The 72,089-nt window shown below is 36.8% G+C and overlaps 2 protein-coding genes and 2 long non-coding RNA genes across 27 annotated transcripts; 2 read left to right on the forward strand and 2 right to left on the reverse strand.

Annotated features, from left to right (window-relative positions):
- Nucleotides 1-5,151: 5,151 nt before the first annotated feature.
- Nucleotides 5,152-7,721, reverse strand: LOC145804430 (uncharacterized). Its single transcript, XR_014346125.1, has 2 exons — nt 5,632-7,721; nt 5,152-5,506 (listed from the first exon to the last, which is right to left on the reverse strand). It is a non-coding gene; the product is annotated as an uncharacterized LOC145804430 (long non-coding RNA).
- A 21,031-nt stretch (nt 7,722-28,752) lies between these two features.
- On the forward strand, nt 28,753-33,269 carry LOC114312486 (chaperone protein dnaJ 6). Its single transcript, XM_028258726.2, has 8 exons — nt 28,753-29,145; nt 29,870-29,968; nt 30,059-30,160; nt 30,975-31,034; nt 31,144-31,250; nt 31,328-31,410; nt 32,572-32,662; nt 32,762-33,269. The coding sequence occupies exons 1-8, from the start codon at nt 29,041-29,043 to the stop codon at nt 32,967-32,969; spliced, it is 855 nt and encodes a 284-aa protein (XP_028114527.1). The 5' UTR covers nt 28,753-29,040; the 3' UTR covers nt 32,970-33,269.
- Nucleotides 33,270-38,148: 4,879 nt separating this feature from the next.
- On the reverse strand, nt 38,149-49,799 carry LOC114312484 (lysM domain receptor-like kinase 3). Of its 24 annotated transcripts, none has more exons than XM_028258724.2 (8): nt 49,717-49,799; nt 49,450-49,555; nt 49,010-49,164; nt 48,829-48,918; nt 48,592-48,697; nt 41,455-41,576; nt 40,862-40,993; nt 38,149-38,473 (listed from the first exon to the last, which is right to left on the reverse strand). In XM_028258724.2, the coding sequence occupies exons 2-8, from the start codon at nt 49,523-49,525 to the stop codon at nt 38,222-38,224; spliced, it is 933 nt and encodes a 310-aa protein (XP_028114525.2). In that variant the 5' UTR covers nt 49,526-49,555; nt 49,717-49,799; the 3' UTR covers nt 38,149-38,221. The 24 variants fall into 24 exon arrangements, 9 of the variants coding, with proteins under 9 accessions (XP_028114525.2, XP_082754392.1, XP_028114521.2 ...); XM_082898266.1 differs by lacking the exon at nt 40,862-40,993 and adding exons at nt 42,269-42,364; nt 42,923-43,074 and having other exon boundaries at nt 49,450-49,780; XR_014346139.1 differs by lacking the exons at nt 38,149-38,473; nt 49,010-49,164 and adding exons at nt 41,819-41,930; nt 42,269-42,480; nt 42,923-47,513 and having other exon boundaries at nt 40,976-40,993; nt 48,592-48,726; nt 49,450-49,780.
- Nucleotides 49,800-53,482: 3,683 nt separating this feature from the next.
- Nucleotides 53,483-54,756, forward strand: LOC145804431 (uncharacterized). The gene is made up of 2 exons (XR_014346145.1): nt 53,483-53,678; nt 54,446-54,756. It is a non-coding gene; the product is annotated as an uncharacterized LOC145804431 (long non-coding RNA).
- The last annotated feature ends 17,333 nt before the right edge of the window (nt 54,757-72,089 follow it).

The following is a 72,089-nucleotide window of genomic DNA, read 5'->3' on the forward strand; positions in this document are numbered from 1 at the left end:
AAGAAAAACCTGTGATAAAAATATCATGCTAGTCCATTTCTTTTGTTACAAGGGAATAAAATTTCTCTTCAATTCTAAGAGATAAACCCTCAACCAAGAGTAATTTTATTTACTATAGTTTTCATGCTAATTGTTCAAACAGGCACCTTTAAGAAATTAAATTGTGGGATTTAAACAATCAAATACTTAATATATGAAAAACTAACACTTTCTCATATCGTAAATTTTATTAAAATACAAGTTACATAAATTAGATGTTCTAATTTAATTATAATTAGAAAATTCACCAAGTATATAATATATATTCCATGTTTTCTCAAGCATCAAGAACTCACAAACAAAAAATCAAACATTGATTTTAAAATACATTGTTGAAACTTTCACAAAAAATATTTTTTCTCTTGTGATTCTTTTCTTAAATCCAAAACAAGGATTTTAAATGAAATATTCAAGCATATCAATTGAATTTACAAGAACATTTTTTCATAGAAGATGAAAATATTATCTTAGTATCAGTATACAAATGCATTGTACGAAATTACGAAGTCAATATGAATTTGACAAATACCATTCTGAAGTGCCAAATCAGAAAATACTAGAAATGCAAAACAATGTACCATATGACAAATATTATATGTAAAAAATGATTTGGCTCCCAATTGCATTCAAATGACAAACTAATATAAAAGAATAAATTTAATCATTTATATGTACCCATAAATTTCAAGTATTATATTATAATAAGTTATTCAAATCCTTAAGCCCTTATTATAAACAAATCAAAAGCAAGATTTTAGCCCAAATCCAGTGGCCATTTGGTGAACCAGCCAGCATAACCTCATCATTTTCTACTACAAGTACAATGGCTATGCCGTAAGACCCAAACAAACTTGCTTTATTAGAAAACTCAAATCAGTACAAATTTGAACATAGACTTTGTTTTGTCAAAAAGTATTGCCGGAAAGCAAACTCTTTCATTGGATTCAAGAGTCATAGTAAAAGTGACCAAATACAAAGAAAAGATGATGTTCTTTTCACATAAAATTAAAAATTCTACAAAACGTTTTTGATACACCAAGAGATACTCAGCCTCCTTGGCCAATTACTAGATTGTGACACATTCCCTAGGTCAAACGTAGATCTCATGATCCAAAAATATTTACATGTACGAACATCAAGAACAAGTGGGTGTAGATAATAATAGAAGCACTAACAAGATTACATAACTGACAGACCTAACAGTTATAAAATTCAAACAAAAGTAATCATGTTCATACCCAAAAACATGTACAACTAGAAAACACTACAACAAAAAAGGATTTTTATGATGCCAAATGCACGCCGTAGATACGATTCTACGACGAGCAAAATAATGTCATATTATGACCGGTCATGAAAAGTCATTCACTTCAACGGCATGTCGTAGTATGCCGTTAAAAATCCTTTAACAGCGGATCTTGTATGTCGTATTTGATTTTTTTACAACTACTTTTGCACGCTATTAATTCAAGGGAAAAACCACGACGTTCATTGCTAGTCATTAAATATTTAATACAACGGCCTATTTTGCCTGTCGTGGATAGCCCAAGTTTTACAGTATTTTTTGCATGCCGTAAAATATGTATATATATATTTTTAATTCAGCAGTTTCTATTTCACCTGTTCTCTAGAATCTAAGAAAACATTTGAACAAGCTTCACAAACATATATATATATATATAAGCATTAATCAACCACCAACATATTATTTCAAACATCCAAAAAATACAACTATCCATAAGTTTTGAATTCCAAAAACTATCTATACATTCCACATCATCTAAAAATTATATTTCTAAACATCAAAAACTATCTTTAAGTTCAAAATCATCCAAAAAAAGAAAGAAAAAAAAAATCATTAAGTTCTAAACCATACAAAATTTATACAAATATCTTCTTGTGAGTGCACCATCATGGGTTGATTTAATTGCATCAACACTCGGCTTGTGCCCCCCATATCTTTGTATTAGGAAATTCCTAGCAACTTGGATTGTGGGCACACCATCATGGAAGTGAACTCTCTTTGGTTTTACAAGTAAAAGAAGACTCAAGAATTGCAAATAAGATTGCCATCATACTAATACAACTAAATTGGTGAAAAACATGGAAAATCATAAGGGCCTATAAATTAACAAAAGCTAATTCGAGGGATTACCTTTTGTTGGGTCTGTAATCTAGCCATCTGCTCCATTAAGCATACAAGAGCAACACAATCACACAAAAAGTACAGCTCCAAACAACCAAGTATTTGAACAGAACATCTCAACAACCCAGAGTTGGCCAGAATTCTCCAACAAATCTTATAACCCAAACCTCTATATATTTGAATTACCTAAATCCTGGACCTGATATGAGCAATAGAAACAACCAAACACAAATTTAAACCACAGTTCTACACAGACTAAAAAAACCCATATGAAAGACTAAATTCTTAATCATTTTAAACAATAAGCATATCTGGAAATATATGTATATACATATATATCTCAAACTCAATATTGTAAAAGTTTTGTATCAAACAAATGTTTAGACTTGTACAAAGGGTTAAACATGTTATTTGGGAACCAACGGGGATGTCATTTGTTCATTAGAATTGCCCAAAAATTTTAAATGAGTGGAACTGTTTTATGGAGTATAGGGAAGGTCATTAGAATTTGGTGCAGTTGTACAAGAAAATAATAGACCCCTTTTTGGTAGCCTTGAAAGTGGTTTGTGCATGTAGGCAACTTCAATGGCAGTTTGTAATTAACTTTGAAATTAATTAAAAATGAGTAAATTACACTGACCTCCCTGAGGTTTACCTTAATTACAAGGACTTCCCATGTAGTTTCAAAATAACACTGACTTCCCCTACTTTTGAAAATAATATACAAATTCCCCCCTTCTGTTACCCATACATCCAAAATTAAGTAGATTATGCTGATGTCATCAATAATTATTTTGCAAATTCCAATACTATGCTTTGACCATTGTAAGGTTTATGTTGACCATCAACAAAGAACAAACAGATTCAACATATCAAAGAACAAACCGTTCAAAAACCAAGATCTCATATAAATACCAAATACAAACACAACAAATATATATATATATATAGAGAGAGAGAGAGAGAGATTTAGAGAGAGATGGAGAATAAGGAAGAGGCAAATTTACAAAATTCTTCATCTAGGTTTTACTCATTGTTACATTTAAGTACTTGCCCCTCTGTTTGCAGACAAAATCCCAATTTGGGTTTGCTCATTGCAGCATTTTCAGGCCCTCTCTGTTTTTCTCTCATTTTAGGGTTTTTATAATCTGGGTCACTTTGTTCTTCTAAGTTCTTCACACATCTCTCTCTGCATTTTTTCCAACAAAAATTTACAAAATTCTTTATCTGGGTTTTACTCATTGCTATATTTAGGACTTTCCTCTGTTTTCAGAAAAAATCTCAAAGGGGGTTTTCCTCATTGTAACATTTTCAAATCTGGCCCTCTCTGTTTTTTCTCTCATTTTAAGATTTCTATAATCCCATTCACTCTGTTCTTCTAAGTTCTTCACACATCTGCTATTACATTGTTCCCAACAAAAATTTACAAAAGTCTTCATCTGGGTTTTGCTCACTGTAGCATTTTCTAATCTGGGCTCACTTTACATTTTTCTAAACAGGAGACAATGTATTAATAGCCAGAAGACAAATGATATCCACCACCACCACCACCAACACTAACAATGGCGGCTTCCAAGTCCAACTCTCGTGTCTCACTGAAAACCCAATCAATGATTACTTGCGGTGCGACCCAAACTGGGCCAACAACCGCCAACGACTTACCGATTGTGCTATCGGGTTCAGCCAAGTAGTCCAGATCCATGTCGTCACTGACTCCTTCGATCACGACCCTACAAACCCAACTCCGACTCTCGATGAAACACGAATAGAGAGAGGAGTTGGTGACGACATAGATCGAAGCCCTGCCTTCTTGAGAGAGAAAGAGAGAGGCAGAGATCAAAGCCCTGACTTCCTTCAAGCCCAATCCTGAAACCCTAGTCGAGATCGAAGCCCTAACTTCCTTTAAGTTCAATCTTCACAACCCTCTCAGTTCCCTCAACAGCTGGGACTCCTCCACGCCCTCAGATCCCTGCGATTGGCGCGGTGTTGCTTGTTACAACAGCCGAGTCAGTGAGCTTCGCCTCGCTCGCCTCCAACTTGTTGGACCACTCTTAACCCAAATCGATAACCTGTGCATGCAGAGAGATATGGAGAGAGACAAAGAAGCAGAGAGAGAGAGAGGCAGAGCACATAGAGAATGAGAGGGAAGAGAGATGGAATGGGTACAATAATATATATATATATAAGATATGTATGTATTTATATATATTTTCTCTCTATATATATATAAAAATGAATATTATGGTCAATTCTACTATCAACTTAACGTCGTTAAAGCTCTTTTAATGGGAAGGGCGAATCTGTATATTATTTTCAAAAGTAAGGAAGGTTAGTGTTATTTTTGAAACTACAGGGGAGGTCCCTATAATTAAGGTAAATCTCAGGAGAGGTCAATTTAATTTACCCATTAAAAACTGATTTGTATAGCATAATATGGCCACAAACAAAAGGTTAGTTTCATGAAGCACTAAATAATAAATTAATTTATGTGTGCTATGTTGTTTGCTAATTTCGATAGATATCGTTGTTGAACATATAGTTAGGTATAAATGCATGAACCTTTCCATTGTACCCAAACAAAAAAAGCATAAATCATTATCAGAGGAGAAAAAAAAACTTATTGCTAGTGCTTTGAGGTTTATTTATCTGCAACCATGCATATATGCATAAATCTAATGTTAATTGCTAGATCAATAGGAAACAAATTTTACATACATGTAATTAATTAAATTCATGCATGAAATAAACCTGGCATGCAGGTCTGTAAATGGACATAAAGAAGGAAAATGATGCCTCATTAGGGAAGTAGAACCCCTCATGATCTAGGGTTTCAACAACACTTATCTAGTTGGTTTCAGGAGCCTGTACTTCAACATTTAAAATTAGAAACAAGGAATGCACTTTACCAAATTGCATAGGCAGCAAGATAATAATAAATAAAGCAAGATACAGAATGATGTGGAAAAAAAATAATAAAATACTCACAAGCTGCTTGATTGAATCAATAAGGACATCAATATACCATGAGCTCATCAATGGCAGATTAGACAAACTGTCAATACCAAGAGCATAACAGTAACTCGAAAATGCATTTTAATTGTCCTCAAGCCCAGTATGGGTGTGGGCAATTGTGCCAAGTATCGTAGAGACAGTGATTTCAGTCAGTGATAAGAAAAGAGATAACATCTCCATGCACTGTGAGACATTAACCGTGCATGCATAGCCCAATTCCTTCATTACATCAGACATGCTCATCCCCTTCTCCATTTTTGCTAGAACAGCATCAAAATCATTCTCATTGCCTTTGAACAAATCCAAGCTCTTGGAGCAAACAAGATGAGCAACAAGGCAAATGATGATCTTAAAACAAGACACATAAATTAACAAAACAAGCATATAACTAATAGCATAGCTGTTTCTAGAGGAAAAACAAACACAATTAATACCTCAAGAAGGTTGCCTCATGCAATTCATCTGAAAACAATGGAGCTAAAATAAAGTGGTCACCCTTTTCAATTGCACTAAAGATAACATCTGCATAAATGAATCCACATGCTTGGACAGGCCCTCAGATCGACGAAGAAACATAAAAATATTTTGGATTTGCTCAATAGAATTAACACTCACAAAGCACTGTATTGAAATTCGATTTATCCAACATAAAGAAAGAAGGAAAGAGAAACGACAAAGGAAAAGAAAGAAAGAAAGAAAGGAGAAAAAACCTCCTCCCTGATGTTCAAATTAAAATTGAATCTCACCATGCACGACAACATCTCAACTGTACAATCTTCATCTGTTGGGGTCACTTCAAAGTTCAGAAGTTAAACTCTTTGCAAGGTACGCATGTATAGAAGCTAGCAGCGTGGCAAAAAAGGGGGAAAAAAAAAAACAGTAACAACAGCAACCATAGGCCAACTGTGTTGCACTAGCACTAAACAGCACCAGGCCAACAGGCCAGCACAACAGAACAGTAGCAGAGTAGCAGAACTATATCTAGCTAACACCATTGCAGCATATCAACACCAGCACTAGTAGCATAAACAACAAACTAGAACCAGCAGCACAAACAGCACATCATAAACAGGTGCAGACAACACAGACAGCACAAACAATATGTAGCCAATAGCACAGACAACACATCACAAACAAACAACCTTACAACAGGCTATAAGAACCAATCTACCAAGCCAAGACAATATGTAGAAGTTGTACTACAAGGTTCTGTTCAAACTCCACATACCAAAGACCATGGGGGGTTGAACAAAATAGGTGCAAACAAATACAATTACTCAGCCAACTAGAGATCACAAACAGGACCATAGCACCAACAAATTTGAGACAGACAAGGCTACACAACTCACACATATAGTCCTTAATCACTCAACCCTCAACAGCACTCAACACTCCAAACAATATATGAGCGAATTCACACTCAACCCATAACAAAGATTTCCCTAGCAAGAGTGCCAGCTTTACAATATGAAGAACAAACAGTTAGAGAAAAGGAATATGGCTCACATTCCTCATTACACAAACAGCAGAACCTATATGTAGAACCTCACCAAACTCAACCTTCATCCCTACTAAAAAACCAGCTTGACAATCTACAAAGTACAAGATTAGAACACAAATATAAAATAGATTTATGACAAATTTATATGGTGCTAAAACTCACTTTGAGGACAAATTTATATGAGATTCGCAAATAAACTTCTGTTAGTTACACAAAACAAGAAGTTAGAAATATAAAAAACAATTGGTGGAGACTACAATTTTAGTGGAACTATTATCCTTAGATAAAGAGCTAAAAATCATGCATTGAGAATTAAAGAGATTTGTGACCAAAAAAGGAAATAAAAAACTATTTATTTCATCCACTTTTTCATTTATGGGTTTTTTTTTTTTTTTTTTCCCTCCACAAATTTCACTTCAGATTGTTGATTCAAACGTACCTAAAGTGGTACACTGCTTCTATTTGTGTGCTTTTACAGAGCACATACCAGGACAACTAACAGAATGAGCACTCAAAAGAAGCCGCACTAGCTAGGCATCCTAAGAAAGAGGAGTCCTCTTCTTCCAGCCTCAAAGCAATTGTTGTTAATAAATAAAAATCAACAACTAAGTTAGCAAATAAACATATTCAAGACAAGAAACAAAGAGAATAAAAATCAGCACATAAGTAGTAACAATTGGCTTAGTATCAATAAATGAACGGCAACCAACTTACATGAAGAACAATGAACTTTTTCAATCAAACAAAACATCAAACACATAATGGGCACCATCAACCGCACTAATTGTAACTCTGCTTTTTTCATAGCAGTATCGTGTTTCTAAAGAGTAGGAGGGGAGAGGGAAAAGGGGAGAAAAAATTTATAGACATTTTTTGACATAACACCAAACAGGTAATAAGCACATCAATCTACAAAATTGCTAATATGTATTAAAAGGAAAACGATATTAAAAAAATGCTTTTGACAGAGTGTTTTCTGAAAGTAATATCTATTAAAACTCTTGACATGGCCCATTTCAAGATGCCACTACTAGAAAAAAATATATATATATCTGCTTTCCAAGATGATACCACTGAGGCCCACAAAGGGAGGATCTCAAAAAATGAGCTAAGAATGGCCCGTTTAGTAGCGTTGGGAGGAAATAATTATAACTTATAATTTAATAGCTTATAGTTTATAACTAATTGTGAATATAAACTAATTTTTGACTTATAAATTAAATTTTTCTTCCTCCTCAAAAAATAAATTAATTTTTAACTTACAAAAATTATAAATTATATTATTAAACTAAATCAAACATATTAAAATAATTTAAATTAAGCTAAAAGCTTAAAGCTTAAATAAACTGTAAATAAGTCCTACCAAGCGGGGAATACCATATTGATCCATCGACTCCTCTACCCGTTCCTGATTTTTCGGCTTCTCTCTCGCTCTCGCGCTCACGGCGGATCTCAGAGGGTTGCGTAGATCTCAGCTCTCTCGCACGGCCGAGGAAATCTCAAAGTTGGATATCAGTGATTTTAGTTGACCTCTCTGGATCTCTATATATGTTTGTATTCCATCCATTTTTCCAACTTTTCATTAAATCCTAGTGTATAAATCTACAGATATATAATTATTATCATTCTTTTTCTTTGCTTTTCGATAGAATTTGTACGTCCTACGTTTCTTTTTATATCTATGAATGCATTCCGTTTGATTGAGTTTTCATATTCCGAAAAAAAAAAAAAAAATTAAAACTAATTTAGTGGAAAAAATGAAACGCTTATTTAGATGTCAAACAAGCTCTTATTATTTCTCTATAATTTTCTCTCTCGGTTTTTTAAATAGTGGAAATGATTTTAAAATTTAGAGATATATATTTGTATTTATTTTTATCAAATTAATTTTTAATTTAAAAATTTTTTTGAAAAAACAAATTCTCAAAACTTAGCCAAACAAAACAAAGCTAAGGTGATAGTTTTGTTAACTAGGGTAGGTCTTTGGTGTGGTGGTTATGTGGTGTCGGGTTCAACTCTCACTTTGCGAGGTCTGGGGTTCAAATCAGGAGTTTGATATTTGTTTCTTCGGGGTTGTATGTAGCAATTAGTGATTGTTAGGCTTAGGCTTGATTATTAGGTTTGGTGACTTTTTAGTTATTGTTGGAATGGAGGTCTTAGGTTCAACTCGAGTAGCTCGTGATAGAATTTTCTCTTTTTGCTGACCCTAATGGTGTGACCGAACCTCAATACCATATTCATCAAAGAGATATTATAATTTTTTCCCCAAAGCGAGTTTGCCACCAACTGTAGCGGCACCCTCCACTAAAATTTGTCCTTTTTTAATGCATCTACCTCGCTGAACCTGGGGTTTTTGAAGCGTACAAGTATTTTGTTGGAACGTTGGTACATAACTAATGGAATGTTTAGAGTATCTCCATTACCTGATAAAAAGATCTTGTCAGTATCAGTATAAATGATCTTTCCCTCGGAGTTTGATACTTTGTGGTAGTATTTGTTTCTCTCCATTATGCGGTTGTATGTAGCTTTAGTGATTGTTGGGCGTGGCTCGGTAATTGGTTGTTAGGTTTGGTGACTTTCTAGCTTTTGTTGGGTTGGTGGTCTATCTGAGGTAATATTTCTCATATTTGTAATTATTCTTCTGTCAATTGATCAAAAAAAAAATGATAATTTTGTCTTTTTTGTTCAGTGAATTGAACACTGGTTGGTCTGTTTTTGTGCAAGTCGACAGAAAATCAACTATGTCAGTTTGGTGGCAAATTCTACCCTCTTAAACTTTGCTAGTTTCGGGCTTTAAATTAGCATGAAGTTGATTTACTGTGATTTTTATGGTTTTCAAAATTTATTTTTTCTTAGAAATAGAAAATGGAAACTAATTTAAAAATTTGTCAGACAAATTGTTTTTGATTTTTTTTTTTTAAACACCCCATGTTTTAAGAAGCATTTAAAGTTGTTTTCTTAATTTTTTAAATGTTTTCTTAATTTTTTAAATGCTTTCTCACAACATTTCAATGGTGGACCTAAGACACAAAGGGAGGACCTCAACCCACTCCCAAAACAGTAACCAAAAATGCCAAAAAGGATGGATAAATGTTCACGCAAACATGCATACTAATAGGCCCAAGACAAGGAACATTCTACTACAACTACCCCAAACACTCATGAAATGCATCATGCAGCCAAAAACAGAGTTTTAATGTACCAAAATAAGTCCCAAAACCCACTGTTATGGCAACTCAAAGCCTAAAACACATAGGCATGTACAATGCTCATTTCAAGGCATAACAAAATAACTCCCCTAAAGCATGAAAGAGATGATGAGTGTATGCATACAAGCATGATTTATGGACTGAAACATGGTCCCTAATGATTCCAAATCATGAGAATAAGCTAGGCTAAGCATGCTAGAGACCCACATGCTCAAGGCTCACAAGCCAAAATGCAAAGAGGCTATACCAAACATGGCAAATATGATCAAAACAGCACCCAACAGACCTTAAGCATGGTAAGACATGGCTAAGAACTTCACAAAGTTAGGCCAAAACATAAGAGCATGGTAGGCTAAATGCATGATGTACTTCTAAACAAAATGGAGGGAATACAAAGCAAGTATATTATGCATGCAAGGGACTTTTAATCCGACCAAAAACAGAGGTAAGATATGCCCAAATAACACCCAAAAACCTCTGAAATGGAGCTAAGAACAACTGATCATGCATGCTATCCTTATGAGCCAAAAATGCAAACAAAAGAGAGACCAAGGGAGAGGGGTGTCCCTCCCCTATGCAAAACCTCAAAGCCCCTTCTTCACCACCTAAAATCCACTGGATTTCAGTGGTGAGAAGGCTAATACACAAGAGGTTCCAAAGCTTAACAAAGAGAGTACAAAAAGGGCCAAAAAAGGCCTAAGAGGGGGAGATCGGCCCCAAACAACCAAATGACCTTAATGAAAGATCTCAAGCATGAAAATACAAGACTTTTTTTAGTTATACATAAAGTCTAAAACAGCAAGCAAGGTAGGCAAAAATCTAATGCAAGATTGGGGAATCTAAAGTAAGAATGTTACCCTTGAAGAACCCTTGAGGAACAGCAAGATCAGCCACCTTCCTATGATCAAAACCAGTCCAAAAACTCAAGAACAAACCCTCTAAGCCTCTCAAGGTCGAAGTGTGGTGTAATGGTGTGTGTCTTAGTGCAAAACTAAGGTCAAAACACACTTTTAGGCCACAAAACACACAAAAGAGGAGAGAGAGGGAAATATATATAGAGAGAGTGATGTATATCAGAATATATGTATAAGCTCTGGTTTTTTTCATTCAACCCCCAACAATAGAGGAGGGGGGCTCTATATATAGACAAAACAAAGGTTTGAAGCTTCTCAAAGAAGCTAAACAAAAAAGGGGTCAAAGGGGGAAAGGCTTCCTGAGGAAGCTAGGACAGCTGGCAAGCTTCTTGAGGAAGCTTTGACAAAGGGTCAAGCTTCCTCAAGAAGCTTTGACCAAAAGGGTGCAAAAAGGGCAAAACAGCCACATGTATGCCCCGGGGCAGGTTTGGTGCATTCCAGCTGGCACAGCTGGCATGCACCATGCCTGAAAAAGGTAAAAAGGTGCTACCGGCCAGAAAAGGAGGTCACCGGCCAAACAGATGGCCGGCCGGCCATACTGAATGCCGACCGGCCAATGGTATAATTCACCAATGGCCGGTAGCCTCAAAACATGGCCGGTGGCCTCAAATCAAGGCCGGTGGGTGTCAGGGGTAGCTAACAAGCTACTTTTTACCCTCAGAAGCAAAAAAGACAAGTGTTTGGTGCAAAACCAAACACAGAACAGTCGAGTTGAGAGATCTTGAGGCAAGGAGCGTAGCCGAGGCCTCCGGGAACTCAAAACGAAACACAAACATGAGTAATCACCAAGTGTTCGAGCGGTGACGTCTGAGTCTTGAGGACGGTCAAAAATGGGGTGTCTACACCTTCAATTTTCATATCAAAACAAAAATCATTACAAATTTTCCTACGATTAACAGATATAAAGTCAAAACCACATTAATGACATAATTATCATTCAAATTCACACTTAGCACATAAGCACATGCACAATTAAGAAACTAAAATCATAATAGGTGACGGGATTGTCACAGTTGTAGTTGTGTACCATAAATTGGGTTTTTATTTAAAGGGAAAACGGGTTTTCGACTAAAGGTTGAAAGTGTTGAATAATTGGAACAATGGGTTTGGTTTTGAAGAACAAAATGATATTTGTAACTCTTTTGTGAAATGATTTCATTGAAAATGCTAACGATTTAGAATTGTGGAACTAGTTGTAGTTTTAAATTCATGGAAATTATTTATTTAACTGTTAGAGGTTTATCCTTGGTCATCAGTGAAGGATGGCATTGTTGTTGTTAATTAGACTAAATGTATGTATTACACTCATATACCATTTTTTTTTTAATCTAACTTGCTGTGATATTGTTTGGAGGTCTGTTTGTAACAATTTGTTATAGGTGGCTGCTCGAGTGGTCAATTGGTCGCTCAAGTAGTGATGCGTAGCTCTCAGTATCTTGTCTGTTTGCTAGCGAGACCACTCGAGCAATTAAGTGGTCGCTCGAGTGTTGAAATGAGGCTCACAGTATTTTTCAATATATCTCTGTAAAACTTCTGAGACCCCTAAAGGGGTTTGGGTTACCATATCCTAGCTTTGGAGAGATCTATAGTTACTTTATTCAAATAAAGGCATCGCAGCATCTTGGAAATAGGAGGGTATCCTGTCTTAAGTTTGAAGGCACTATAACTCACTATATGCAAGGGGTAAGATTGGTCAAAATGGGTACCTCGGCAAGACCACTGACATACCTCTCACACCTTCCACCAAGCAGCCAAAGGTGGATCAAGCAGTATGTTGGGGATCTATATCTAAGGGTTATGTTCCCATTATGACATAGCCCATGTCCAGTAAGTCGTCTAGGATATCAAATGGCAAACACAGGGATTTGAAGCTCACCAATGCAAATATAAATGCAATGAACATATAGATGGAAACGAATATCATATTATAAATCGTCAAGTTAAGCTTTCTTAGTTTTCCCAGCAGAGTCGCCAGAAACTATGCAATCTCCCTGATGGGGTGTCCAAGCATGCCCAACAATTTGAACCCTCAAGTCTGGTTGCATGAGTGCAATTTGAAACAGAATAAGAGTCCAAATCTAACAAATCCATAAAAAAAAAAAAAAAAAAAAACCCACTAATCACAAGAATTGCCCAAAATGTACTGCATTACCAGACTCAAAGTCGCCACCTAATCTTTTGGGAAAACTAGGAAACCTATGACTCGTGCCAAAGGCCACTATCTGTCACAACTAAAGTGTCTTGGCTCATGAACTTAGATACGAGTGGGGAAGGTCATGAATTGAGCACCCACGGTCACCTGATCAAAAGATCGACCTCTACTAATTCATGATATGAGATTCACTACCAATATATGCTCATGTTTTGATTATTAATGCTAAAATTACTATGTGAAGCAAACAAGTATAGACTAAATCATTTACTTTAGAAAAGAGTTTGAAAATGTACAACTCAAAGAAAAGATAAGTTCACATGCACAAATTCATCCAAACTTAAGTGAAATGACCTCCATCTATCGGCAATCATAGATATATCTCAAATAAGCAAGTAGCCACATAGTAGAATGCTAGACATAATAAGTAAAATGTGTACAATTGAGATGCAAAGATGACATAAATCCACCTATTACTCATTCGCACTAAGCCAAGTGAAAAGGGTTATAAAAATATGTATGATCCTAGATGCAAAGGAGCTAATGCAATATATACACTAGAATGTAACTGAAGACTTGGCTACTAGCATATGATATATGAACTATCTGAAAACATGGGGTAGCGCACATAGTCACATAAGAGATGAAAAATATGAGAGATAAAATGAGCCAAGTCTCATGCATGAAAAATGCATGCAAAACATATAAAAATGATATAGAACACATGATGCCAATAATATAGAAAGCTCCAAATAAAAGGGATAGATAGAGAGAGATGAATATACAAGCATCTAAGAAACAAAATAAGAGAAAAGAAAGCAAGCCAAAGTGTTTCTCCAATCATAGGAATGCAAAAGAGAAACACTAATCCTCTTGGAATGCCACTAGAAACTAAACATGATGAATTTATCCTCAATCATCATTAATAATAAGAGAATCAAACCCATCTAAGCCATGAAAGCTTCCAAGTGAACATAATAGAGAATCCCAATCTCAATCATGACAAAATGAGAGAAAGAGTAGCAGATGATAAAATGAATAATGATCCATCCCTCTAATCATGAAAATAATCAAAGAAGAGATGGATTAACCATCAAGTCATAAAAAACATTATACGATGATCATAAAAGCAACCAAGTAGAAAAATAAAGAATTAAAATAAGCTAAGTCCACCATTCTCATCATGGAATGGATAAGAAGATGGAACTTCTTTGATCATAAAAAATATAGACAAATCCATGATGATCATAGAAGTAACAAGCAAAATGGAAATTAATCAAGAAACAAATCAAAAAAGTGAATATGAATCTACATCATCTCTCATGGAAAAGAGTAAATGAATACCCAAATCCATGTTAAAAGTAGATGGAGAAAGTAGATTACAAATCACTTCTAGGTGGAAACCATGTTTGGCTTCCAAGAAAGTAGAGAGAAAGTAGGAAAAAATGAAAGAAAATGGAATCTACAACTCTTTGATCACCAATTTAAACTCATGAATCATCCAATTGATCCTATAAAACAACCACAAATGTTCATTAGAATGTGACCATGGATTGGGTCATAGAAATTAAACTTGTTTGGATGATGAAAAAATTGTGAGAAAGTAATGGAAAATGAAAGAAAATGGAAGCAAATTAAAGAGTTATGGAAATAAAACATAGGGTAGGACTAGAACCCTCTATACAAGTCTAAAACTAATCTAAAATACTAAAGAAAATTAGAAAATAGAGTGTTTGGGAGGTGAGAAATTGAGAGAGAAAGTGTAAGAAAAATATAATTCAAACAATCCAATAATTCCTATGGAGGTGTGGCTAATCCCCTCCTTTATCCACATGGCCCAATCACATAATTACTACAAGAATTCAGAATTATGGAGTGTTTGGTAGGAGAAAAAAGAAAAGAAAATAAAGAGGAAAGTGATGAAAAAGTTGAAAAACTTACTTCAAGTAATGAAGAAAAACTTCTTGATTAGCAAATTTCACTCTAGACACCCTCAAGTTTTTGAATTCTTTCTTGAATCACCAACAAGAAAAGCTCCCATCCAAGCTCTAATGGTGTATGTATAGGTATATGTATATAGAGAGAGAATTTGGAAGACCCAAAAGCTTTAAGATCAAGATGGATGGCTCTATGCTTTGCTAAGCCTTCAAAATTTCCCAACCCCTTTTCTCTTGAAAGAGAGGTGTCTGTATTGGCCTAGAGGTTGCTTAGTTCGCATTTCACTCAAGAATTGCAGAGGTGGCACCTCCACATGCATGGGGGCCATCTTCCACAAACTACTTTATTTCTCGACAAATTTGTTTGACTAACCAAAAATTGTCCAGCCAACCAAAATATGGTCAGTCAGGCATAAAAGTTGTACGACCAGTCAAGTTTTGTACGGCTACGGAAAATTTGAAGGGAAAATCAGGGGTCAGTTTGGTTTAGTTTTAGAATTATGATTTGAGTATAGAGTTGTGTCTTGAGTTTTGAGTTTTTGAATCATGATTTGAAAAGAAAAATTTTATTTGGTTATGAGTTTTGAAAATAGTTTTGGATGAGTTGTAATTTTATTTATTTATTTATTTTTGATTGATTGATGTTTAAAATGTGAGAGGAGAGAGGAGAGATGAGAAAGAAAAAGTGATTGATTGATTGATAACAATAAATAAATAAATAAAAGTGAAGATATGAGTTTTGAAAGTAATTTTGAGTTGTCTCGTCCATTCATTCTCATTTGCCTTCGCTTGGTCACCGAAAATCACAATGTTTTTTATTATAAAGTGTGCTTTAAACATCATGGAAATATTGGATGTATACACGGGTAAAAATATTTTGAAAAATAGTTTTGACAATCTAAAAATAATTAGCCAAAATGGGTGTAAGGTTGGGATAGAACTTTAGGATTGGGCTCTCTACTAGAGAAATCAAACAATTGTGCGTGTTAGGATTTTTATCATCGGATGCCAAAAATAAAGCGTGTAAATCATAAAACTGTCAAAATAGAGTATTTGCACCAACCAACTCGTATGGGCAAAAAATATATATTTCTTAAAATACCAAAAATATGATTGGGCGGGGTAGACCATTGGACCGAAGCACCCATAGGTGTAACCCTACTTCAACGTGGCAAGATTTGCACCCTACATGAACAATAAGACTTCGAGCTAATGATCCTCCTCATCAGAAGGCGAGAAATACATTATATATAGCAGCGATATGGCGGGAACATAATCACCCACTAAATTCATCAAATTTAATCAAACTAATACAAATCCATAGAGATCTCACACTTCGTCTATCCATTTCTATCTACACACACACACACACACACATAAGTCTGAATTTCTTTTGGTTTCACGTTTCTGGTACGATGGGGAAGAGAAAGAAAACTAGGGTTTCGGAAGATCTCAACCAATCATCTTCTTCAACTTGGAAGAGCTTGTATGAGGTATTCCACCATTGCTTCTATTTCTAAGATGTTTTACGTGCTAGTTTCACTACCTATGTTAATTAGGTTTTCTATGTGATTACTTCACATATCAGCGTCTTTCTCATCAACAGCTCTTCAGAACGACCTCAGGTCCAATTACATATTATCATATCATTAACAGAACAGCCTTGGGCCCACATATTATATAGAATGGCCTCGGGCCCAATAATGTCATAGCATAAACGGAAATGGAACGACCTTAGGTCCACATTGCACATGTCATATAATATTTATGAAGTTCATTCATTTCGATCAAAACACAATGTCGGCACTGTTCACCAGTCATGGCTCAAAGTACACAATTAAGAACATATATGTACAATATTATTACTCACAGTGCATTTGATTTTGCAGCGTTTCTTTTAGCATACGACCTACACAAACATTTCATACACACATTCGGTAAATCATTTATTTCAATTCGTATACTTTTCTTTTCATAATTCACAACCTTATTAAATGGTTTATAATCATCATTTCACTCCCAAAAGGGTTTAAATAAGGTTGAGAATGCTTTCCGAAGGTCGGGAGTATCAACACAAGAAAACAGGGTTTTCTCCCCTACTTGGCCGCACGTGCGGCCGATCCAACCGCTCCAGCATCTAGCTCCACTCATACGGAAATGTGAGCCGCTCAAGTGCACAAAACCAAAGTCATAAACCTTGGCCATGCTCAGATCGTACGGAGCTTGTGGCCGTACGAGCGGTCTGGGCAACAACCAGACAGTTCGAAAATGCATAAAATGAAATCTTCCCAACTCATTTTCAACCCCAATTTCATGCAAAACCAACCCAAAAACATGATATACTAGCATGATACAAGTGTAATTTCACTCCAAACATGTCAATCTTGCTTCAACTTTAGATTCATGGTCTCATCTTTTTCTCATATACATAAATTACATACACAAGCTCAATATACATACAAACATGGTGAATCTTCCAACAAATCTTGGTTGTATGAACCATCTAGAGTTTATTTCATGGATCAATCACAAGAATAAACTCAAATCAAACAAAGATAAAAGATTAGGGTTCCATTTCATGCCTTTAGCTCAAGCCATTACACAACTCAAACCTTAGCTCAAAATTCGCAATCTCTTCTTGATTTCATGTCAAAGATGAGTTAGAGACAAAGATTTTAAATAAATTTCCATACCTTAGCTTCAATCTAGGGTTTTCCCGTTGACTCTCTAACAAAATCCTAGCTTCTTCCCTTCTTCTCTCTCTAACTCACTTTGTAGCAAGTCTCAACAAAATAAAGAACGCAAGAGGGCTAGAGATATGTAAATTAGGCTAATTAAACATTACGAATCGTAATTTTTCAAAATTTCACCGAAAGCTCTAAAAATAATGCTAATAACAAATATGAAGTCGATTTTGGTTTATCGCGCCTCTAAGGCTTCAGTTCAAAGTTCTAATTGCAATAGATATTTCTACATTCAACAGATACTATTCCAAATTCACGTAATTCACATACTTAAATTTGCAAATTCATATCAAACACATAATCACATGCATAATTAAACATAGTACGAGTTGGGTTATCACAGAAGTGTTAAGCCATTTAGAACACTTTAATTATCTAGAGCTTTATAAACTAGATTATGATCAAGCCTTGATCAAGTTTGGAAAGAAACATTAAACAAGATTAGAATACTTGAGATCGGGTTAAAACTTGCAAGTTATAATATTTTCTTTGTTTTGTCCTTGTTTTGTGTAAGTTAAGCTTTGAAGAAGATACACCCTTATTCCCAGAGCCATTTGTGAGTAGTATAGTAAAGTTATGTTTATTAAAGCTTTGATTTGAAATGCAAAACTATGTTATGTTTATGAAAGTTATGTTATGATTTGCTATGAATGAACATCATATACTTTTTATCATGTACTTAGATGTCATTCTTGAATCATGTCCCACAATTGGGAGTGTAGACGTCCTCGAACGCCCCGGGAGGATGAATCCCCCGTTTGTTCATTTGGGCTTACTACAGTTCGGACTCAAATTGTCACGGTTCTTAATCTGATCTCACAATGTGCAATGTGAGATTGATAAATCACCAAAGAGTCCAAATCCGGCAAATCGTTTTGAGAAAATAGATTTTTAGAAAGTAGTGCCAAACATGAACTGCTTTGCCAGATACAGAGTCGCCACCTAAATATTTTTTATGGGGGAATTTAGGAAACCCTGACTCATTTGCTTAAGGCCACGTGTCCGTCATCACCAAAGTTGCCTCGGCTCGGGAACTCATAGCCCATAACACAGTATTTTGTTCATTTGCACACGGCGGATCCTGAACAAACAGTCCAATCTGAAAAGACGGAATACAAAGGTGGAAGCTGCTGAAGCTGAAACACACTCAGATGCAATCCAGAACCCATATGTTCACTGTTTCCAAGTGACCCAGGTTGAACCCCTGCGGTGTTACAAAAGAACCAAACCTGTTTTGCAGAAATGTAGAGAATGACACAGCACTCTGAGCACAAAACGATTTGAGAAAAGGGTTTTCAACCGGGTATTGAGCCTACGACTGAACATAGTGAAAAAGACTTAATAACGAAAAACAAAAGGTAAACAACCTAAACACAACGAGACACGCCCGGAACTGACTCAAAACAAGAGTTAAGGTAAACAAAACAAAAGACACGAGACACAGACGTGTTACAAAGGCGAGAGACCTCAGATCACGAGGAGCCAGTTTCTTCCTGTATTGTTTCCCTCCCTTCTTATCTGTGATTCTCACATCACTTGGCCCTCAGGCTCGGTTTTTTTCTCTCAAAACCCTTTTCTTACTTTTTCTCTCATCGCACATCACTCTGTTCTTCAATCTCTCATTTTTCATTCCTCCTCAGGTATGGTCGGTGAATAAACAAGAGGTTGTGGGTTCATGCCCAACATTGTTAGCTCGCAGCTATTTCCTCCGGTGACGTTTAGTCGATGTTCCTGATAAGGGAGTGGAGTATCTTGATCCATTCCGGTCCGTGCTTCGCACTTGGCTCGATACCTCGTTGCTCGGAGGTTGAGAGAGCTTTCAACCCTTTAATAACAGCTTCAGCTGTGCCCTTTTTGGCAAGTATGATGCCCTTTCTGGTAAGTGCGTTGATAAAGGGGGAAAAGACAGAAAACTTGACTCAACTATGCCCCTAGTTCATTACTTTGACCATTTTTTGTTTTGGTTTTCTATTAAAACAATTTTGACCGAAATGAGAGTTAGATTAACATGTTTGTTCGATTTTTGATTTAAAATCATACAAGTCAGGCTATGAGCACTGAAAATTTTCTTTTTTTGGGTCCAAGAAAATGGTCCAGTTTTGGAAAAGATGGAATAATTTTCCCGAAAATTAATCAACCTCAGTAAAAATTCTCAAAAACCATTTTTTGCAAAGGGCCACTGCTCAACGAGCACGGAACTTACTCTCGAGATGCACAACCTCAGATCGGAGGCAATGGAAAATTGCCCCTTGTCTCAGAGGGCACAGAACGGCAACGGGAAGTTGCCCCTGGTTTGGACAGCGACTCATGGCAACGGAAAGTTGCCCCTTGTCTGGATAACGCCGCAACATACTGTAGTCAATCTTCATTAGTGATGATCGCAACCGAACTCTCGAATACAGAGAAGACGAAGATGGTCAAAACCAATATATGGACACAGTCACTTTGAAAGTGCGTGGGGCTGGACTTCAGGATGAAGTTGCCTACGTATCCCAAACATGGGAATCAAGCCTTACGTAGTTCCGGTTTGGGTTCACTTGTGTACTAACCCTCACCTTCTACGCTCTAACTTTTGCCAAGGCCGCCCTTCTGGGTTTTCAACCTTGCGAGCTTTGTTTTTCTTTTTCTTTTCAATTCTTCTATTTTTTTGTATCTTTTCATTCATTTTTCTTTTTTTTTTCTTTTCTCTTCTCTTTTCTTTTGCATTTTCTTTTCTTCTTTTTTGTATTTTTCTCTTGCTCTAACTTTTGCCTGGGTCGCCCTTCCGGGTTTTCGGCCCAGCAAGCCTCTCAAAGGGTAAAAGTGTAACAAGTTCATGCCAAATGGTTTTAAGGTTTTAAAGCCATCTGTATTCAGGAGAGTGGCTGTCGTATTGATTTACAGAAAGATCCATCTTCGACTCTTCGAGCACATCGGACATTTTTGCCCCTAGTTTGGGGGGTGCTTCTGTTCTAGCTTCGCAAGCTTCTTTTGATGAGGTCTGATCTTCTTGATCTGACTTTGGTGCCTCTTGTTCAAGGGCTGCTTCAAATCCGGCCAGACAGGCCTTGCATTGCGGTTGATCGTTGAACAGTCTGAACCCAAGGTCCATGGTTTGAAAGCAAGGGCTCAAGTCTCGAGGCTGAGAGCGATCCTAAGCTACACAATCTCAAGAGCGATTCCACACAAGTCTTCGCAAGACTGCGCAAAACATTTTGTTTTTGAAAGTTTCTAAGAAAGTGACAAATCGTTCGTGCTGAAGATAGTGCAGAACCAATCTAGATCAAGCCAGGGTCCTTCTCAGTACTCACATTAACAAACATGATTTCAATCATTAAGGGCTTAGCATGCCTCTCTTTCTCTCAGTTTGATCAAAGTTTTGCAAAACCTGAGGAATTCCTTCCTCTTTGTTTTCATCATCGCAGTGTTCAAAAAGTTTTGAAAAACTTAGGTCAATGCAATGAGTTTGGGGTGCAGAAGAGTAAATGAGATGCTCCACCGTTTCATTCAAATCCTCTGGCACAACTAGCTCAAGGTAGTAATAAACACAGAAAACATGATAGCCGCAGCCATTTCATTCAGATTTCCCTGGTTGCAACTGGCTCCACAACAGAGACAGACTCAAAAAGAAAGCAAAAAGATAATTACAAAACAAAATGGTGTTCGAGGCAACAACCCCGGAATCACCTGACATTCTATACAATGGGACTGACTTGATACAACAAGACAGACCTTTGAGCAAAAAGACTGACTCAAGACAATGAGACATATTCAAAACAAAAACAAAGAACTGACTCAAAACCCAAGCCAGAAATTACAAAACTGCATTCGCAAATGCTCCCAACAGTCCGTGCCAAACGCCACATCTGAAATACACCGAGCACCGCCCGCAGGTGGTTCAACCCCTGATCACATACTTGCAGTATCCTCGAAGTTCAACAACTCAGTGGTGACAGACTTTGCTGAGGTAGGTGGAAGGATGACCTCATTGTCGATCAAATCTTGTACTTCGTGGCGAAGGCGGAAACAACCGTCGGTGTTGTGACCGGTTTGCTAGCGGTATGCGCAGTACAAGGCAGCATCATGTGTAAGAGGGAGATTCTTTGGGAGAGGTCGAGGTTCAAGGGGTTTAAGATGCCCTTTTTTAGCCAAAATTTGAAATGCCCTAGACAAAGGCATGTAGAGGGCATGAAAGACTCTGCACCCTCGAGGCAAGTACTTCGAAGTCTGAGGGTTCTTGCTAGCCGTACTAGCGAAAGGGTCGGCAGGCACTGCCTTGGCTTTCTGATCTTTCCCTGGTACAGGGTTGGGAGTGGAAGGAACTGCTCTGGCATGACGGGGCCTATCCCGATGTTCCGCCTGGCTTGAACTGCCCTCGGCTGGAGTGGGGAAAGCATCATCTACAGCTTTAGTCATGACTGCGAATACTTGTTGCTTATTCATCCTCCTGGCTTTCAAAGCCTCGACTGCCCACATCAGTTGTTCAACGGGATCAGCATTTGTTTCTACTTTGTTCTTACCTCTAGCCTCAGCCTGATCGAGGGTTTGGGTTGCTATATCAGAGTGGAACCCGGTTGTTGTTGACATGTCATTGCCATAGCTTGGGACAGCCTCAGGCTGGCTGAGCTTGACCACAATTCGTCCCAGTAACGGGGGTTCTTATGGTATGAAATTCCCGGCATATGGTGCATTTGGTGGTGGAGCCGACATTCCGTAGGCCAGATCGGCCACAGATCTTTGGAGGTCGCCGATCATTCCCATCAATTCAAACGTGGTGGGCTCACGAGCTTGAAACAACTGGGGCGTCCAGATCGGGTGCGCAACAGGCGACCTGGGTGGATGCGGTACATCGATATTGGTCTCATCTTGCAAGATGATTCCTTGGTCTAATGCGGCTGCCATAACCACAATTTCCTCTAAACTTTGGGTCATCATAAGTCCGCTGAACTTGAACGGTGACTGACGGATCAGATATCTGTCTTGCCTCAGCAAAGGAGAACACTGGCTATTCTGAACTAACTCTCCAAACTGAAAGAGAAAACATGCAGCGTTTCAACCCAATCAGAACAGACACAAGCATAGCTGAATAACTGTACTCTACTACTGATCACTGTTCCCCAAAATCACTGCCCCAAAACTGAGTCTGATACCCGTGGATATAACTGATTCTCAGAATACCGATACTGGTGCCCTCGGGCCTGGTATTCGAACTTGCAAACTGACATGCGCATTCCCTATAGAGATACACTCTAAAAGCACATAGCAAGTAAATGAGAGCCAAAACACCCCTATGTTGGGGTAGGGTTTCCTTGTCCTATTTTGTTAGGAGCTAGGGTTTCACTACGCACGCAGCAGTTTCAAACAACCTAACATTGGGTAAGCAACATGTCCTAGTTTGGAATGGTCACCACGGATTCCGAATATGCACTAGGTCAAATGGTCAAAAGGGTGCCCCAGTAAAACCAGAGTTTGTGTTACCATATTGGTAGAGCCCGTAACCGGTCAACCTTATGGCACGCAGCCTCAAGCTAACCGCTCAAGAATAGCAGATGGCAAACACGGTGTCCTAGGCGCACCAATGCACATGCAATGCAAAGAAACACATAAGTGTAGTCAAAACAAGATATCTTGAGTTCGAGTCAAGCTCTCTAACTCCCCAACAGAGTCGCCAGAAACTGTAGACGTCCCCGAACGCCTCGGGAGGATGAATCCCGTTTGTTCATTTGGGCTTACTACAGTTCGGACTCAAATTGTCACGGTTCTTAATCTGATCTCACAATGTGCAATGTGAGATTGATAAATCACTAAAGAGTCCAAATCTGGCAAATCGTTTTGAGAAAACAGATTTTTAGAAAGAAGTGCCAAACATGGACTGCTTTGCCAGATACAGAGTCGCCACCTAAATATTTTTTATGGGGGAATTTAGGAAACCCTGACTCGTTAGCCTAAGGCCACGTGTCCGTCATCACCAAAGTTACCTCGGCTCGGGAACTTGGGTACGATTGGGGAAGGTCAGCTATGAGCACCCCTTCTCGTCCGATCCGAAGATCGGCCTCTACTAATCATGATATCTAGTTTTGAAAACGTTATGCGTTCTTATACCGGTTATTAGCCTAGATTTACTATGTGATGCGCACAGCATGACAAATATAGACTGAGTCGCCTGAATTGGGATAAAGCATCGCACATCCGTTTGTTCGTAAATCGGTTTGAAATTTGCTACTCGCAAGTAGGCTAAAACATGGATTTCGACGAGTTGTTCCAACGCAAACAATCCAACCTTCACCCACGGGCATTTAGGCAGTTTATATCACATAAGCATATAGCCACATGGTAAGCATGCTGTCATGTTTAACATTCACACTCATGCGAGATGCTAAAGCATAAAACACTTACAGTGTACTCCAAGCCAAAACAATGAACATGTTAGTAATCAAATGTATGATCCAAGTCCATGTTAAATGGCTAATGCATCGCATACAAAATGCAATCTAGAATAGGCTCGGCTAATCTAAGAGTGGCATGTGGAATGCAACAAGTAACACGTATTCAAGTTAGATTTGAAATACTATGTAGTTATTATGATGTGCCGAGCCCGGTGCATGCAATACAAATGAATGGATGCACGCATGTATAGCATAAGGATGCTAAATTAAACATGCCCTAATACTAACCATCAAAGCAGGTAAGTAAAAAGGGAGAAAGAAGTGGGGGTTGGAAGACATGCACACACGCACCCACACTTATTACAAATTCACCCTCGCTCGGAGAGACCAAAAGAATAATACACTTTAATTAACCTACAAGCTAATTAAATAATTTACAGGCCATCTAATTAATTAACAAATCAATTAGGCTAAGGAAAGCATTAAAAGGCCTCGGGAAGAGGGATGCACACGTGCTCGGATTGGCTTCGCCCGGAAATCCAATGCCATGCGCAAGTTGCCTCTGTTTTCCCTACTCTGCTCCTCTGAAAATGGCACAATTCCCAAGGTACACCTCATGAACACTGGGGAATGACATCGACCATGAGGAATGGCCACTGGCCAAAGGGAAGTGGTCATCGACCATCTATGGAGCTATTGGCCATCCATAATTGGTCGATCGGCACTTAATCTAGTCGACCGGCCAAAGCTTCCTGCAGAACCTATTTTGATAGCAGCAGAGGGCAAAACAAGGCATAGCAATGCATTTCAAGCACATGTGTGCACTAATACACCCCTTATCATGTTTATGACTCAAAGGGGGATGGTACTCGATTCTCGGACCACCAATCGCGTATTTCAATGCGTGATGGCCCAAGAAACCAAGGGTGCATTTTGATTTCAAATGACATGCAAACCAAATAAACACATAAAGCCCAACCTCTATCATACTCAATTTAAGAGGCAAAGCATGCATGCTCAATGCAATGCAACCTAAGCATGCTAGCTAAATGTGCAATAAGAGCATGCAAGCAAACAATGTATGCTAGGTACACAACCTATGCAAATAAGCATGCGAGGCATGGACCACTATGCTAATGACCAATCATGCAAGATGTAATCTAAACAAGCAAGCATGTAAGGCATGCAGCATGTTAAGCAACTTAATCAAGGGAGATTGCATGCCAAATGCAACATGATTCAAGCATGCAACACATGCGATAATCCAAGTATGCAACAACACACAAGGTGAGCATGCAACAACATGCAAACAATGGACTTATACCAATTTGGGCAGCTCTCAAACAAACCCAAAACAATGGCCAAATGCTAAGGAAATGAGGTGCAAATATACATACAAACATGCATGCAAATGGACAAACACTTAAGCATCAAAGAAGCAGCCTTTAAGCACACTTAAAAGGGGATAATCATGGACAAATGGCATGCATAATAAACTCTGAAATCATGTTATAAGAGGTGCCAAACCAAGTAAACAAGACAAGCCAAGCATGCAACAATGCCCAAAACTCAAGACAAGCCAAGGGGCTTAAACCAAAGCTATATGAAGCAAGCCCCAAAGGGCCATGAGGGCCTAAAATAGGTCCAATGCAGGTCTAAACAAGACCAAAGACGCATCTAGATAGCATCTAAATGGCCTAAACATGGAAGCATGCACAAAGGTCCAAACATGGAGCATAAGACACAAGCCTTTCAAATCATTAAAAGGGCATCGAATGCAAGTATACAAGCATACCATGAGGACTAAAATGACATGGTAAGTGGTTCCAAACAACTGAAACAAAGCAAGTAAAGCATGCTAGAGGGGTCAACACTCAAGGCTCAAAAGGGGGATTACATGATAGCTATACAAAGCAAAGCATGGATGACTTGAGCAACCAAAAACAGACCTTAGGCATACTAAAACATGTATAAAAGCTTCACAAAGCTAAGCCAAAACAAGTAAGCATAGTGGTCTAAATGCTAGGCACATGTTAAGGTAATTCATGGCATTACAAGATAAGTATGCAAGGCAAGTATGGTGTGTCTAAACCAATTAAAAACAGTGCTAAATCATGGAAAAATAAGCACAAATAACACTTAAGACATGGCCAACATGCACTTAAATAAGATGCTCACACATGAGGCTAAAATGGCAATTTTTGAAGGCAACAAGGAGAGGGGATGACCCTCTCCTTCTTAGGACCTTAAAGCACCATCCCCACCATTGAAATCCCTCAAGATTTCAGTGGTGAGAAGACCCAAACAAGATGGTCCCGGAGCTCACCAAAATAGCACAAAATGGGGGCCAAACAAGGCCTAAGAGGGGTCAAACAATCCCAAAGCTCAAAGCAACCTTAAACAACTATTTTAAGCAAGTAAAAACAAGACTTTTATATTTTATACACTAAGCTCAAAAATAGATGCAAGGTAGGCAAAAATACTATGCAAAAATGGGATATTTAAAGGTAAAGTTCATACCCTTGTAGACCCCTTCAAGAACAGCACTCCAGCTGCTTTCCTTAGCTCAAAACCAGCTCAAAACTTCAAAAACAACCTAATGGCTCCTCAGCAACCAATTATTTATTATGGCCGAGTTCATATTTTCCTTTTAGCTGGTACTTAGGCCAATTAAGCACCTTGTAATCCTTGATGTCCATCACTATGTAATGTTTGCAAGTCAAATATGTTTTCCCTTGTTCAAGTTAAAGAAATGTTCAAGTTATGTTTCAATGTTATATTTATAAAGCTCATTGATATTCATTCAATTACCGCCTTACTTTATTACTATTCACTGGGCAATGGTTCACCCATTTCTCTTATATATATGTAGGTGATGAAGAATTCAAGTGTAAAGAGAAGTTGGTTAGAAGTCGGTCTTGTATGCTTGTACTAGTTTTGTAAAGCCTTCTCATATATGTTGTATTTTACTTCTGTCATGTGGTTCATGTAATATTGCAACGATAACAATCCAAAAAGAATGTATGCTTTCATTTCATATAGTTGTGCACTATTCTGAATAACTGTTTCAAATGGATTCAATATAAGCAAGCAATGGTTTCCACACTTAATAATGGAAAATTTTACCCCAATTATTCTAAGAGTCCATGGATGATGAGAAAATAGAGAGAAAGTAATGGAAAATAAAAGAAAATGAAAGCACACAAGAGAGTTATGGAAATAAAACATAGGGTAGGACTAGAACCCTTTGTACAAGTCCAAAAAACTAATCTAAAGTACTAAAGAAAATTAGAAAATAAAGTGTTTGGGAGGTGAGAAATTGAGAGAGAAAGTGTAAGAAAATTATAATTAAAACAATCCAATAATTCCTATGGAGGGGTGGCTAATCCCCTTTTCTACCCACAAGGCCCAATCACATGACTACTACAAGAATTCAAAATTATAGAGTACTTGGTAGGAGAAAAAAGAAAGTAAAATAAAAAGGAAAGTGATGAGAAAGTTGAAAAACTTACTTCAAGTAATGAAGAAAAACTTCTTGATTAGCAAATTCCAGTCTAGACACCCTCGAGTTTTTGAATTCTTCCTTGAATCTCCAACAAGAAAAGCTTTAATCCAAGCTTTAATGGTGTATGTATATGTGTATGTATATAGAGAGAGAATTTGGAAGACCCAAAAGCTTTAAGTTCAAAATGGGTCGCTCTATGCTTTGATCAGTTAGGCATAAAAGTTGTACTAATCAAGTTTTGTACAACTAGGGCATATTTTAAGGGAAAATAAGGGGTTTGTTTTGGTTTAGTTTTAAAATTATAATTTAAGTATAGAGTTGTGTTTTGAGTTTTAAGTTTTTGAATCAAGATTTGAAAAGAGAAAATTTATTTGGTTATGAGTTTTGAAAATAATTTTGTATGAGTTGTCATTTTATTTATTTATTTTTGATTGATTGATGTATAGAATGTAAGAAAATGTGAGAGGGGAGATGAGAGATGAGAGATAAGAGAGAAAAAGTAATTGTTGATTAATAACAATAAATAAATAAATAAATAAATAAAAAGAGAAGAAAAAAGTTTTGAGAGTAATTTTGAGTTATACTTTATAAATATGTTTAGTTAACATGTTGCATCCAAATCATGATTTAAAAACAGAGTTGACTTTTGAAAAGTAAACCAAACGCTGTTAAGGTTTTTCTAAAGGATTCTCCTCCCGTCCATTCATTCTTACTTTGCCTTCGCTCGGTCACCGAAAATCACAATATTTTTCTTTTTTTTATTAAAAAGTGTGCTTTAAACATCATGGAAATATTGGATTTATACACAAGTAAAAATATTTTGAAGAATAACTTTGACCGTCTAAAAACAATTGGCCAAAATGGGTGTTAGGTTGTGCTAGAGCTTTAGGATTGGGCTGTATGTTAGAGAAATCAAACGACATGTCAGGATTTTTATCATTGGATGCCAAAAGTAAAACACTTAAATCTTATGATCGTTAAAATAGAATATTTACATCAATCAATTCGTATGGGCAAAATATATATATATTTTTTAAGAAGAATGATACCTAACTCTAATTTTGATGGTTTAATTGAATTTTAATAATGTGACTAAAAAAAAAAAAAAAAACAAAATATTGTATCAATGGGTGGATCTCAATCCTACAGTTCCTTCAGAATATATAAGAACTCCCAAACATTTTTAATCTTTTAAATACAAAAATATGATTGGGTGAGACGGACCGTCGGACTGAAGCACCACTAAGTGTAACCCTACTTCAACGTGGCAAGATCTGCACCCTACATGAACAATAAGACTTCGAGTTGATGATCCTCCTCATCGGATGGCGGGAAATACGGTATATATAGCAGCGATATGGCGGGAACATAATCGCCCAATAAATTTATCAAATTTAACAAAACTGATACAAATCCAGAGAGCCCACTCGCCGTCTATCCATCTCTGTCTATACACACACACACGCATATATATTACTCTGAGTGAGTTTCTTTTGGTTTTCACGTTTCTGGTAAGATGGGGAAGAGAAAGAAAACTAGGGTTTCGGAAGAGAATCGAGAGCAAGAACATGAGGAAGATCTCAACCAATCATCTTCTTCAACTTCGAAGAGCTTGTATGAGGTATTCCACCATTGCTTCTATTTCTAAGATGCCTTACATGCTAGTTTCACTGCTTATGTTAATTAGGTTTTCTATGTGATTGCTTCACATATCAGCGTCCTTCTCATCAATTCGTCTCTTGATTATTTATTTAATTATTTATTTTCCTTTCAAAATTGTGATTGCGGTCTGATCAGTTTGATTAATTTCAAAGCTTTGGTACCCAGTTTCTGCTTGTGAATCCAAAATCCAATTTGGGGTTTTATTTTGTGTTTGATAATGTCAGAATTTTTCTGGTGATTTAGGTTAATACACAAGCAAAACGTTCTTATTGTTTTTGTGTATGTATAAGTGGATTTTACTCTTGCAGCAACATATCGAGGGTGTTTGGCATAAGTTTTTTTTTTTTTTTTTTTTTTTTTTGACTTTTTTGCGCTAAAATCTACAAAATAACAAAATAAGCTACAATAGCCAATAAGATAAAATGTCATATCAACCCTATATTAAAAAATAAAAATGATTATTTGCTATGGTGACTATGGTACATTAAAAAATAAAAATGTAAAAATGTCATATTAAATCTTATCTTAAGTGGTCTACTATGTATTTTTTAAATTAATCAGAACATGATTATTTGCTGTATGGTGTTTGTTCCTTCTGTATTTTGTTTTATCAAACTGCGTCCTGGTTTTTCCAATTTGAAATATAGCCTGAAAATACCAGAAAGTAACCAAATGCCTTGCAGGTTCTAGGTGTGCAAAAGACAGCATCTCAACAAGAAATAAAGAAAGCATATTATAAGTTGGCATTACGACTACATCCTGATAAGAATCCCGGGGATGAGGTGAAAATTGATTTTTCATGGTGCTGGCTTCCATTGTCCATTTCACCTAATATTTTCTGTCTTTCTCACCCTTCATTGTTATATTTGTAGGAGGCAAAAGAGAAGTTTCAGCAATTGCAAAAGGTGATATCAATTCTTGGTGATGAGGAGAAAAGGGCAGTCTACGATCAGACTGGTTGTGTTGACGATGCGGTGAGTAATTATCATATCCTTCTGTGTTGCAGCTCTTTTTTAAATTAAGTACAAATAGGGCAAGTTTAGACACTCCAGGGACCTATTTGATTTTTGTAGCATTTGCTGGCACCAATCCATTTTTAATCTTACACATTAAAGGATAAAATTTTATTCATTGCAGAAAGTTTAAATTAAATCAGAAATTAGAACGAAAATTGTAACGTTTGAATTCCTAAAAATTTTCTCTATAGGGAAAGTCTCATTTTTTATGATGAGGACAAAGTATACTCATTTCAAATGCACTGTAAACACTGGGATGGTAGTTTTAAAAGGCTTTGCTGAAGCTTGCCTCGAGGATAATGTAAAAGGCATCAAGGCTTTGAATTTTAGGCAATACTCTCCAAAGGCTTGCACATCACATTTTGAGACATGCATCTTAGGTGCACTTTGTGCGCCTTTTGTGCATAAGCATATGAGTACGAATATGTAGATGCTTCCTTGGTCTTTTGTAAAAATTAGTCTAGTAGATTGTTTAAACATAAAAAACAAAAATAAAAAGAATGTCTTTTTGCAGCTATATTCTATAGGGAAAACAAAATTAAGTAAATGATCAATCAAGAAAAAATATAGTTAATGGTCTCAATCACTAAAGTTAAGAAAATCAATTAAACTTTCGGTGAAGGAAAACTTCCTCGTATGTAATAAAATATTCAATGCATGAAGGAGAAAAATATTTACACCTTTATTTTTAATTTTGTTTTTATGTTTTTACTATTTTAAAATATGTAATATATTCACTAAATATTAAAATTTGAAATTTCTCCAATGGCAGGACCTTGAAGGAGAGGTGATTAACAATCTGAAGGAGTTTTTCCGAACTATGTACAAAAAGGTTGCGTTAATTTTGTTTGATCATATTACTTTTCAGTTTGTGTTGTAATATGCGGGTGTTGTACTATTCTTTATCATTCTATATTAGACGAGATAATCATTGGTTACAGATTACTGAGGCTGATATTGAGGAGTTCGAAGCAAACTATAGAGGATCTGATTCAGAGAAGAATGATTTGATTGACTTGTACAATAAGTGCAAGGGTAACATGAACAGGTACATCCGTACAACAGTAATGCATTTCCCTCCAATAGGCTTTCCATTTTGCTTGCTAAAGTGATTTTCCTTCACAGGCTCTTCTGTTCGATGCTCTGCTCAGATCCTAAGCTGGATTCACATCGATTCAAGGATATTCTTGATGAGGCAATAGCTTCAGGTGAGGGTTTGTATTAGCTTTGGTCCAATGAATTTGGTTCTTCAAATATGAATTGGGGAAAATCTTGAGCCTGAGGGCTCAAACTTGAAAATGGAAGATCAGGACCCAGTTAATTGCTCCCTTCTTTTTGAGATCCAATGTGAAATATTGCACGACTGCACATTTTTTGTGCCAATAAAGCATCTCATACCTAGCATAGAAAATGTTAGCTTTTTTGTTGAGTTGGGGGGTGCATCTCCAACCATGATGCCAAATCTTAGCTGGCAACTCTGTGTAAAAATGCCAAATCTTAGCTGGCAACTCAGTGTAAAAATTTGGGATCCCTACAGGCTCTAACCAAAATGCAATTTGTCTAAGTGACATTTTGCATTGCCCTCCTCATGTCAAATTTGACATATGTGGGGAGGGATGCCATTTATTTTTTGGCTTTGTTTATTATGTGTGACCCATTAGTAAGAGGGTCTTGTTTTGTTTTGTCTAAAAAATTTGAAGTAAATATAATAAAATATTAAATTTGGTATATTTGGTGGAGTGCTTGTTTTTAGAGATTTCAAATTTGAAAATGGTAAATTGTCACATAAGCCTTTAAAAAAAGTTGACAACTTAATATTTCAAGCTTTGATTGCAGATGCTCTGAAAAAGCAAATAAGCTGAAAAGTTTTACCACGTACTGTTAAAATTTTCAAGTACAATTGCTTGAACATGGAATTTTAAATTTTTTACCTATATATGCTGCAAATAAGTTTTGCCAAATGGGCAAATTTCACCTTGTTACATTAGTACAAAATCACCCTTTGCAAGTTAGGCCCATCCATCAATTGGCCTTTTTTTGCTTTTCAGTTTTATTTCTTGATTGTTGCCTTGTCAGTTGAAAGGCATTACAGATTTCCTGCATGCTGATAACATCTAAGAGATTTGATAATGTTTATATTATCTTGGAAAACGCTATACAGACTAACAAATCTTGCAATCTTTTCTTACTAATTGATGTGTCATGCAATAAAGGAACTTTGGCATCTGAAAGATGACTTGCTTAATGTGATAGGTGCCATATCAATAAGAAAAGTTTGTCGGATTTGTTAGTTTGTATAGTGTTCCTCTTTTTTCTTTTGTACTCCAATGTTTTACTGTGACTCTGAATACTCTCTTGCTCTCTTGTAGGAGATCTGAAGTCAACCAAGGCATATCAGAAATGGGTGAAGCAAGTAGCTAAAACAAAACCTCCTACTAGTCCTTTAAGACACAGAGAAAAGTAAGTCATTTGTTTTGGGTGTTGATGATGTGCTACTTCACAAGAACATTTTACCCTTCCCTGCTAGACTGAACCACAAATTACTACCTTACCATACAGGTCAAAGAATAAAGAGTCTGAAGATTTATATGCAATTATTTCTGAGCGTCGAAATGAGAGAAAACAGCAATTCGATTCCTTCTTCTCATCTATGGTGAAAAAACATGGTGGAGGCGGTGCATGTTCAGAACCCACCGAGGAAGAGTTTGAAGCTGCACAAAAGAAGCTTGAAAGTAGGAAGGTGTCCAAGAAAGCCAGGCGGAAGTAACTACATTTAGTAAAAGTATTCTGATCTCTGTTTTGTTTTCCTGTAAAAACTTGACTTATCTGAAAATTATGTCTAATGTCTTTGATAATATGTATGCAACTGCACCTTCTGAGTTATTTGACAGTTTGTATGGAAGAATTTTGGAGCCATAGGAGTGTCCTGTGGTTTGTGCTGAAAACAGATGCATATGGGAGAAGATAGAGCTAGCACTTGGTGTTACTTTCATGAATCTTTTGTCATTTCTTGTATGGAAATCAGTCTATGCACAAATGGAGTTAAGGTATTTTGTTTTGGGTCTAATTTACTTGCTACTCTTTGAAAAGATTCTGTAGCTGTTACTCTTAACCAGTCTACCAGCATGGATGAGAGTTTCTGTTGAGCTGCATTACTTGTGCTTTTCAGATTTCATTTCATGCTTTACTTGAAGCTCTCTCTACACTTGCTTTCAAGTGTTAATAACCAACGTTATTTGTGTCATAATCATGATCGTTTTACTTTATAACTTATACGGCTTTATGATGTAGGGAGTGTATGGACTTTCATAATCATGATCTTTTACTTTATAACTTGTACCACTTTATGATGTAGGGACTGTATGGGCTTCGATACTAATTGACATAGCGAAAATGTGTAATAGAAAAAAGTGAGGGTAACGATCTGGAGTCTGTTGATTCGAAATTGAATGTTTGAAATAAAATCATTCTTTAAGAGTATTTTTATTAGAAGAGGCATTTAGAGCAATTTAGACATTTTACTTAACTTTTCATAGAGTAGAGCGTCAACAATATAGATATCAAGGTAGAGATTGTGCCTCATCCTCTCTTATAATAACTCCAATTGGCTCTTCAAATGAGGCTTGTTAGAGCATCCATGCCAGTCTATTCAAATTTTTAGTTAAATTATAACTTAAAAAGTCATTTTTTTATTTTAACTAGTCACTCCACTGCATCAAATTGTATATTCTAACTCAATCTTATTAAAATATTTGTTATTCTTTTTATTTATTTATTTATTAAATTGATGAGCGTGCTAGTCAAATAATTCTTATGTTCCTTTATAAAAGTAAAAGTGGAGGAAATGTAAAAAAAAAAAAAATTATTGTTGACCGGTTGACCGGTCAGACTTTCAGGCAGACATTCAGTGGTAACACACAAGTAGCGATGAACAGTATCTCGCTTGTTGTAGCAAGATACTGTATCAATCAAAAATTTTGATGTACTGTAAGCGAGATTGAAGGACGTCGTTTTTTGAAGTCTATATCACTAGTTTAGCTAAGAAACAATTTTACCAATGTTGATGCTGACGCTCTAATGAAGCACTATCTCTTCTTTTCCTCCAACGTAACTTGATGTGGTTGCTGTAAAATATTATTAATCATAAATTATTTTGGATAATCAGGTAGAGAAATAGTAGTTTGTAGTACTTATTAGGTAATTGATTTGTTAAAATCATGATTATACTTTGTCTCTTTTAGCTACCGAAAATAACTAATGAGGTTAGAATTGCCCTTAAACAAAATAACTAGTTCTTTTTACTTTTTGTATTTCTAAGAGCATCTTAATCTATTAGGAATGTTTACTGTAACTTATTTTTTTGAACTCTAATGTACTAGGTATATTATTAGGTATTTTGTTTCAATTCACATTCACTAGTTAAACGTAGTTAGCCTTCAAATGTGAGGCAAAATCTATTTCACTCTTATGATTTTTTTCCTCTATTTTTGTTGTTGATGTGACATTTTATAAAGTGAATAGTATTTGAATGAAAACATAAAAACGTGAACAAGTAAAATAAAATTTGAAAAATGCCTCAGACCCCTAGTGGGGGTCACTGGGGGTCGTGTGTGTAAGAAGGTGATTGGCCTAAAAAAAAAAACTTTTTTTTTTATTTTTTATTTATTTTTTTTGTTTCAGCGAATAAGACGGCGCCACGTCACTGAGGGTCGACCCCCACTGGGGGTTTGAAGCACGACCCTTAAAATATATACATTATAATAACTTTTAGATAAGTAAAATGCCTAATATTATTGGAGATACTGTTGTTTTAATTTACTAGGCATTTTGCTTCTTGTTAATTTGTATGGCTACGTTTGGTCAACCATTAAAGGCAAGATAAATTTGGTTAACCAATCTAAAAACGACACATCATCAGGTTACATTAAGTTAGTTTGAATGAATAGTCAAAATAAAGATGAGTGTTGGAGAGTGTACATCAAAAAGTGGTTCAAAATGAAAGTGTTCTCTTTTGTGTATTTTGCCTAGGTAAAATTACTTGTAGTGTGGGAGTTGTTTTTAACTAGTTGTATTTAGAGTGTCTTGGACGTTAGGCAAATCAATTTCAAGAATAGAGTGTTATTGGTGTATACATTAGGCAAAGTTGCTAGGCAAAATACGTAATATTCATTTTCTTATGTACTTTTGTAAGGAAAAATACCTATAAGTGGTGGAGTTGCTCTGAACTCTTTGATTTACAGACAAAAAAAGAAAAATAAAAAAATAAAAAAAATGTTAAGAATAAAGATTCAACCATTGTTGATTTACAAAATGTAATTAAAATTGAAAGAAATAATATAACAACTCAATATATTATTAATTCTCTAACAAAATGAAAAAAAATGATAAAACACGCCCTAATCATAGGCATAGAATTTGTATTAAAGCTACTTCCTCCACAAACTAAAAGCATGCAAAAAAAATATTGATGAGATGGCTGATTTCAAGGAAAATTTAACAGGATCAATGACATAAGTCATCAAAAATTTATTGAGAACTTTTGAAATGAAGTATTTAATGTTGTACAAATTGTGTTATTAAATAAAACAAACAAATTTATATTTAATAATTTAAATTACATATTAAGAAATCATGAAACTAAACAACATAATGAACATAAATATATATCAAAATAATTTTTTTTTCGAAATAAGACAAGAAAGCAAACTAAAATTTGTGTGATACCACAGTTTCCTTAAAACAGATTTGTCGCCTCACCGTGGGTGTTGGAGGTATGTTGGCGTCTGTCTTTCAGAATACGATAGTTTAGACCCGCTAACATAGAAGCACCTTCTGTTTAGCTCTGGCGAACTGAGAATGTCAACACTCCCTCACACAAGAAGAATATAAGAGCAGATTGACTATCACTTGAAAGCAAAAGAATTTATGTGTGGAAACCAAGGAAGAAGGCCTCCTTTTATACACAGTGGGAGAGAGATGAGGAGCCTCCCAGCCATGAAGACTGGCAACAAATGCAACCAATTTCTCTTGCAAAATTGATGAAGTAATGCACAAAATTGATGAGACATAAGTGAGTAAGTTACACACAATATACACGTGTGTAAATATATAATCAGCCACCTAATAGACTTGCCCAAAAAGATTAGGTTGGTGGATCACCAATTCGGGCTCAAACCTAATCCATTTCAGCAAATCTCAAGTCCAAGATCCACGATCCATGGATCACGGACTGGACCGGTCCGGGCGGTGCCCGCGCGTGTGGCAATTTTTGCATAACCAACTTGGACCATAGTTTTGGCCCAAGCTCATCCTTGAAGCATCCATAGCTCTCTTCCTTCAAAAAATTTGGATCCCCCAAAGGGCTCATGCTCTTATCAAAATCTTGAGGTTTAAATACCGATCAATACTTTTCTCAATACCTTATTCACAAGGCCAATTTTATGGGACAATTTCTCATTCAATTTTTACTATTTTTTGTTATTCTTTTTGTGGTGTAAAGATCTTGTTATAAAGAATTTACAGCAATTTGATTCTACCTCAACCGGTAGTTGCGACCTACTTTAATTTCACATTGAAGTCACCATAAAACTATTTTTTTCCCAACATTTGAAAAATTCTTATACATAACCAAAACAACCTTAACAAAGAGGGCCCAATGGGTCATATTGTACCTTACGATGGTCTCGGGTTGCCATATATTGTGAAGCGACAACCGTACAAACAAAGTTGGTGTGAGGTTCTTTTTTGGAAAATATAGGCAAGCTCCAGTAATGGAGAGTTCATCGAATTCCTCTCCTTCTTCTGCTAAAAGAAGTTGTTGATGATGTCGTCGAGAGATCACCACAAAACAATTAGCTCTACTATCCTACTATGTGGAACGCATCACTTTATGTTGCAATCAAGTATCACTTGATCTTTATGGTGCAGACCCCATTTTAGTGTGGCCATACTTGATTTGGTTACTACACTACAAGAATTCGCATTTTTGCCGACTAAAAATTTGGTCGGCAAAAGTCCATTTCTAGTCGGTAAAAGTTATCCGCGACTAATTTTTTTAGTCGCCACTTTGGTCGCCAATTGAGGGTCGCGGAAAGTAATTAGCGACTAAAAAATTTTTTAGTCGCGAAAAAGTTATATTTGCCGACTAAATTTTTGATCACTAAATATATAATTATTACGACTAATCCATTTAGTAGCTAAAATACTTTAGTCACGAAAAAGTTATATTTGCCGACTAAATTTTTGGTGACTAAATATATAATTACTGCGACTAATCCATTTAGTAGCTAAAACACTTTAGTCGCGAAAAGTCATATTTTCCCGACCAAACATGTTAGTTGCCAATTCGCACATTCAACAACCAAATAGTTTGGTCGCCAATTGTGGCCCATTTCCACAACGAACAAATTTGATCGCCAATTGTCACATTTCACTACCAAAAAGTTTGGTTGGCAATACATTCCACGACCAACAAGTTTGGTTGGCAAATGGCACATTCCACGACCAAAAAGATTGCTCGGCAATTGTCACATTCAACCATCAAACATGTTAGTCGTGAAAAAGATTGTTTGCGCAACTAAAACTTTAGTCGGCAATTGACTTATTAGCAACGAATTCCTTTTTGGTTGCCAAAATTAATGACTTTAACGACGAATTATTTAGTCGGCAAAAGTATTAGTTATCTTTCCCAACTAATCAATTGGTCGCCAAAATAGAAAAAATAAGATCAACATTTGGTCGCCAACATCCAACAAAATAAACCTGTAATTCATAATAATTTATCCAATCCATTCAATATAATATGTAATTTACAAACATCATTCAAATCAACTGAATCATGAACATTCGACAAAATATAAATCATCCAAACTGAACCTGTTTAATGAAAGTCATTAATTATTATAAGTTTTCATCCACAAGTAATTTCAAACTACATGTTCCTCCAATTAAAAATCCACTTGTAATCTATATAATCATCGGAGTCACATCCATCTAGCATAATAATTTAAAACATAACAATTAGTTGTCATTATGTTTTAAATTGTTATCCATGGCGCATCTATCAAAAAATATACACACTAGTAGTCTATCCAAATATTTTCCATACACATTCATCCAAAAAATATAACTACTAGTCTTTCCAAAAATATAACTACTAGTCCACCCAAATCTTTTCCATACACATCTATCAAAAAATATATATTCCTTCCAAAAATGCTTATAGTGCCAATCAGTCATATACAATTTAGCTTTGTGCACGAGATAATCCATCTGTACCAAAGAAAATGAGAAATAATTTCAGGTAAATTTTTGTTGAAAATATTTGCACATCACTTTATTGTAAAATTGGACAAAAAATGTAAATTCTACATGGAAAGTAAAGGAAACATTAACAAATTAAATGACTATCAATACCATTTTGTAAATAAAACATCATTCATATGTATATATCAATTCTAACTATTGTTCCACAATATGCCAATATTGACCTATGTTTCAACAATGGAAACTAAGTTAAAATAGTCTTTCTACTTCTGAATAGTCTATATGCTTTGGTTGAACTTTTACTTGGAGGAGGGTAAGCGTGAGAGTGGAGTGAAAGATACAAGGTTGGGATTATCAACACAAGCTCCAGCAAAACAACAAACCCATCTCTCTATCAGAAGCATATTACCAGACTAATGTATGTGTTTTTGTCTAAATAGTCTATATGTTTTTGTCTATATGTTACCAGACTAATGTATGTGTTTTTGTGAGAGCAGAGTGGAAGATACTTCTGAATAGTCTATATGTTTTTATCTCTAGCCATCTCTATAACTACTGTTTTCACTTTGGGCTACTGCATGAAGGGGTGGAAACGTGCCTTTGTAGCGTGGAAAGAGGGCATATAATAAAACTTATGCTTTAATATGCAGATGCAAAATCTGAAAATCAACTCCCTCAGTAAAAGGTTCTTTCATTAGTCTCACACTGAAGTGCACATTATTCAAAACTTATGTAGTTAAGAAGTTTACAATTCCATAAGAGACTAATGTATGCGTGTGTTCTGTGTACATAGCATTATTCTGTTTCTGTTCATGTCAATTTGGTAAAGGAAGAAAAAATTATGATGCTACTGTTTCTTATGTTGTTAAATCACAAACAGAATGACAAGACTATGTATCTTACAATTAGTTTACACATTGAAACAATACAATATTCTGGATCATCTCCATACTAAAACAAAACCAGATCAACTGGCTGCACCATAACAGGGCCCATCCTTAAATATCAATGTCACAAGTTGAAAAAATCAATGATGGACTGCAACAAGTACACATATTCAGTCCCATTCGGGTAATAACCTAAAGGTTCAGTATGTAGGGAAAATTTAATTTATTTTTTACGAAATGCCTGCGCCTTGGTAGCATATAGGTTGTTGTGCATATGTTTAGGAACTTGGATTTGTTAAGTAAAAAGAAAAGGAAACTGAAAGTGATGATGACAGAAACAAAAGAGAAATGAAATGAAATATCTAAATTCCTTGGTTTTGTTTTGTTGAGGGGTAGGAATTCAAACCACTTAAATATTTTCTACATTTAAAAGGCAACAACTCATTTGACAGATTTATTGTTGGGGCTTCGTCAATTACACCACACGTCCGACAGATTTATTGTTGGAGATGTGAACTTCTAATGCAAGTTGAATTCAAATATATAATAATGATTTCTAATATATGGAAATGAACAAGAGCCTTCAAGTTCAATAACAAACCCTCGTGCACACAAGCAAACAAAAGCTAAGGTAAGATAACCAGAGTAGAATATGATATATGCACATGAAAACTCACCTTATAATATGATATATTCTCTTTGGAATCTAATACTAAATAGGGTAACTTTACCTCTTGCTAGCCACATATAGCAGAAATATTCCAAGTAATATGAAAGTAACTTGGCAATATCTTAAATGATATGAATAGTAGGCATGGAAGCTCAATAAAATTTTGAAGCCAGGAGGCTGCAAGGCCTGAGACAGAGTAGTGACAAGTAGAGAGGAATAAAACTTGAAAGATACAAAAACAATTCTTAAAAACAAAATACAAAAGTTCTTATGCTGGCTATCCCAACTTACTTCACAACATAGCACCATTCAACGGATAGAAATTAGAACCTAATGACATCACAAACTACATTCAGAACTCAATTGTTTAATAGCACCAAAAGATGCAACACAGAATTTAGAGGCATGGCCAATTAAGGTTACACATTTCCAATGGTCACAAGTTGGATTTAAAAATAAACACGGTTGGCGCTTCAATTGGTAATCCAAGACTAGCGGGTGTAGGGGCTTTGATTGGAAATATTGTCGGTTTCTAGGTGGTGGGATTCATTCAGAAAATTGTGTGGGCTCATGCTTTAACGGCGGGTTATGTGCAGTATGGCAAGGTCTACTCTTCGCTTGGCAAAGAGGATGCAGGGAGATTATCTTGGAGATGGATTGCCAAGATGCAGTGAGTTTGTTGCAAGGTCCAAATTCTTTACATCCTAATTTGAATTTGGTGCTACAGATGAGGGAATTTGTGAAGGAATGAGACTGTAAAATCCAGCATATTTTCCTAGAGAAGTAAAAGAGTGTGCAAATCAGTTAGCACATGAGGCACTACAATGAGGTACTCACTGATATTTCTGCTAGTTTTTCTTCTTTTTTTCCCCTTGGCTTTGGCCACCATTGTATACCAACACCAACCCAGTCTGTATCTGTGTGTGTCAAACTGGTATGATAGAGTTTTGTGGGATATATATGTGGGATCTACAAACAAAAACAATAAGCAGTTACAAGCTCTGAAAACTCTCTAGTCACATACACGTTCAGTTAATAAGCAACGTTAAAAGATTAAGTGTTACAAAACACCAAAGAATATGCCTTTTGGGAGGAGAAAAAACAAAAAAACAAAATTAATGAACAAGATTCCTGTTCACAGAGAAAAATTTAACAAATATTTTTTCAAACATATGAACAAAACAGACATATATTAAAAAAAATGCTCTTTTAAAGTAAATAAAGGATCATAGCAACTTTGAATTTAGACCGGCAAAACATGTAATAGGTTATCAAGAAGGTATCTAACAGTGGACCATCAATTATCCCAAAGTATAAGTACAAACCAAAAAACAGATTGAAGCCTTATTCTATGCGAACACTGATTTTAGAACCCATGTATTGAGGTTCTTAGTAGCATTCCTACTAGTAATTTAGGTTTAAGGACATACCTCCATTACAGAAGTTCGTTTTGCCTCCAAAGTTAAGCAATGAACAAGAGCATTCCATTTTCTGGAACAGTTATTAGGGACACAAAGCCGCCTATAATACTGCTGCATCTGATGGAGAGGAGCTGAGAAAACATGAATGCCATTAGTTTGACAATCCGAAAAACAAAAAAACAAGCGTAGAATTACTTGAAACATAAATAATAAGTTAAAAAAAACATTAATACTGCTGCTGCTGCTCACATTAATTTTGAAGGGGAGATGAGCGTTAATTTTGACATAAAATGATAATTTTAAAAAATAAAATAATTACTCGAAACATTAATTTGGTTGTTATGCACAAATCAAACATTTCACATTTACATACCATCTTGGAGCATTGTTAGCATCAGTCCTTAGGCTTCTTTAGTACACTTTTTTCTCCTTTTTAGACGTGCTTAGGCTTCTTTAGTACACTTTTGCTGAAGTGTCCTTAAATACTAAAAAGTAAGATCTTGTTGTTAACAGCCTTAGACATAGATCCAAGCCAAAATCAGGTAGCCAATGCCAGGACCAGGACCACTAATAGAACTGGGCAAGAATGTAATATGAAGCCAAGAAGTGATGCTTTGGTCTGTAACTTATTGGCTCAAAATCATGATTGGATTTTGGCAGGTTAGCAATGCCAGCAGGCCACAGTTACCTTTAGGAAATCGGTAATACTTCCAACTCAAGTTTTCAACCATGCATATTCCATACTAGTGGTCCTCGAAAATATTATCTTTTGTAAAGGTAAAGTTCGACTGAGAAACAAAGTTAAAACGCGAACGGAGCTCACCTGCAGAAGCGAGTCTTTGTGGTAGTGGGTGAGAGTTAGATCAATGCATTGACTCAGCTCAGTAAAGGGATCATTGTTCTCCAAAATTGATAGCATCTGAAACACAATATGTAAATCAAACTATAACGCAGCGGATGAAAAATTACGGTCATACCTTTTTCTGCAGAGTCTAAATTGAAGGATCTCGTGGTTAAATCATGTGCTTCCTGAATCTGATCAATCAACCCAGCAATGGAGTGATATTACAAAATGAATATCACCCACACAAGTCACAGTGCAAAATGGCTCTTAATCGTTGTATTTTGGGAGAGAATCAGTATATGGGAAAAACATATGACATACGTTGTTTTTCTTTTAATCACCCATATCCCATATCATATCAGATATATAGGATAATATCTGATCTATCCATATCAGTTGATATGATAGATATGGATATCCTGAGTGGTTATCCAAATAGGTTCTGAATTCAAATTCAAACTTATTTGGATAAGGTTCAAAAGGTTCAGAAAAGGGTCATGCCACATGGGCGCCCAATTTTTAACACAATATATCTAGCATTAGTTCCACAAAAAATATTGAACAATGAGCACTAGCACATGCACACATAGAGAGCACACAAAAAATATTTAAAGCCGATGTCAATAAACACACCTTTGCATGAAAAGAAGAATCTAAAAGAATGTTGCTCGACTTCACATCTCGATGGATGTAGTATGGCTTGGTATAAAGATGTATATACTCAAGACCTTTTGCAGCATCTAGAGCAATATGAACTCTTGTGGTCCAAGGAAGAGGTTTAAAACCTGTTGATTTATTAAGCCTTAGCATTGAAGGTCTAGTCATCAACATCATCATTTTTTTAACTAGAGCAATATGAACTCAATTTCAGTCACACTTCCATCCGGATCGCTCCCACTATCCTTAGAATGCTCGCTATAGTGAATGAAGATACACTTCTTTCCTCTAGGGCCCAACTTCCCAAACTTATGAGAAGCGTTGTGTATGTAAGCTGTCGAACCCCAAGGCCGCAAATTGCCTAAATCAGGCTTTTTGCCAGCCCACATCTCATATGGGGTAGAAGGAACTGATTTGGAGGGCACACGGTTAAGGACATAGGCAGCAGTTAACAAAGCATCTCCCCAATAAGAAATAGGAAGATTAGCTTGCGCCATCATTGATCTAACCATGTCAAGCAATGTGCAATTCCTTCTCTCCGCTACACCATATTGTTGCGGAGTCCTAAGAATTGTCAATTGCCTGATGACTCCTTTTTCCTCACAGAGCACTTTAAATTGCTCAGATAGATACTCACGTCCTCGGTCAGTCCTTAGAGCCTTAATGCTCTTGTCTAATTGATTCTCAACCTCATTAACATACCGTCTAAAGCAATCCAATGCTTCTGACTTGTGAGAAATCAAATAGACATGACCAAAACGCGTGCAATCATCTATAAATGTGATGAAATAAGGGGTTCCATGCCTTGCCCTCACATTCATTGGTCCACATATATCAGAATGAATAAGTTGCAATGGGATAGATGCCCTTATGGCTTTCCTAAATGGTTTCCTTGTTGCCTTACCAGCAAGACAGTGCTCATAAGTAGGCAAAGTGACTCTAGCGAGTGGGCCTAAAAGACCTTCTCTAGCCAATCTAGTCATCCTGTCTTGCCCTATGTGGCCTAATCTAGCATGCTATCTCATAGAATCATTATCACAAAAAGATGCAATATTCAAAACAGAGCCATTGGCATTTTTATTAAAACTAGAATCATCCACATCCAAAATTAAAAAAACATCTGAAAGATAACCAAAACCATAAAAAATTGTTCCCAAATAAATGCAAACACCATTATTCTCAAAACAGAAGCTAAAACCAAGGCTCATCATGCTAATAACTGAAACTAAGTTTCGCCGAATATCCGAAGCATAAAGAACATCATGAAGATACAAGGTGTGCCCTCGTCGCATTTCCAGCTTGTATGTGCCAATGCCAAGCACCTCCACACTGGTCTCGTTCCCCATGTAAACTTTTCTGCTCCCAGCAGGTACTCGGCGATACTCAACGAACCCTACTCTGTCCCTCGCGATGTGGTCTGTTGCTCCGGAGTCTACAACCCAAAAATGAGGTGAATGAGCAATTAATGCTTGACTAGACACAAAGCATTGAATGCGAGAAATTAAGTAAGGGAGTACCTTCTTCTGCTTAGGGTAATCCCAAGCGAAGTGTCATTCTTTGTTACAGTTAAAGCATGTCAATTTAGCCTTTACCTTCTTGCCACCTCTCTTGCCCTTACGCTTGAAATTTCTAGCGCCATTGGGCTTTAGCGCAGCTGCTGCTTGCTTCTTAGGGGCACCTTTTGCTTTTCCACGTTTGAACTGAGAAGTCCTACCTGAGCTCGACTCAACCACCATAGCAGAACCATCAGACTTAGCTGCCTCAAGGCGCTCAGCCTCTAGCTCCAACTGACGTGATATGTCTTCGAATGTTTTCACACTCTCATTATGCATCATGTTCTGCTTCATCTGTTCCCAAGAATTTGGCAGAGAGCGAATCACAGCTCGTACTTGTTGCTCTTAAGTCAAATTGTGCCCAGCAGCCGCAAGCTCACGTATCATGGCTGACATGACCCTTAAATGCTGCTTCATCGAGTGATGCGCCCTTTTTTGATAAGAGTCAAACTTCATAGTCAGCCCATGTAGCTTTACCAAGGAGGTAATACCAAACTTTTGTTTGAGAGCTTCCTACATCTCAAATGCAGTCGGGCAATGCTCAAACTCACTAATCAAGTCGTTGTGCATGCTGCTCAACATAGTAAAGCGCGCACACCGATCTTTGTTACACCAAGTCTGAAAGACTTCAAGATCACGACGATGTTGAGCTGTATTGCCCTGCTCTGGCTCAACCATCACTTGTTCAAGTGTGGTCAACACTTCTTGCTCATTGAGGAGGTATTGGATCTTACGGCGCCATATATCATAATTGTCGCCATCCAATTTCTCTCCCTTAGTTAAGTCTGTCACCACTGTCTTAGCAGTCATTTTTACATACAGAGGTCTCGTTTGGCGAGTGACTTTTTTAGCTAAAAAGTCAAAAAGTTACTAAAAAAGTCAAAAAGCCAACAACTTATACAAAAAAGTTAAAGATTCTCTCTTCTCTCTACTTTTTGCACATCTTTTCGTAAAAAGTCAAAAAGTCATTCCAAATATACTAGTTTTTTTTACATCATATTTTAGTCAAAAAGCCAAAAAGCTACTAAAAAAGCTTGTTTCCAAATGAGGCCAGAGTAAACAAATGCGCAGGGGATATTAATGATAGCAACACAAAAAATTATTTTGCAGCAAAAAAATCTAAATTAAATAATGATAATTTTACACATGTCTCAAGATCGAAAATTTGCTATGCTCGTAATCATCTCTTGCGCCTCTAGTGATAATTATCAAAATTTAATTTAATTCCATGCGCAAAAAATAATCAATCTCCCACTACTTATGGCATATACAAAACATGATAAATTCCATACAATAGCATATTAATGTAAATATACAAATAACTCATGCTATATTCATTTAATAATGGAATTCAAATAAATAAATAAAAAACTAATTATGCTGCTTTAATTACAACATATTACAAACCAAAAAAATATACTGTATTCAATATTCAGATTATGCCATAATAAAAAAAAATACACCATTCTGAAATTTCTGGAAGTTTTCTAAATTTTTCTAGAATTCTAAATAACTAATAAACACACATAAAATTAGAAATAAACAATTTCAGAATCTGATAAACTGAAAAAAATATACCAGTAAACAGTAAAACATTTCAGAAGTCTACAATAAAAATTTCAACCCCAGAAAATTATTCATGCAACACCAGAAGCATTTTAAAACATAAATAATGAATTATTCTTATAGAAAAAATACTTTTTTTTTCATAAAAAATTTCAAAATTTTACAGAACATGGAAAATTTAATTCTGAGTCTAATAGTACTAACCACGCATAAAACAAATCTATAACGAATTATTTATGACCATTTAACGCGATTCAAAATTAAAAACAAAACAAACAGTGCCTTATGCATTAGCAACCAAGCCAACCAAGCCGGTGGAGGAAAAATGGCGCGGCTCAGCGCACGGCGCGCGTGCATGGCGCAGACGGCGGGCGCGTGGACAACGTCGCTGATGCGCGCGTGATGGCGCGTGGAAGCGCGTCAGAAGTGCGTCTGGAGCGTGGCAGCGGGTGTAAGCCGCTCACGGGGTTAGGTGGCGCGTGCAGACCACGCGCCGCCTTCCAAGGTGTTTTTTGGTCCAATTTCGGTACTGCAGACTCCTTTTTCCAAAATAAAATCATTTATGGTACTAAAAATGACATTAATGAACATAAAAATAGGGTTTTTTATGCTCTTAATCTAATGAGAGTTGACATTTTCCTCCTTTATAAATATTCATGTATATAATGTGTACATATATATATATATATATATATAAATATACACATGATTAAAGAAAACACAAAAATACCCATTCATGCTCTGATACCAATGTAAATCAAACTATAACGCAGCGGATGAAAAATTATGGTCATATCTTTTTTTGCAGAGTCTGAATTGAAGGATCTCGTGGGTAAATCATGTGCTTCCTGAATTTGATCAATCAACCCAGCAATGGAGTGATATTACAAAATGAATATCACCCACACAAGTCACAGTGCAAAATGACTCTTAATCGTTGTATTTTGGGAGAGAGTCAGTATATGGGAAAAACATACGACATACGTTGTTTTTCTCTTAATCACCCATATCCCATATCATATCAGATATATAGGATAATATCTTATCTATCCATATCAGTTGATATGATAGATATGGATATCTTGAGTGGTTATCCAAATAGGTTTTGAATTCAAATTCAAACTTATTTGGATAAGGTTCAAAAGGTTCAGAAAAGGGTCATGCCACATGGGCGCCCAATTTCTAACACAATATATCTAGCATTAGTTCCACAAAAAATATTGAACAATGAGCACTAGCACATGCACACATAGAGAGCACACAAAAAATATTTAAAGCCGATGTCAATAAACACACCTTTGCATGAAAAGAAGAATCTAAAAGAATGTTGCTCGACTTCACATCTCGATGGATGTAGTATGGCTTGGTATAAAGATGTATATACTCAAGACCTTTTGCAGCATCTAGAGCAATATGAACTCTTGTGGTCCAAGGAAGAGGTTTAAAACCTGTTGATTTATTAAGCCTTAGCATTGAAGGTCTAGTCATCAACATCATCATTTTTTTAACTAAAAGCAGACCCAGTGGAAAATGGAGAAATATATATATATATATATATTTTAAAAACTTTAATCACTTTGAACAATAGATTTCTTTCAACCACAAAAATTCATTCTTAGAATTACCAAGTGGGTGCATCAGCATTTTCTACAATTTCCATAGGCAAAGAGTTGCGAGCAAGACTAATTGAAACAGGTGAAACCCATAAATTCAAATATGAAACAATTTTAGTAGAGGATACTTGTTTAGAAGAAGGGTCTGTCCCATTGTACGTCTTAACTTGACAATTATTTGTACTAGAATCATTAATCTGAACAAAATGTGTCCGAAAAACAATTTCCAGCCGACAAGCAAACTGAAATAAGACACAGCTCACTTCTTATTTTATCTATTTATTTTTATCTTTGAACCGATAACCATACAAAGTTAAAAGTACTTTTATTTGTCAATACGTTTTCTTCATTCCAAATGATAGTACATTTGATGAAATAACTTCAATTGATAGCAAACACTACTAGAACTATCACCAAATTCTTTTAGTGGTTTTACTTGATATTGAACGTCGTGTCTGATACCAAAATATTTGTTTTGCTAAAAGATTTTAGAACTGTTAAATGTTCTGACTAAACAATATGATTTAGAGAGCAATACTGAATTGATGCAGCTGCGTAGAAATTATATATTTCAACCATGAGATAATGATGTATTAATATCTTAATTATATTTGGAACCAATGTCCACTGAAAAAAGTAAATGTAGGCAAATTTGGGAGATCGATCAGTAAGTGTTAGACTTTGTGATGTTAAAATTTGTTTCAACAAGTATTACACTCTTCTACACAAAACTAAAGTAGGAGTAATTCTCTGGAGCTGTATTTCTGTGAACTTTTCTGTTCTACAAAAGCAGTCTGAGCCAAATAGCTGATACAAAAATGACTGAGTCTGCACATACAAGACTTCTAAGATGTTTGTGATTTATTTGCAAGAGCATCGAAGTAAATATCATTGATTAGTCATGAGTTCAAACCTCTTATAGCGGGATTGTGAAGATGATCGCTTAGTGCACCATTTTGGGCTAATTCATATACAAGAAACAAGGAGTCTCCACCGGTAGCATATCCAATAAGCTTGATCTATTCGGAAAACCCAAGAGAAAGAAAAACTAAAAAAAATAAAATTAGCCAAAAAGTAGACCCTTAAAGAGCAAAAATGAGCAAAGTGAATCCAAAATTTCCATTGTCCCAGAGAAATATGATAATTTTACCAAGTTTGTATGATGAACTCTGCAAAGAATATTGAGCTCTGACATGAACTCTTTAGACTTGGTGTCATTCATCTGTTTGATGGCCACATCCTAAATTCATATGGGAACAAGCTGTTAATAGAATATTCCTATACAAATTTCAAAGGTTCAACAGTGAAAGTATATAGTCCCTCGCACTTACATCTCCTCTTAATTTACCTAGGTAAACAGATCCATATGATCCTTGACCAATCTTTAAAGACATACTTAAGTTTAAAGTCGAATCACAAACTTCATTGTACGGGAAAACAATTGCTTTATCAGAATTAAAAGAGCCTACAATGCTTTCTCCACATTCTGCAAAAGAATCTCCCTAGAATTAATTAGTCAGTCCTAGAGTAAGTACTGAATGTAAATCAACTACAGTTACAGAATTTCCCAGCAGAGATATATTTACTTGTAGGTATGCTGGGTTGATTTAGGGGTAGGTTTGCGTGAAGAAGGTATGCGGATGAAAGAAGAAAAAAACCCTAGAGGCTGAAATTAGGGGAACAAAGATAGAGATATAGAGATACATATATATATATATATATATAGAGAGAGAGAGAGAGAGAGAGAGAGAGAGAAACCGGGAGGACATACTTTGGCTAGTGCCCCAATGATGGATCGTGACTACGAGATAAGATGATATAGGCTGTTGGTTTGCGATGGTCCTCATGTGCAACGGGTGTCGACGCCGATGGTGCTCCTGTACCAACAGCGATGGAGACAAAAGTGAGAGAGAGAGAGAGAGAGAGAGAGAGAGAATCGAAGCTGGGTAGATGTGAGAGAGAGAATGGGAGGAGGGCAGATGTGAGAGACAGAGAGAATCGTAGACTGAGAGAGTCACAGAGTGAGAGAGAGACGGACATGTTTTTAAGCCCTAAGTCACAGAGTGAGATGAGATGGGGTGAGGTTTGGTGGTGAAGGAGAATCTGTATGAGAGAGAGAACAATCTGATTGGTTTAAACAGAGAACATGCGGGGGCAATTAAATGGTTTCCCTCTAAAATTTTCACGTCTTTGGCGACAAAATTGATTTTTGGTCGGCAAATGTTATTATCTGTGACCAAAATATTTTAGTCGCTAAACATTTTTTCATTCCCACTTTTTTTTTTTTGTCTTCCCTCTTCGACTTTTGCCGACCAAATTTCAATTTGATCACAAAAAATTATATTTTGGCAACTAAAAAAATATTAGTCAGCAAAACTCCAAACCTTTATCGGGCGCTACTAGTATAAATTAAGTATAAGATAAAGATCACAGAAGCAAAGTTCAGTAAGGAAGCTTCAAGAATCTTTATCCGGCGCTACCAGTATAAATTAAGTATAAGATGAAACTATAAGATAAAATTTAAGTGCTGCGAATTTCAGGCTTTCACAACCCAAAAAAAGAAAAACAAGAAATTACATGTTCCTTGAATCATTTTATAGAAAGAGAGGGATATTTATACCTCAAATTGTTTTTAGGGAGAGTTGAAGATGCTCTAGAAAATGGGTTGAAGGCCCTGGTGGGTGAGACATTGTAGAACAAAATTACTTTAGTCAAAGAGAAAACAAAGATAGAGAGTCATAGGGTGAGAGAGATAGATATTAGGGGAAGAGAGGCAGAGAGAGGGACAGAGAGAAGGCAAAATAGGGAGGACATACTGGGGTAATGCTCCAATAGTGGATCGACGGTAGTGCTTGATGGCAGTGATGCTCCTTACCCGACGGTGATGGAAACAAAGCGACATAGATTCAATATTAGAAGGAGGGCAATCGGCGTGAGAGAGAGAGAGAGAGAGAGTAATGGAATGAGAGAGATAGAGGTGTGAGAGAATCAGAAGAGGGTAGATGCGAGAGAGAGTCACAGAGTGAAAGAGAGAGAGACGTGTTTAAGCCCTAACTCATTTTAGTGTGTTTGAAATCCCTCCAGAGTTCCTTACCAAATTAATTTAAAAATCCCTCAAAAATGATAAAAAATAAAAAATAAAATTATAATAATAAATAATAATGATAATAATGATAATAATAATAAAATTAAACATGAACTCAAATTGGGCAGTATGTGTTCCCACAAAAAAAATTGAGTTTTATTGCTGACTAAATGTGTTTGTCACCAAAAATATATATTTGCCGACCAAATGAGGTAGTCACCAAAGATTAAAAATAAAATTATACTAGATATTTGGCGACTGAATTTCTTTTAGTTGGCAAAAGTTGGTATATGACGACTAAAATTTATTTAGTCGTTGAAATAAATTTTTGGCGACCAAACTTTTAGTCGCCAAAAATAAAAGTAAATTTTTGTTTTCCATTCAGCGACTAAATAAATTTAGTAGCCAAAAGTAACTATACAACGACTAAAATATTTTTTAGTCGTTGAAAATAATTTTTTGGCGACCAAACTTTTGGTCGCCAAAGATAAAAAGTAAATTTTTATTTTTCATTCAGCGACTAAATTATTTTACTTGCCAAAGCTATCTATACAGCGACTAAAATATTTTTTAGTCATTGGAAGTAAATGTTTGTTGACCAAACTTTTGGTCGCCAAAGATAAAAAGTAAATTTTTATTTTTCATTCAGCGACTATATTATTTTAGTTGCCAAAACTATCTATATAGCGACTAAAATATTTTTTAGTCGCTGAAATTAAATTTTTGCCGACCAAACTTTTGTCGCCAAAGATAAAAAGTAAATTTTTATTTTTCATTCGGCGGCTAAATTATTTTAGTTGCCAAAACTATCTATACAGCGACTAAAATATTTTTTAGTCGCTGAAATTAAATGTTTGCCGACGAAACTTTTTGTCGCCAAAGATAAAAAGTAAATTTTTATTTTTCATTCAGCGACTAAATTATTTTAGTTGCCGAAACTATCTATATTTTTTAGTTGCTGAAATTAAATTTTTGCCGACCAAACTTTTGGTCGCCAATGATAAAAAGTAAATTTTTTTTTTGATTCGGCAACTAAATAATTTTAGTTGCCAAAACTATCAATACAGCGACTAAAATATTTTTTAGTCGCTAAAAATAAATATTTTGCGACCAAACTTTTGATTGCAAAAAATAAAAAGTTAGATTTTATTTTTCATTCGGCGACTAAATAATTTTAGTAGCCAAAACTAATTATACAGCGACTAAAATATTTTTTTAGTCACCAATTGTGGCAAATTTAGCGACTAAATTTTTTTAGTCGCCAATTGTGATATTTTTAGTGACTAATTTTTTTTTAGTTGCCAATAATCAATATACCCCGACTATAAAAATTTAGTAGCTAAATATTGTACTTTTACCGACTAACATAATTTTTGGTTGCCAATTCTACAACTTTTAGCAACCAAAATATTTTTAGTCAGCAAAAGTGATCGCCAAAAGTGTATTTTGTTGTAGTGCTACTTCAGGTCATAATTAAGATCATTTTAACTGAAATAATTTTTTTTAAGGCTCAATAAAGACTGAATAAGAGCTTGTGACACTTAATAAAAAGTGAATATCATATAATTGCGGCTTCAGAAATATTTAATAATTTTTATTTCTAACACCTGCTTTTCTTTCTATTATTGTTCTATGGGATGAGACATGAAATTCAGTTCAACTCAATGAAAGGGAAAAGAAAGGCTGAAAAGTGCAAATACTTTGTCCCATTTGAAGAGAAGAGAAGCAAGCCAAACAAACTTTAAATTGTTCCTAACATCAACAGTTTGGTGTGTGTCTAGTCTGTGACAAGTTTGTCCTATTTGTTCATACAAAATCTGAAACAAACTTTATACATAGCGTAATGTCATGGAAAAGTAAAGCTTCATGGATTGTCTTGTTAGTCTCCAAATTCCATTTTACTAATCCTATCTTTTGATTTTAAATTTGTAGAGATAAAAAAATGAGAGAAAAGTAATAAATAATTAATAATAATAAACTTACATTTCATTTATTTTTTCTAACATTTTATTTTCTTTACAAATTTCCACACAAATCTAAAATCGAAATACAGCTAAGGCTGTTTTTGAATATTAAATTTGTGAAGAGGATATATAAATTTAAAGAAAAAAGTGAAATGTTTAAAAGGTTTTATTTATTTTTATTTTTTTGCTCTTTTTCCATTTTGTAACTGCCTTTCTTGTAGCACTAGTGTTATTTAAAACATTTTAAAAGTATATTTTCTTTCCATTACTCCTCGTTATCGGGTGTTTGAGTTGTTGTATCATTGTATTGGTGGAGCAAGGTTTGATTTAAATTTGTTAGAGCCGTTCCTTCACACTTAGTTTTGCCGGAAAGTTACTTGGGAACCTTGAAATTCTATTCTGGGTGTCGACACTTGGCTAGAAGGTGTCGATAGTTGCTTCTTTGTCCTTTCTTTCTTTTGTCTACTGTTTTATAGGGTTGACACTTGATTGGAAGGTGTAGACACTTGCTTCTTTGCCCTTTCTTTCTTTTGCCTACTATTTGATAGAGTCGACACTTGGCTAGGAAGGTGTCAACAGTTGCTGGAAGTGCAAAAAGTTTCAGCCATGTTTTTGGGCCCCATTTTTTAGATTTTTGACCTAATATTTTATGTATTCTTGGGCCCCATGACACATTTTACCCCTCTACTATAAATAGAAGCCTGTTCTCTCTCTTTTCTCACTTTTTTTTTGACTCTCTCTCTCTCTCTCATTACCGTCGTTCTCTCTTTCTCATACCTTCCACCATTTTTGAACTTCAAGCTTCGATTTCATCTACTTCTAGGTGAAATCAACCCCTAGTTCTTGAGGGAAAAAGCTAAAGCACATTGAGAGCTACATTTGGGTGTAAGTGGATCGTGATTTCGCCACCTTCAACTTTTAGGTGTTCAATTCTTCTCTCTATTTCTTGAGGTGGGAATACCTTTAACCTTGTATATCTATATTTTGATATGACTTTGTGATTTTTCCTTAAATTTAATGAGGTATAAGATAAATGATTTTGATAAAAAGGAATAATTCTTTAAAAAATGGGGTTTCACTTAACCCTCTTGAATTATTTTGAAAGTTTTATAAGATTAGTGATTGCTTGAGGACTCATTGATTAATAAGGGATATGAGCAAAATTCCTAAATTTTACAAAACCCTAGAGTATGATTTTGATTTCAAATTGATGTTTAAGATGAAGTGGAGTTGATATTTTGTTGATATGTTAGGAAACAATGTGGGGGGATGAATTTTGGAAATTTGTTGTGATTAGAAGTGATTACGTAAATCATAGAGAAACTACATGTTATGTTGTATGTTGAACTTGGTACCAGCACCGGAAAATTACATGCCCAATCGTATGAGGATGATAAATGTGGGAAATGTTTTGAGGTGTCCACATGCTTGATCGCGTGAAGATGATAAATGTGGAAGGTTTGAGGTAGCCACTTGCCCATCCGTGTGAGGACGAAAAATGTGGGATTGTTCTTAGAAAAATTTACACACATATATATATATATATATATAAATATCGATTTGCTTTGAATAAAGGCTCTTTGATGCATTTGTTCTTTCGTAAGGGTATGAAGCCATGGGTTTTGGTGTAACCATATTTATATCAAATGTTTATATACTTTGTTAAACGTATTTCTACTAGACAACTTTGCTCATTCTTACCAAAATTAACATTTCAGGTCAAGACGAAGAAACACTACCCTGTTGAGTAGAAGATGGGGATATTTCTTTTGTGTAGCACTGACGCTCTTGTGATTTCCCTTTTGTGAAATACCTTTTGAGCTGATTTGTTTGGATAATATTCTATTTTTTGTATAATCAAGGCCCGTGTCTTGAAAAGATGTAAGCCATTAAGGCGTTTAGTTGTATTTTTCTCTCTAGCTCTTTGAATTACAAGTGTTATAACTTGTATTTTGCAACAATGTTATATTGATGTAAACATGTATTCTTTCAAAAAAGATCAAGGAAAAAGAGAGGTATTTGGTCACCATACCGATATTTCCAAACTTATGCGCTTATTTTATATTAACTTTTATTATGGAATGGTTATGAGTTAAAAATGATTGTATATTATTATTGTTTGAAAAAAATTGGGACATTACAACTTGGTAGTAGAGCTAATCAGGTTTGAATACTTTGGACTCGTGGGACGTGGCTTTTGCCACAATGGGTTTACTATGCTAGGATGGGACACGTTTGCTTTGTATGCTTTATGTGTTTACGTGACCATATAGGTATGGGATTAAACTAGAAAGAAATTATTTGTATCCATGAAATTCTTAGAAGGCCCTTTAGAAAGACACTTGATCAATGCTATTTCTACTTGGAAGTCTTTGAACATTGTGGAACAAATCAATATCATAGAGGGGTAATTCGTATGTGCTTTATGTGGCTATGTGCTTACTTGGTTTGCTTTGTGGGATGTAGATACATGTATAGGTTCTTGTTTACCTTGTGTGTGATGTGTGAGGTGGAGTTTGGATATATACACATATATATATTGCGAACTTAATTTTGTCTCAACTTTCATATAGGATATCAGGACGTGGTAAAGGCCATGGTAGACCTTGTCGTGGTGCTTGGGATGTTCCCGCACAAGATGATATTCTCTTGCAAGAAGAAGGGGTTGGTTAGAATAATGTGAACAACGTGGCTAGGCAATCGGGCCAAGATGCAATAGGGGTGTTAGCTCGAGAGATGGCCAAGGCTCTTAGGGAGTCCATGCACATTCTTAGAGCCGAGCAAGCGACTAGGACCATTGAGGGGGAGTCTAGGGCCTCTTTTTTGAAAAATGAGTTTTTCCACTCAAATCCCGATGAGTTCCATGGCAGTGCCAAACCGTTGAAGGCCAATGAATGGCGTAGATACCTCATTTTGATTGGCCTTATGACTTGGGTGCTTTATTCTTAACACCCGATGATGAAAGTTGCAATGTGCAATCTTTTGAATTCCTCAATAGGAAAGCCAAATTCAAGCTTTAATCCCAACTGGCCCAACCTAATGCCCGTTTTAGCTAAGCTTTTTTTTGACCCTCTTAAAACTTTTTTCAAAATGTTTTGGTTGGATAGTTCCAAACATTTACACAATGTTCTGAGACTAGCGTTTTCGAACTCCAAATATTATCTTTTTTAGTAGACCAAGCAAATGATAGAGTGTGAGTGAATGGAAGTGATGGAATTCTCTAGAAATACCTGTTTTTCCTTTCAAATTATGCTAGCCCTACATTGTTGATCTAACGGTACATTTTTTTCCCTGGCCGTATAACAAGTTATGGCCAGATGAAAAATGTGGCCAGCTGGATGAATAATTGTATGACTGGCAGAATTGTCCGGGTACAGAGCATTTTTAGAAAATTCAGCTTCCTCTGCAAGTTTTACTCAAATATGTTAGACATTTTTGTTCAAAATTCTATATATATATATATATATATATGCCTCATGCTTCATTTTCAAGGGTTAGAAAATATTTCCAAGAGCTAAAAGGCTTGTTGAGAGCATATGTCATGACCCCGACCTCGACCCCGCCACTAGAGGTTTATACCATAACCGGCTAGTAATCACTTGATCACCTACGACCTCATACAAACATACAAAATAATTATAATAATGGGGCCACAAGCGGAAGGATGGCAGAATTCGAGTTTGTGTTGATTTCAAAGATCTAAATAAAGCCAGGCCTAAGGATGATTTTCCGCTACCACATATTGATGAATTGGTAGATTTCACTGTAGGTCACACTTTGCTTTCGTTTATGGATGGGTTTTTAAGGTATAATTAGATCTCCATCCTGAAGATTGAGAGAAGATGACATTCACTACTTAGTAGGGAACATATTGCTATCGGGTTATGCCATTTGGGTTGAAAAATGCTGGAGCCACCTCCAGAGAGCAGCAACCACTATATTGCATGACAAGATTCACAAGGAGGTTAAAGTATACGTAGATGATATGATTGTCAAGTCCAAGGAACGGGAGGGTCACCATGATGCCTTAAGGAGATTCTTTAAAAGAATTCGGGAGTACAAGTTAATGTTGAATCCGCAAAAATGTACCTTTGGCGTGATTGCAAGAAACATGTTGGGGTTCTTGATTATGCAATGTGGAATAGGGGCCGACCCATCCAAAATCAAAGCCATCTTAAAAATGCCCCCACCAATGATTGAAAAGGAAGTGCGAGTAGGGAAAGCGCAATTTATAAGAAGGTTTATTTCTAAATTAGCTTCCACTTGTGAACCAACATTTAGCTTGTTAAAGAAAGGGAAAAAGTTTCAATGGGATAACTGATGCAATTATGCTTTTGAACAAATCAAGCAATATCTGCAGAATCCGCCTGTGTTGTCACCCCTCGAGCTGGGGAAACCGTTGATCCTATATTTGTCAATGACTGAGTCCACCATGGGCTATATGCTGGTGCAAGAATCAGAAGAGAAAGTGGAAAAGGCAATATACTATCTAAATAAGAAAATGTTGGAATATGAAACCTGTTACACCCCTTTGGAAAAGGCTTGTCTAGCCTTGGTTTGGGCCGCTAGGAAATTGAGACACTACTCTTTAGCACACTCGGTAATCCTGGTTTCGATATTGGATCCCATCAAGTATCTCTTTGAAAAACTAGCACTTGCCACTAGGCTAGCTCGATGGCTACTTTTGTTGTCCGAGTTCGATCTTTGATATGTCACTTGCAAATTTGTCAAAGGGAGAGCTATAGTCGAGTTTTTGGTAAACCACCTGATCAATGGAGAAGAAGACAGGGAGTATGAGTTCCCAGATGAAGCGATCCTACAGTTAGAAAAGGACACTTGTAAATTGTATTTTGATGGAACTGCCAATCAGTATGGATACGGGATAAGAGTGTTTCTTATAGCACCTGACGACTCCCACATACCTCTGGCCTTTAGCTTCGGTTTAAGGTATCCAATAATCAGGCAAAATATAAAGTATACATAGCTGGACTGGAAGCTGCCCTAGAACTAGGGGCAATAAGATTGGATGTAATTAGAGATTCAAACCTAGTTGTGTCTCAAGCTAATGGGGATTGGAAAGTGAAGGAAAAGAAAATGAAAGTTTATCATCAGACCTTGGATGTGATAATCTTGAGGTTTGAACGCTTGACATTGACACATTTAGTGAGGGAGAACAATAGGTTTGCTGATGCTTTGGCAACCTTAGCTTCAATGGTAGACATACCAATTGGGGTGAGGATGCGTCCGATTATGATAGAGAAGAGATACACACGGCATACGAGATGATTGTTACGATGGAAGAAGCCCAAGATGAAGGCCTTTGATATTTTGATATTTAGAATTTTCTGGAGAAAGAAGTATACCGACAAGGGGCAAATGCTAAGGACAAAGGGGGATACGGCATCTGGCAGCTCAATTCATCATCTATGGAGACAAGCTGTACAGAAGGGGTTATTTGAGAATGCATAAGTTATGTGTAGAAGAAGATGAGGCAAAGCGCATCATGGAATCTGTTCGTGGAGGTAAATGTAGGGCTCATATGAACAGTATAATGCTAGCTAGAAAAATCCTCAGACAAGGATATTACTGGTTGACTATGGAAAATGATTGTGTCAGTTTTGTTCGGTAATGCCATAAGTGTCAGATTCATGCCAATCACATGAACATTCCCCCATCAAAGTTGCACAACATGACTTCGTCGTGGCCTTTTTTAGTCTGGGGAATCGACGCCATTAGGGCAGTAACACCAAAAGGATCGAATGGACATGAGTTTATCCTGGTGCCAATCTATTAATTCACCAAGTGAATGGAGGCACAGTTCTACGCAATGTTGAAGACGTCGCATGTGGCCAAGTTTATCAGGAACAACATCATCTGTAGGTACGGGGTTCCAAATGAGATTGTTTCTGACAACGGTTCACATTTTGAAGGAGAAGTGATTGATCTGCTCGAGAAACATAATGTGGCCTCTCACAAGTCATCTACCTATAGGCACAAACCAATGGAGTTGTTGAAGCAGCGAACAAAAATATTAAGAACAACTTACAGAAGATGGTAGAAATGTACAAGGATTGGCCAGATAAACTGCCTTTCGCGTTGTGGGGCTATAGGACATTGATCTGAACATCTACTGGGGCAACCCTCTACTTTTTGGTTTATGGGATGGAGGCAGTACTACCAATTGAGAGATAGAGGTACCTTCGCTAAAGATTATGGCTGAATGTCAGATAGCAGAGGCTAATTGGCAACAGAATTGCTTTGAAGAGCTGATGTTGTTTGATGAGAGGAGATTGAAAGCAATATACCACGTGCAAGGGTACCAGAGCAGGATTACTCAAGCATTTAACAAGAAGGTTAACTCCAGGAATCTAAATGAGGGAGATCTAGTGTTGAAGGACAATCGAGCTTTTCAACTCAGTTGTCCTGTCCATGATTGATCGATTCATTTCAACATAGATCCAGATTCAGCTGTCTGGACCAGCTTTTTTGTGATAAATATGGTTACAAGGTAGGTTCGATTGGCAACGCAATGGTGGAAAGAATGTAGAGAGTCTTGTTCGTAGAATTGATTCGAGGTTGTGCATCCATGAGGGTTGATTTCAGGTACATTAAGTAGTGGTTGTTTGTGAAAATATATTTTGGTTTTTAACAAAATTGACTGATTTTCTCAGACATCTCTTTGCAAAATGAACCTTTCTTTAGACCTAAAAGGAATTTTTTCAATACCCACAATCTTTCTTACATGATTTCAAAACAAAAGTGGAACACACATGCTTAGCTAACTCCTATATTAATTAAAGCATTTTGCATCATAAAAGCTAAGGTCAAAACAATGAACTAAGGGTATAGTCGAGTCAAGTCTATGAACCTCTCCCTACAGCATCAGAAGATTTTGCCACCAAGAATGGGCCCACCTGTGCCTCGTCCTCAAGCCAAAGCAGGCACCCACTGGAAAGATCTCGACTGAAGTCATCGGCAGGAGCTAGGAGCTCCCTCACTTCCAGCCAGTTGCATACCGAGAATGGTGCCTAGCCTAAAGAAAAAATGAAGCTAGACACTCAATGCCATCAGTAGGGCAAGTCTGATCATGTCCAAACTATCGTCTGAATTGGAAAAGAGAGAAGTAAAAGACGTAGTATGTTAGGCCAAGTAGTTGCACACCCGGTTGACGGAACATGCTATATGTCATTGAAGGCATGTTTAACTAGGGGCAATGCCAAGCAATGTCCATCGCAGACCTACTACACATCTAGTCGCACCACAGGTCTTCTAAAGGAAAATCTACTATTTGGGCCCGGAAGAAGTAGTTCCTAGCTGAGCATCGAGTACAAGGAGCCACTACTTTCAGCTTATCTATCAACCATACCTAGAGAGGGATGAAAAACAAGAAAGATTAAAGAATAGAGAGATGTGCGTTGAGTGGGAAAAGTGAGAAAGGGTTTTGAAAAAAAAAATTGAGTGAATAGAGCTAGAGTGATATAAGAAACATAAAGTGAGAAAGGGTGGGAAACAGTACCTGAAGAAGCAGTGGACTTCCTGTAAATTGGGAGGTCTCTTGTCTACGAAATGCATCTAAACCCATCAAAGTTTTGGCTAACGCTAAGCCCATGCAACTCTGACCTTCCTGTAGTCATTGGGTCACCTCAATGATCTTGATGCTTGCCCTGTTACTGTTAGGGACAAGTAAGTAGTGTAAAAGTAGGCATAAGCAAAGTGCGTGTTGTTGACGCCTTCGCCAAATAGGGTCATTCCTATCTCCATTGATAGAAAATTAGTGGATCAATCTACATACGTCAAGATTCTCACCATGAGCTAGGAACCAAGCCTCATTTAGAGTTAGACCACACATTCGGGTTAAGGCTTGAGCATGGATGAAATTGGGTTAAGGCATGATTCTTCATCTTGGGAAAGCTTTATTAATGCTCGAAATTCCTCAATGGTCGGGCATAGCTCTTGCATGCCAAAGTGGAATACATGGGTGATTGGATCCCAACAAGGAATTGCCACCCGGAGGAGAAGAAGATAGAGTGAGGTGCGACTAAAAGGAAAAAGAGCATTTAGGCAAAAACCCACGAAATTCACTTTATTAACACCGTCTAAAGAAGCTATCCAATCCTAGAGCCTAGCTATAGTTGAAGCCTCCATTTTCAGAAGAAACTCCTTAGTTTTTCCCCTTTTGGGTGAAAAAGCAGTCGCGAGCCACCTTTTAAGGAGATAAGGTTGCATGAGTGCTTGGCAACTATATCCCACTGTTTGGTCGGAACCTTCGATCGGTTGGTTAGGTTTGGCTCGGCTGGACAAATTTGTGACCGGCCAACCCCTAGAACTGCAAAAATAGTGTAGTTTTGCAGTCTAGTTTGTAGATTTTGTTTCAGGTCTTGTTTTGAGTTTTTTCCATCCCAATAGGTGTGTTTAGGTTGATTTCGCTATGTTGTGCATTCATCGAGTTGTATTTTTTGTTTTGATCAATTGTAGGCTCGATATCAGATTCAGAACTCATTCAAATACAACAATTCTCAATTTCAAAATCAAAATAAAACTGTTGTGTGCTTGAGTACGGTACCATGCATGTTTAGACATCTGAGATGGTTCAAAAACAAAAAGTATTTCAGTACTTCCCGATTAAAAGTAAAAGTTTTTGCAAAAACCCTGTCTAAATCTATACATGATTTTCTAACTACAAAGTAAAAGAAATGTACAAAAAGAGAAATACAAAAGGAATTAGGGTCGACTCACCCTCTTCATCCGTTTCGTCGGCGGAACCCTAATGTTGTCCCAATCAGCATTGCTGCCCTCAGCCTCAGCAAACTTCCTTACCTCCAGCCTCATCTCCACTGTCTCTATCAGAGCCGCTACTACTCTAACTGCTACTGGCATCATCTTTGAAGTCATCATCAGAGCCACTACCTCTCTCATTGCCTTTATCTTCGTCATCATCGCCATTGGTGCCATTTCCCTTCGAGTGCTCAATATCGATGCTCGCATCCCCTTCACTATCTCTGGATGTCTCAGTAGTGGCAAGGTTCTCTTCCTTGGAAGTAGTAGGAGTCCTCTCCAAAAAGGAAAAGCTCTCCACTACCAGGTCACCTCTGTCTCTGCTTCTGCCAGGGGCACCCCTACCACGAATTCTACAGTACCTCTCCCTCAAGCTGGAGGATGACCTACTCCCCTTCCGGTTGCCGAATAAGGCATCATAGGTACCGTAGCAAGCTGAAATAAAGGGTTGGCCAGAAACAAAATGTAGTCTATCAGAGTGTATTAGAATAGAAGTATGGAAACAGACAATATAGAATGATTCAGAATAGGATACTTGAACACCAGTTGTGGCAAGGGCTTGCTCCCTTTTTCGCACCATGTGGATCAGGGACTACATCACCTCCAAACATTGCTTAATATAGGCCGTAGGGGGCTATAAACAGAAATGAAAATATAAATAAAGCAAAGTAAAGTAGTGTAGGCCATGAATGAAGCAGAGTAAAGTAGAATGAAACAGTATAGGGTTATTTAAGAGAGCTATGGAAGGGATAAGATATACCTGCCTCATGTTTGGAGCAAGAGTGACCACTCGATCCTCAAGAAACTCTAGAAGAACCTCTTTGAGAGCATCACTCGGCCTCATGTACGTTACTGAGAAAGGAAGTGATGGAAAACTAGTAGCAGGATTAATGAGAGGAACGACAGCACCTCCAAGCGGAGGAGCATTGGCAGGAATAAGGGCAGCGGCTCCAGCATCTCCAAATACTCGAGCTATATCTAAAGTAATGAGAGGCATGATATGGAACTGCAAGAAGGCAGCGTAATCCCCAGGCACGTGGAATATGTAACGTCTCGAAATAAATGATAATAAACTCTTTTCTCAATAATAAATAAATGACAAGCATTCTAATTATAATGTCCTTCCATTTCATATGATTCAGATATACAAAAGATAGCACATGCAATTATACATTCATAAGTCCTAACCCTGAATCTATAGTATGTGCCATAATGAGAATATGAAATAAAAGTTAAACAGATAATAAATGACTTAAAGGCTTACAATTTCCCAAGACAATACTTGGTTAAAACAAAGATAGATTTAAAATCCAATATAGTTAAATGCCCTTAGCTTGTACAAAACAAATACATCAGATAATCAAAAAGAAGCCTTCAGCTTTAAGTTCCTCCCAAGCTATGATCTTGGTGAAGGTATATCATCAGCACCTGAAAATGGTTTCCCATATAAGATGAGGCAAAGCCTAGTAGAAATAATCCAACACAGTATATGAATCTTAACAAAGGTATAAGGTGAATGCATATGTGCAGACACTCCATTTTGACTGCTCTTAAGACTTGGGCGCTTCATTCCGAACACTCGATGATGAAATATTATATTGTGCAATCTTTCGACTTTTTAGTAAAAGAATTCGATTTTGAGCTTTAAACCCAAACCTTGCACTTTATTTGGACCAAAACCTATTTTTCTAACCTGACCACTCATAGAGCAGCAAGACCAAAAGTTGATCAGCAGGCCATATTATATGACTGGCCATACATCCTTTTGGCCGACCAGCCATGTTCGCCGCAGAAGATATTTTTGTAGCAGCAGGTTGCTCCCATGCATGGGATTTGGCTAGCTGCTCTCTTTTGAAGATATTTCTATTGAAAGGTGGTTGAAAATCTATAAATAGGCCATCTCCCTTCAAAATTTAGGGTTAAAGAATTATTTTAAAAGCCTAGGAGTCCCTTCAAAGCTCTTGCTCTTGATATTCAAAATAGATACACTATAGATACACCATAGAAGCTCAAACTTGAAGCTTTTTGCTGAAGTTTTGAACATTATTTCAGATACTTGAGGGTTTTTGAATTGAAGTTTGCTAATCAAGAAGCTCTTCCTCTCTTCAAGGGGTTAATCTTTGAACACTTTTCATTACTCCCTTATTCTTTATCCTCTGTTTTTAATACTAATTTTCAAAGTTGTTTTTAGGCTTAAAAATGTGATTTAAACCTTGTTGAAGGTGGAAGGGTTAGCCACCCTTCTGTAGACCGCCCGAACTCGCTCTGTGTGCCCCCCTTTTGGAGAGGGCGCGAATTGTAGTTCTTAGCTACTACAGTTCGGATTCCTGTCATAGTTCTGAATCTAATCTCACAAAGTGCAATGTAAGACTGACAAATCACCAAAGAGTCCAAATCCGACAAATCGCTTTGGAAAATTGATTTTAATCAAGAAGTGCCAAACATGGATTGCTTTGCCAGATTTCAGAGTTGCCACCTAAATATTTTATTTTGGGAAACTTAGGAGATCTTGACTCGTGCCTAAGGCTACATGTCCGTCATCACCAAAGTTTCTTCGGCTCGGGAACTTAGGTACGAGAGAGGAAGGTCCTGAAATGAGCACCCCCACTCGCCCAATCGAAGGAGCGGCCTCTACTAATATGATATGTTGTTTCGAAAACACATGTGTTCTTATTCTGGTTATTAGCTATATTACTATGTGATGCGCACAGCAAACAAGTATAGACTAAATCACTCAATTTAGAACAAAACATCTCATGTTTGTTTGTGAAAATGGTTTGAAAGTGCTATTCGCAAGTAGGCTAAGAAGCGGATTTGCCATCCTCAAGTGGGCTTAAAATGCACATTTTGATGAATTGTTCCAATTCAAGCAATAAAGCCTTCATCCACAGGCATTCATGCAGTTATATCATTTAAGCAAATAGCCTCATGGCAAGCATGCTATCATGGTAACACTTACACACATGCAAGGATGCTAAAGCATAAACACTTACAGTGTACTCCGAGCCAAAACAGAAGCTATGTTAGAAATCATACATGATCCTAGCTTATGTTAAGATGCCTAAAGCAACATATGCAAAAATGCAACCAAGATAGGCTCAGCTACCTAGAATGACATATGAATGCAACTTGATAACATGTATTCAAATTGGTATTGAAATACAATGCAGTTTGAATGATGTGCCGAGCCCGGTGCATGCAATACGAATGAATGATGCACGCATGCAAGCATAAGGATGCTAATTGAAATATGCCCTAATCTAATCACCGAAAGCGGGTAAATAAAAGAGAGAAAGAAATGGTATTGGAAGACATGCATCACACGCACGCACCCTTATTACAACATTTGCCCTCTCGACGGAGGGTCCGAATGAAAGCTAAGCTACTCTAAGCTAAGCTAAATAACTAATCTAATAATCTAATTAGACTAATTATTACATAACCGAATTGAAAACTAGCGATGCTAAGCTAATTAAGAAATTACAATAATGAATTAAATTAGCTAACACAAATGGCCTCGGGAAGCGAGGGGGATATGCATGCTCGGTCGGCTTCGCTCGAAAATCCACTACCATGCCTCATGATGCCTCTATTTGCACTCTTTTAGACTTCTGAAAATTGTGCCAACTTCCAAGATGCTTCTAATCCACCCTAGAAACATGTTGAGGGATGGTTGGCCAAGAGGGATGGCCATCGGCCAAAGTTAATGGTCATCGGCCATTTTTGATAGCCGATCGGCAGACTTGGTGGCTGGTCGGTAGCTTTGATGGCCGGTCGGCCACTGCTTTCTGCAATTTCTCCTTTTGCTATAACAGAGCACAAACAGAGGCACGGTAGTGTATTTGCAACGTATGTGTGCACAACCACCCTCCCTATCATTTCTCAAGCTCAAGGGAGTGCGGTACTCGACTCTCGAGACACCAACCGAGCATCGCAATGCACGATGGCCGAGAAGCCAAGTTTGCACAATTCAATGTCCATGAATGCACAAATAACACATAAGGGCCTTAACCTCTATCATAATCGATCAAGAGGGTCGGCGACCAAGAAACGCAACACGTTTCATCACTTCAAGTACGAAACGTGCCACATTCCTTGTGTTCAGGTCAACGCTCGATCCAAACACAATGCAACACATACAACATGATCATCTTATCAATGCTAATGTGGCATGCACAAGGTCTTATCATGTAAATAATGCATGCATGGCATGTTCGAAGGCTAAAGCATCAAAGCAAGTAAAGAGCATCATACAAGAGGCACGCAATACAATGCTTAATGGACTAAACCACCCCTAAACAGTCCTCATGCATGCCAAAATAATGGCCAAAATGCTCTGAAATGCTAGCATTGGAAGGCAAGATGGTGATGCTCATGCAATGGCTCACAAACAAGGCATCAAGGTACAACTCTCAAGAGCACTTAAAGAGTGAAAAACATGGAAGTGTGACAACACTATATGCTCTGAAATATCATTCCAAATGATGCCAAAACATGCACATATGACAAATGAGGCATGCTAGAAGGCTCCAAGCTTAAGGCTAGCAAAGGTACTTGTACCATAGCCATATCAAGCAAGCCCCAAAGGGCCAAGATGACTCAAAATAGTCCCAATGCAGGTCAAAACAATGCCAAAACATGCATGGAATGAAGCCAAAACACCAAGCATGTGAGGCCAATGAGCATGATTACACTACAAGTGTAAGAAGCAAATGAGGGATGCTCTAACTAACCAAAAACAGAGTTGTATCATGGCAAAATAAGACCCAAAACACATTGAGATAGCAGCCCAAAAGCTTAGGCAAGATGGCATACATATTGGCTCATGTTTAAGGCATAAAGCACAATCCTGCAAAAGCATTAAAGGAGTGAAGCATGGGAGAGTATGACCACACTACATGCACTGAAATCATGTTTCAAATGATGCTAAATCATGCAAATAGCCCAAACAATGCATGCTAGTGGCTTGGAAACTCAAAGCTAGTGAGCAAGATTGAACTATGGCTATACAAAGCAAGTCATGCATGACCAAAACAACTTAAAGAGAGCTTAAGCATGGCAAAACATAAGTAAAAGCTTGCTGGAGTGGAGCCAAAAACATGCTAGAATGATGGTCCAAAGCATGATGCATGTTAGGCTAGTGAGTGGAATTGCACTACAAGTGCAAGAAGCATGCAAGAAGTAACCAAACCAACCAAAAATAGTGTTATGCCATGCTGAAATAAGGCCTAAGACATACTAAGATGGAGCCTCAAGGAGGTAGAAAAACATGCTAACTTGGTGAGCCATCAACACAAGCACACAAGAGAAGACGAGGGGTGACAACCCCCACCTATTTGGGGCCTCAAAACACACTTTCTACCACTGAAAACCCACTGGATTTCAGTGGCTAAAAGGCTAAGAGAAGATGATCTCGAAGGCCTAAAGAGATGGCTCAAAACAAGGCAAAATAAGGCACAAAAAGGGGTAGACCACACCCAACACCAAAGAGGCCTCAAACAAACACTTTTAATACTTAAAAATGAAGCTTTTTATAGTTGAAAGCTAAGCCAAAAGAAGCATGCAAAGATGGCTAAGTACTTAAGCAAAACAAAGCTTAAAAGAAGATATGGGACTCACCCTTGAAGAACAGCAAAACCAGCAGCTTTTCTAAGCCAAAACCAACCTTAGGATGCTAAAATAAGTCCTATGGAATCTCAACTCCAAGGTCAAGAGGTTTGGCTAAGGGTTGTAGGCAAAATGTGTGAATAACACTCACTTTCAAGCTATATATATAGAGGGAGAGAGAGAGAGAGAGAGTTCTTGAGAGAGAGAGAGATATATTTTTGATCTAATGCAAATTTTCAGAACCTCTAGAAAGAGAGAGGGACCACCCCTCTTATAGAAATCCAAGTCTCAAGCTTGTTGAACAAGCTAGAGGCTTGATTCAATCCCTCCATACACGTGTATGGAGGATGAGTTCTATGCTCACCAGCTAGCACAACTGGCAATAAAAATATCTGCAAAAGTAAGAAAAAGGGGCTCGGCCAACAAACATGGCCGACCGGCCATCAATGATGCCGCCGGCCACCACTGATAGCCGATGGAAGGAGGGCATGGCCGATGGTCAAGGGGTCTGGTTGATGGGTTGTTGGGATGGCCAATATGCCACTCCTTTCCCTCAGAAACAAAGCCACAAGCTCTTGGTCCACAACCAAGCACAAAACAGACAAGTTGAGAGGTTCAAAGGCAAGGCGCACAGCCGAGACCTTCAGGAACTCAAAACGAACACAAGCATGGATGATCATCGAGTGTTCAAATGATGACGTCCAAGTCTTGAGGACGGTCAAAAATGGGGTGTCTACACCTTCCATAGGCTTATCCATAGTTGTGCTCTCTTTGTTTTCTTTATGTTTTTGCTTATTTTTTTTCAACTTTAGATTGATTTCAGCACTGTTTTAGTTAGTTTTCGTATGAATATGGATTGTATATATGTGTTTAAAGCTTTAAATAGATAGCTTAATTCTTAAATCTATCTCTCTTCTTCAAAGTTGTTTCCATCTTTGAAGCATGGAACTGGATGTCTCATCCATATTCCATGAGTAGGAAGATGAGCATACAACAACTCTTTATAGCTTTCATTCATTTACTCAGTCTCGTTTTGATTTTGCTTTGAAGCCATATGAGAGCTCTTTCATTAGAAGTATTAGAGACTCTCTTCTAGTTCCTTTTGAAGCATAGAAATGGATATCAATCCATATTCCATGAGTAGGAAGAAGAGTCTCTAATTGCTTTGTTCAATGATGTAATCTCTTGTTAATAAGCTTCTCTTTCAAAAAAGGCTTTCTCTAAACCTATTCTCTCCAAATTTGAGTACTCACTTACTCTTATTTTCTATGAGATATAGTAGGTTTCAAGCCATATCTTTTAATAATCTTTTTCTTAATTAGCCTTAGTTTTGTATTCATAAAACACTCCATACCGTTGCTTCATTAATCATCCTCTAAATACCCTTGGGATGTTTGATGAGTTGTTCTCTCCTTGAACATCTTCATGATAAGAGGGGGCAGGAAAAATGAACATCCTTTGGAAACCCTCTCTTTTTGCTCTGTTCCAATTCTATTGCAGTAGGTTTTCTTCCAGAAGCAGTGGCCGACCTGGCACTTTAGTGTACGGCCGACCAGTTTATCAGGCTGGCTGACCAACTCATTTATACGATAGTGGTGATTATTTAGCAAAACAGAGTAGATCCTGAGGTCAAAACGAAATTGTTTTCTGGTTGCGAACAGGGCAATTTCTGGCCACAGGCAGAGAGGTTTTCGGAGGATGTTCTTGCTTGCGTGCATGCGATTTACCAGCTTTCATTTAATTCCTTTAAATTAGTCGCTTTGAAATTCATATTTGTAATAATTAGTTCATTCATTTAGGTTTATAATAATTTGTTAATTAGGCCATTCAGATCCTCTTGTAAGAGGTCAAATTTGTAACATTTGATGTATGTCTTCCAACCCCCATTTCTTTCTCCTTTTTACTTAAATTCTTATCATAGTTGTATAGCATCATATTTTCTTTTATCACTACCATGATTTGTATCCATTTTTGCATGCATTAAGGTTCGGCTTATCATACTTTATATCATTGATTATTTCTTACTTGAATATGTGTGGTATCACATGCTTTGAGTAGATTTATATGACTTGTTCATAGTTAAATCAAGTAGTTACATTGTGCATGTGTTGTATTAATCATGTGCATTTATTTAGAATCGTGCATTTTCCTAACTATCTTATTTTCTTTGGCTTGCCTTAAACGAGTTGTGGGTAAGCATTTTTGCTTTAGCACATTGCATGTGTGTCTTTGTTACCATGTCGAGCATACTACCATAAGGCTACTCGCGTACTTGAAATATCTCTATAAATGCCTATGGATGGAGGCTATTTTGCTTAGATTGGAATGACTTTGACTATTGTACATCTGAGCTCACTTTTCCTTTGAGTTGCGCATAGTCAAAAACTCTTTTCAAGAAAGCATGAAATCAAAGCATTCCAAAGTAAGTGACATGGTATATACTTGTTTGCTTTGCATAGTAATGTTAGTCTATTAAATAATCAGAACATGAGCATATAACATCCATAAAATTCACATCATGATTTAGTAGAGGCCGATCTTTGATCAGATGAGTGGGGTGCTCAATTCATGACCTTCCATTCTCATACCTAAGTTCCCGAATCGAGAGACTTTGGTTATGATAGACAAGTGGCCTTTGACACGAGTCACGGGTTTCCTACATTTTTTAAAAATATTTAGGTGGCGACTTTGAAATCTGGCAATGTAGTCCATTTTTAGCATCTCTGATGGTTAATGGATTTTCTAAGATCTGTCGGATTTGGATTCTTATTCATTTTTTTGTTTTACACTGCACCTGTGGAACCAAATTCAGAACCACGAAAGCTTGAACTGTAGGGAATCGCATCTAAGGAGACTATACCCCTCTGAGGAAGGCAAAAAACCAGCTATAATATGCAATGCTCGTACCGAAATATTTTATATCTCTTTCTAAACCATGTCATGCCAGTTTAATATTACACTTCAAAAATCATTTCCATTGTAATAGAAAATAGGGTAGTGAATCACACTATGGGAATCCATATGTACATGTCTGCAAGTAGACTATACAAGTACTACCAATTGTCATTTTTACTGGTATTAACCGAAAGGCTCAACATCTATCTGTGTGGGTTTCTGGTCTTTCACCAAGGACACACATGCCAACTTAATTTCCGTAACTACACCCCCAACCCAGATTCACCAAGGTATTTATCATTTTTTCTCAAAACAACATATATTTCAAATATGTAAATATGTGAGAATGCTCAATGCAAATGGATGAGAAAATAGTTTCAATTCTTCTAATTCTCATGCAATTTCTACAACAATCATAGCTATCCTTCACCGATAGCCCAAAACAGATATCTCTAAACAGATAAAAAAAAATTCAATAAAGATATACATTCCAAAATCTCAAGATGGGAGTGATGATACACATCCAACTTCGCCATCCTCATTAACATCAACCCAATTCCACAAAACTATATCATTTTCCATTTCCTCTTTACAAATTAATAATTGAGATTTTAGGGAAAATTTCCTTCTTTCTTTATAACTCAATTTAAGTGACAAAACTCCATCATTTCACCACAACTCAACAATAAATACATTTCCTCAATCAATTCCAATAATCCATTTGAAAACCCCTCTTTTGACTTTTTTACCCAAAACTCTAGATTTGTCCAAAATCCCCAAATCACAATGTTGTTTTAAAGAAGCAAATAACTAGGTTAAAAATCATAAGAAAGTGCAAAAAAATCCCTACATTAAAACTAGAAGACCAAGGATAGAGAGAAGAATCCACAACAAAGCTGAAATCTAACTTTGCTCTAATTAGAACGAAGCCCTCATCATGCTCTATCTTTGTATTAAAGGGACATGGGTGAAGAAATCAATGGATCTTGGTGTATTTGTAGAGAGAATATGAGTTTTACAGAGAGAGTAAGAGAAAATAGGGTTTTGAAATGTTTAGAAAGAGAAAGAGATGAAAAAATGACTCAAAAATGTGACTTTACAATCTAATATACGTACAGACCGCTCGAGCATAAGAAGTGTCGCTCAAGCATCCAAACACAAAAAGTGTCACCGCTCGAGCATAGGAAGTGACCGCTCGAGCGTAGAATACAAACTCTTAGAAGTTTTGTAGACAGAAGACCATTGCTTGAGCTCAAAGAATACTGCTTTAGCGAACACCGCTCGAGCTCAAGAAGTACTGCTCGAGCGAAGAATACCAACTCCCAGTATCTCTGTAGGCCTGCAAAAGTACTAAGGGTTCTCAAAGACTGCTCGAGTGCAAGAAGTGCCGCTCGAGCAAAAAAGCCAAAATCTAGGCATAAACCATTTTGAAAAACTAACTCTCGACATGTTCTAAACGCAACCAAGACACTCCAATAACCCTACTTAATAAGGAATAAGGAGCATAAGACATGAACAACTATATAAGACAATGAAACTCGAATTCATAACATCAAATAGGTTAGGTCTAACCCAAAATCGCTATAGAATATGTCAGCATACTGTCTATCCAACATGGCCTCGAGCTCAACCGTGTCAGTGATCAGATCAACAATCCTTATGCGAAAAGATAGAGGAAATGGGATGTCCAGAATAGCATGATCTAGGGTCTGGTGAATGAAGTGCTTTCCTAAGTACCAAGCTTGGACAAAAAGACCCTTGAATAGTATCCTTACCCTGGAGGCTACCCATGATGTAGCGTATCGCTCCCTCTCAGCCTGGAGCATAGCCACCTAGGGGTGCCAATCAACCTACATGTTTGAAAGAGTGAATCTCAATCTGAAGCCCAGGTGAAGAAAAGACAAAAGGTATAAGACACATCAGTATGAGTTCTGAGTTTCGAATGTTTACCTGGGCATGGGTCATAGTGTTGAAAAAGTAGTGAAAGTGAGTGAAGCTGCGAGATTGGCAGTCATGTGGCTTAAGGGCCTCATCAAAATATAGGGATCGAGGCACCGCCCAATCAATCTTGTGCACTAGAACTAG

This window comes from Camellia sinensis, chromosome 12 (assembly GCF_055761805.1).
Source record: "Camellia sinensis isolate YWXY chromosome 12, ASM5576180v1, whole genome shotgun sequence".
NCBI classification, from domain to species: Eukaryota; Viridiplantae; Streptophyta; class Magnoliopsida; order Ericales; family Theaceae; genus Camellia; species Camellia sinensis.

Coding starts and splice junctions, on each gene's coding strand:
- LOC114312486 (XM_028258726.2), top strand. CDS start 29,041: ATGGGGAAGAGAAAGAAAACTAGGGTTTCGGAAGAGAATCGAGAGCAA. Junction 29,969..30,058: donor ATAAGAATCCCGGGGATGAG/GTGAAAATTGAT, acceptor TTATATTTGTAG/GAGGCAAAAGAGAAGTTTCA. Junction 30,161..30,974: donor CTGGTTGTGTTGACGATGCG/GTGAGTAATTAT, acceptor CTCCAATGGCAG/GACCTTGAAGGAGAGGTGAT.
- LOC114312484 (XM_028258724.2), bottom strand. CDS start 49,525: ATGAGGACCATCGCAAACCAACAGCCTATATCATCTTATCTCGTAGTC. Junction 48,919..49,009: donor TAGGTAAATTAAGAGGAGAT/GTAAGTGCGAGG, acceptor ATATGAATTTAG/GATGTGGCCATCAAACAGAT. Junction 40,994..41,454: donor AACGAACTTCTGTAATGGAG/GTATGTCCTTAA, acceptor TTTTGTTTGTAG/ATCCCACATATATATCCCAC.